At 41.9% G+C, this 72089-nt stretch overlaps 1 protein-coding gene and 1 long non-coding RNA gene across 2 annotated transcripts in view; both read right to left on the reverse strand.

The window, feature by feature from the left end:
* Positions 1-1445: 1445 nt before the first annotated feature.
* Positions 1446-31420, reverse strand: DSG1 (desmoglein 1). The gene is made up of 15 exons (XM_008148363.3): positions 31216-31420; positions 22428-22463; positions 22022-22153; positions 20662-20817; positions 18739-18883; positions 17800-17966; positions 15987-16121; positions 15499-15684; positions 11806-12065; positions 10191-10330; positions 7518-7829; positions 6233-6366; positions 5818-5881; positions 3643-3851; positions 1446-2938 (listed from the first exon to the last, which is right to left on the reverse strand). The coding sequence occupies exons 1-15, from the start codon at positions 31258-31260 to the stop codon at positions 1877-1879; spliced, it is 3183 nt and encodes a 1060-aa protein (XP_008146585.2). The 5' UTR covers positions 31261-31420; the 3' UTR covers positions 1446-1876.
* Positions 31421-71631: 40211 nt separating this feature from the next.
* LOC129151019 (uncharacterized) overlaps positions 71632-72089 on the reverse strand; it is a 4705-nt gene continuing 4247 nt past the window's right edge. The window contains exon 3 of the long non-coding RNA XR_008557826.1: positions 71632-71805. This is a non-coding gene — a long non-coding RNA (uncharacterized LOC129151019). The remainder of the gene's footprint in view (positions 71806-72089) is intronic.

Here is a 72089-nt window from a genome sequence, read left to right on the forward strand (position 1 = left end):
AAGACTCCCTGTGAATGACTTTATTTATACCTCTGCATTTGGCATGCTACAGAACATCACAATTTTACATAGTCAACAGAGTTCAAATAAGACTTTTTTCAAATGTGGCTTTGAAAATTTTCAAATGTGGCTTTGAAAATATTGACATCATCTGCTAGAACATAGAGCAAAAAAACAGTTATAGGTAAAATAATTAATTCCCAACCCCTTTTGACAAGTGTTGGAAGTTGAATATTCTTTGCTCTATAACACCTTGGGAAACTTGAGGAATTGGGGGTAATACTCCTTACAAGATGTTGTCATGTCCAGTTTTACTTTAATGAACTCGTATCGACACTGGATTTAGAAAAGAGAAGAAAGTTCCTTTACCCTGCAATGGTAAATTTACTTCTGGCTAACAATGCTCTGATTCTATTTACAGACTTTTAACCAGATAATACTGTATAGCAAACACACAGAAATGTACATTACTAAAATTTGAAGCTAGAAAAATATGCCATAGGATATAATTTGGAATCTATAAATTGGAGCATGTATAAACCAAGAACATCTTGACAAATCAAATCAGAGATGTAAAGTTTGTGCTAGTGCGAAAATTCAGTTGGCAGTGGGCTAGAGTAATGAAACGGGATTGTGTAGTACAATTTCATTTGTGTTAACACAATATCATCAACTCTGTTAAAAGTTCCTAGTTGATCCCTTCAAAATAGCAGCAGAGGGCTGTTCAACAAAGTAGTAAATTCAATCCAAACTAACAGTACAGTATTACTTGACTGAACAATTCTAACTTTCCCCAGTAAACATTTTACATGTTCTAAACACTTTTAAAGGATAACCTTTAAGAAATTCCCCCAAAGCTTAACCATGCAGCTCAGCTTAAGTAAACCATTCTAACTGAGGAGCTGTATAGTAGAGAGCTGAATATAAATGAATAACACTTAACTAAACACACAATCTGAAAATACAGCGCAGTTCCTGTCTGCTTCCCGGGAAGGTAACCTGCCACCCGTGCCGCGTTAATTTGGTAACTTGGTAATTATTGTTAAGTCGGAGCTGCAACAGGAAAGGGAGACGTGACGGTGAAATCCTGCAACCTCACCAGTGGGCGATATCAGTCACTATGGCGTCTACACTAAACACAAACTAGAAGCAGAAAAGTATTGACATAAGAATTCTAGCTGCAGCCCCATCTCAAGATTCAGACTCAGACCAAATGGGTCAGTTTACCCCAAATGGATCTCGCCCTATTGCCACTCTCTTATGGAATTCCCTCCCAGAAAACATTCCCGAATCTGCGGTTTGTTTGACCTAGTGCAGTTATTAAGGTCGGTGGCTTGTGGACTTGGCTAGGGGGCCAGATTCTCTCTAATGGCTAACCGTGGTCTGAATATGTGGTTGGATTTTTATTTATATTATCTGTGAAATTGACAGGGTATTTGGCACAGATTTCAAACTCTTCCCACATACATGAACTCATATTCATGTTCAGTTCTTTTTAAATATTGCAGGAAGTACATAGCAAGTCAAAAAAACACCAAGAGATGTATGCCACCTGCATGTGAAGGCCAGTGCTTTTGCCTGGCCGCGCGGGATTTCCTCCACATGCTGGAGATGCACTGCAGGCCACACAGAAGCAGAGAGAATGCTGTCTCGTGATTCCATCGGGACTAATATAAGAAAAGTGTGTGTCCATGCTAAGGAGAGCTCTTGCCCAACCACCCGCGTCCATCCGTTTTCCTCCCTGTGGTTGGAGGAAACTTTGCTCCACACTGTCCTTAGCTCCTGGCTGTGCATCACAAATCCCATTGTCAGCTTTTTGGTGGTGGGAATCGGAGCTAACTCTCAATCCCTGAGGAAAAGCGTGCTGGGACCCTGGCTACTTAGTATACTGCACGGTACTGTACTTGGTGATTCGACTTCGGGCTGTGCTCGGGGAAGTGGATCCAAGGGCCTGGCTAAAGTGATGGTCAGAGGAGCTCCTCATATGGCCGATGGTGGCCGTCCCCGCCATGCTGCTACTCAGGCCCCCGCCTCCTCCCAGGGTGCTCAGCCCGATGCCACCACCACCACCCATTCCCGCTTCACTGCCAACCAGGCCACTGCCGACTGTGCCACTGCCACCAATCATCCCCGCTGGGCCACTAAATCCAGTTATGCCAGAGCCAGAAAGCACCCTCTCGGTCACAATCACATTGTGGGCATTGGAGAGCTCGGGGTGCAGACTGAAGCTGCCCATCATGCCCGCAGTTGGTCGGATCACCCTTTCTGTCACTACCACGTTTGAAGACTCTCTGGGATCAGGGATGGTCAGCGTGGCGGGTAGACCTGAGCCTGGTGCTATCACCCTTTCTGTCACTATGACGTTGGACCCCTCTCTTAAGTCAGGCATCTCTAGCATGCCATGCAACTCGGCACCGGAGATCGGGCCCACCACCCGCTCTGTCACCACCACGTTAGAGGCATGCCGGTTATCATGGATGTGGACAGAGGGCTTCAGAGTGCCGGAGGTGGTGTAAGACTCCGTCACAGTGACGTTACCGTAGCCCAGGGGGTCGGGAATAGACAGAGGGTGCTGAAGGCCAGGCCCAGAGGGGTAGGCGCTCTCAGAAATGACCGTGGTGGTGCCATAGTGTGGGGAGATGGGTGGGTGACCGCTAGCCACGGGCTCTGTTCCCTGCTGAGGGTAAATGGGTTCGGTGCTCTCAGGCCAAGGGAGATCGAAATCTGGATATGATTCGACATTTTTCCCCAGGCAGATATCGGCCAGCTTCTTAAATTTAGGCCCCAGTGTATCCAGGAAACTGTCATCAAAGTCTTCTCCAATGAAGCTACAGCAGCCCACAGAGCCAGCGGGGGAGCCCACCCCTTCAATGTCGTATATGAGCAAACAGTCATTGGACGGGCGTCCTTCGTCTTCATCGGCGTAAGCATATGCTTTCTGAATTTGCAGAGGAGAGAGAAAATGACGTCATGAGTACATACCTAACAACAATAGAAGTCTTTATCTTAATTAATTCTTACAGGGCATTACCAAAGAAAAACAGAAAAAACAAAATTCTAACATCTACTAGAGGTGTTCTGAAAAATCATAGAACTGCATGAAAGAATTTGCTTAGAAGTTATTTTAACTGTAATTTTAATGATATATTTAGATTTTTAAAATTCATTTAGGCGGACTTGATAATGGTGTACTTTGGACACAAAAGCACACACACACACACACAAAAATCACATGAATTATTTTGTAACCAAGTTAGGAGGAGGTACTTAAAAATGCTGAATCTGAAGTACACAAAATTGTGCGTTCTTTAGGTTTATTTATAAAAGTGGGATTGGTAGGAAAGAGTAATTGGAGACGTGAGAGCAGCGGTCCATCTGTGAACAAGCTTATTTGCCACGTTAAGGAATTTAGACTTGATGCCATAGACAAAGCACAGCGGGAGCAGTGGCTGCTTCTAAGTGGGGCGTACCCGGCCTACGTGAGAGGCTTAGCTGTAGTATCAGCAGCGCCATAGATCATCCCGCACAGAGGCTGGGAGCCTAGCGAGGGGGTGCCTGCCCAAGCCCCACGGGGAGCAGTGGGAGCCTGGGGTATAGCCGTGAGTGCTAGACGGGGAGGAGGGCATGGGGCAGAGCCCTTACCTGGCAGAAGTAACTTTCCATAAAGTCCATGTTCAGACCTCCTTCTCTACATTCCCTCATAGAATTTCTTCTTAATGTTCCAGAATATTCTTGACAGATCTCAGGTGGTCCTGATGATTTAACTCCATCCGCTAGTTCAAATCCTGTCATTCTTTCTTCTCCTTCCATTTCTTGCATTTCTCTGCCACCATACTCATTTGTATAAACCCCTGAAAGTGAAGGTCAAGTTAAATTTATCTAGTGTGCTGTAGAGTAAAAATCAGTACCTTACTTTTATGTGTGGTTCTTCATTTAAGTATGCATTGTGAGCAAAGGAAAAAGGAAAAAAGAAAGTGATACTTAAATACAGGAACTATAAATATATTTGGTTCAAAATAATAGTAATTAATTTGGTAACTTGGTAATTATTGTTAATTATTTGTTGGTAACTATATGTTGAACTAGAAGCAAGGGGCTGCATATTGGTTACAAAAACCTATGCTTTACATATTTTTATTTAAAATTTTTTTCAATTACAGTTTACATTCAATAGTATTTTGTATTAGTTTCCGCTGTACAACATATTGATTAGATTTACAATGCTCCCCCGGTTATTACCAGTACCCAACCGGCACCATACATAGTTATTATGAGGATTTGATTTTAAATTAACAAAAATTGGGGGGAAATGACCAAAATTCTAAAAGTGAAGTGGTATAAGAACACCCCAGTGTGCTGTATTAGAAGCACAGGGCCCCAGAGGAACACCCCAATGTGCTGTATTAGAAGCACAGGGCCCCAGAAGAAGGCCCAAGAACCACGGCTTTCAGAGAAGAAGCCATGGCGATGGCGAGGGGAAAGGTCTGCATGGAGTCTTGAATTTGCACGTGGATGTGGGGGTGAATAGAAGCCTCACATATGCTAAGCAGGGGAGCTAAAGCCATGGCCTGGCTGATGGACGTGCCATGAACAGGGGCAGTATTGACACGGTAGGTGTCCCATGCTTTCCTATTTTAAATACCGTGATGGTCGGAACTGTGCGTGTCCACACATCTGTCACTTTGGTGCCTCTCACTGTGCTTTGTGGAGGTCTGTGTAAATATTTGTACACTTAATGAGAGACTCAGTGTATAAGTAAAGCCTGCTGGATTGACAAGTCTTAGAACTGACTGGATATCAGTGAGCAGGAAGATATCAAAGTTTCTACTTTTCAGGTGGAGGGGATGTTGGTGTCGTTAACAACAATGGATGCATGAGGAGGAGATATGGTTTGAAACACTAGCATGTCCATCCTTTGCATAAGGTCCAGTTCTACGAGTTATAAATATTCCTGTACTTCTTATATTTTAGAGTCAACGTGGAAAAGCCATGATTACAAGTTTGAGAAAGGCTGAGAGAAAAATAAGAGAATCAATCTGTATTTACCTTGAAAAAAAGAAAAGATGGCACAACTCTTCAAAGATATGAGGTTTCTAAAAATCAGTTGTTCTTTTTATTGGCATCAGTTACTCGCTTACTGTGAAATCCTCAGTCTCCCCGGGTTCTGCCTGGGACCTGGTCTAGACCTCTGTCGTAGGGCCGGATGGACCGATAGTCTCACTCATGGGCCAGGAGAAACTCCGCCCCGTGCACACGCCTCAGAGGAGAGCGTGAAGAGATGTTGATAGTGTCTCGTCCACTTACTTTCAATCTGAGAAACTGGACGAATCTTTTCAGGTCAACATTTAGGCTGATGCTGAGAATGGATGCAGTTTTTAATTTTGTCATGATGACAGCTGAAGCCAGCATGATTCTGAACCATTCATGAATTGTGGAGGTAAAATCTTGTCTCAATAAATGAGCACCGATCTATCTTAATAGGTTGTTCTTTCATTGTAATTAGCATTTTTGGGGTACATAAGATTTAACCCCATGCCCAAAGTAGACTTGTGGTTATAATTCAGTTATTCTTTTCTACTTACGGACATCCTAATCAGGCCATTTCCTAAGTACTCTCTGATGATTGAAGAAGATATAAGAATAACAATTACTGTAGCGTTTCCCTTTTCATTTAGTATGTAAATTAGTCATTTTAAAAGGAATAATAGAAACAACTTTAAAGACGAAATATAATAATTGAGAAATAGTGAGGTATGCAAAGAGAGAACAAAATTCCTTCTGAGTCACTTGAGTTGTTAAAATAAGAGGAAATTGTACCTGAAGTGTCAATGCACTGGATGCCTCCTGGTGGTATTTGTGGTACAGGGATGGTGGTGATAATCTAGAAGACAAGAAACAACGTTTTCCCATCTGTAATGACTCTTCTTTCTCCAGTTACACATTGGGTTAGTTCTCTAATTACCTCCGATGTTCTGAAAGAGCACCACTTAGGAAACGCTTGAAATCCACGTAAAACAGGAACTGCATTCAGAAAGCCTTCCCTGGTGACGTCCATCTATTTGGAGGTACCTGTGCTTTCTCTTCATTGCCCCCCGACCCCCCCCCCCGTTCCCCCCCGGCTAGCCCAGAACAAAGGCCAGCACAGACTACCAGTGGTCACCGTCTGGCTTCATGTGCAGAAGACAGAGTTGAGGCGACTACCACAGGTCGTTTCTTACAGATTGGCACTCACCCCCGTCTCAGGCCCTGGTCCTTCCACTGCCCACGGATGAATTGCCCCTTCTGAACATTCAGGAACAGGCTCGAAGCCGGCTCCGCCACCAGGGGCGCCTCCACAGTCACAGCAGATCAACAAGAATGGGACCACTGCGGGTGACAGGGGAGGAATATTGGAATTAGCAGTGGGGCCACATTAAAACAAAAACTTGCTTTTTGTGATGAAATTTGAATCCCTAATATAATGCCATTTGATCCTAAAATTATTATGAAGGCTATAGAAAATGAACTGTATAATGGTGAGATGCTAAAATCAATGTGAGCTTCAGTATACTAGATTGCAACCCATTTTCATTTGTTATATCAGATTCAGGTTACAAACAGTGTTGTAGTATGATCATAGGTTATTCTTCTCCCTGTTGTCACTCAGGAAAATAGGGAACGAGAGGGAAAAGAAAGCTAGTGGGCCAGTCCGTGTGTTCCCTCTTCCATGTCTTTATTTTTCTCCTCCCACACATGCCTGCCTTTTTATTTCAACAGTAACATCTTATTCATGCTTCAAGCAGTTACCCTCTTTGAGGCTCTTATTTGCCCTTAAATATCTTTTCTTGAAATTACTCATGCGCAAACAGAGAACATTACGCTGCCTACCACTGTCTTTTCCTATCCATCAGAAGTTTCTAGCCCAGAGCTTCCTACATAATACGATCTTAAATAGCGATTTGGAATGAATGGGTGGATGAAGAAAAGGATGTGTAAATTTTTTAGACAATGAGGAAGGAGGGAAAGAAAAAAAGGAAGAGGGCAGGTGGGCAGGTGGGCAGGGTAAGGATAGTGATCAGAGAGAGGGGAATGCTGGCCCAGCCCGGGTTCCAGAGAAACAAGGCAAAGTCTGTGCACTCCTCTCGGACCTGCCTGCCACTTCCCACCCCCCACCTGGAGGACAGCATGTTGTCCCAAATGTGTTCATAGGAATAGGTGTTAGTGAAAAGCCCACACATAGGCAATCCTTGCAGGCTTTCCTGGCCATTTCAATCAATTGCTTCTCATTGTCTTCTCTGCTCAAATAGCAATGGGACCTGCCTATTATGGGGCAGCCATTACATTGAGATTGAATGCGAAAAAAGTTTTTATCTTCCACTGCCAAGCAATAAGATTTTTAAAAAATCTCATAAATCTAGCACTAGATGTAGAAATATCTTGATAATTGAACACAATAAGAATTTTTAAAATACATTTTATCAAAAGATCAGAAAATGTCTCCCAACTTTGGGCTGGGGGTGGGCTGTTAAAGTACTTACATCCTAGGACCAAGAATCCCATGATGAGCAGTCCAATGCCAGCGGGACCAAAATGTACATTATCTGGAAACATGGGCACGCCTACTGGTTCTTTATAATCATCTGTTCCGCCACCCCCATCGATATTGCCATTGCCATTGATGCCTTCAGTGTTGACAGTGACATCACCAGTAATAAGTACACCAGTACTAGTATCAGTACCAGTTCCACCTCCATCATCGGTGTTATATTTTGGAGTGGTTTCAGAAGTTTGCCAGCCAGAACCTTGAAGATCAATATTAATTGTACCGGTACAAGTTCTTTGAAGACCATCTGTAACAAGGTTCAAAATGGAAGAAATCGTTCATAAATTTAGTGTAATCATTGTTGGACAATATGAAACTATTTCCTTTTTGCATCAATAGTTATTCCTATGTCTTTATTCCCATTCATTCAGTAACTTCCTCAGTTCTCCCTTGTTCATGACTCCTTTTTAAAACCAAACTGTTATGACTGTTAGTGCTCCTGAAAAACTGTCTCGTGTAGAGAGGCATAGACGGTAAACACCACATTGTGTCTGCATCGGCCGGTGCTGCGTTATAAGCTCTGGGGGAGGCATTCCTAGACTACTTTCTTTTTTCTTCTTTTTTGCACATTTCTTATATTAGAGCTAGGTTTTTATTTTTATTTTGGTGGTTGTTTTATTGTATTTCTTCTTCAATTATGTTTGTGCTTTTCCTTTTATGGGCTGACAAAATGAACAGATTGGGAGCAGGTTAGTAAATCGTTTCTACAAAAATTTCTTAGTGAGAAAGCAGCATATTCCCAAACTCACAGGAGAGGGAACTGGCACTGTTGGAGGTGGGGAAATTTTCATTTCGATAAGAAGGTGAAACACGTTTGTTTCACAAGCATATATTCCAGTGTGCTTTCTTCTTGTCCTTCAAAGTTTAAGTAAGTTATTGTGTTCCTTGACTAAACACAGGGGTAGGGAGATTTGTTATTTGTTTCAACTTAATTGCTCTACCCTTGCTGTTTATTTCATCTAGTCAACCAATCAACCAACCAACCAACCAACCAGTATTTCAAAACAGTAGGCTAATTTTTGAATGCATTTGATACAAAAGGTAGTGCATCAGAATCCATCTGCTTTTCATCAGCAGGTGCCTGGGGCTGAACCAGAGCTGTAGTAATGACTGCAGAAGGGCTCAGGGTACCTCTGTGATGATGAGTATGTTTTCTATCTCATTGTGGCAGTGTATGTATTAATACATCTGTCAATACCTATTATCAATATTGCTTTTGGTATTTATTATAGATAATGCTATAAGTAACATCGATGTGCATTCAGCCTTTTATATTTAGGGATTGTCCTAAGGTTATTGAAACTGGGTGAAAATAAAGGGATGATTCTGTTTGACATTGTTGTTCTTATCTCAGTTACATAAATGTAAGCTCTGTTGTCAGTCTTTGTCCATTGATGTAACCCTAGAACCCGGTACAATGGCTGACATTTGGTTAGGATTCAATATATAGATTCTGAGTAAATGAATAAAGAAGTCCCTGAAAGTACATAACAGAGACAAGTTTAAATCCAATCTATGATATCAAATCCCACGCCCTTTCATCTCAGCTATGCTGATTCTAATGTTACTGGTTTTGGTCTAATTTTTATCATTTTCATCACCTGTAATATTTATTCCCCTTTTTGGTGAGAAAAGGCATGCTTTCTGTTTACCATAAGCCTAACAATGTTGTAAGCAAAGTTTCCATTTTCCCTTCATGTCTCCAATGAAGCTTGATGTTGGATGTAAAACTGGAGTAAGTTAGCAATTACTTGAGGTCATTTCAGCACTGAATCAAAATAAGCTTTATCTTTAAATGGAATCACATTTCTGTTTGCGATATATATGTTTTAAAACTACTCTTATTTTGATTAATTGCGGAAAAAAATTATAATTTGGTAAAAATTCTGAATTGTTGAATGACTTTAAAGGAATGCTTTATTTTTTTTTTAAATCTGCAAAGCAAGTGGAAATAGTCATCCCATTTTTAGGATACTTGAATGAGGAAAAAAAGAGGGAGAGGGAGGGAGAAAGAGCAACTGAAGTAGCAAGCATTGCTTAGCAGAATTAGTCTTGAGGAGCTCGCCTCCTTTAGGGACCGGCCTAAATTAATTTTGTTGATTTTGAAAAGTAATATAAGCATGCTACCTCCAAATTGCTTACACAAAGTTGTGCATCAACTTCCCATAGATTATATAAAGTTAAGTTAGCTTGACTTCTGGCCTAACTATTTGAATATAATTTTACAATACGTACAATTTAAAAATTGCAATTATTTACATTAATAAGAACTAACATTTATTGAAAGTATAAGTGCTTTACATGTAGTTACTCCTTAAATCCATATTGTTATTGTTCCATTTTGCAGAAGAAAAGACTGAGGGATTAATGGGTTAAATGACTTCTCTGAAATCCCATATCTAGTAAGTGATGGCACAAGATACCAATCCAGTCTCACTCCAGAGCTCATGGTCTTATCCACTAAATTATACTACCTTTCATATCATTAAAGATTTGATTCTGTAATAGCCAATATGATAACTTTTGTTGAAAACATTACTTTAAAATACAGTAATTAAAATTTACATATATAAATTCTAGAAGGAGAAATGTTAAATTGATCTCTTACCATCTATAGATAGAATTGTTCCTTGGTATTTTCTATTAAGCATATTATATTGTTCCATGGTAACTTGATTTCTCAAAGTAATAATGCCCGTTTTTGAGTCAACAGAGAGCAGGTCAGCTGGATTATTTCCCATGACGTATCTGTATTTGAAAGATAATAGTATAAATTAATGTCAGCTATCTAAAAAGGCAGAAAGAGGGAGAGAGAGAGAGAGAGAGAGAGAAGAGAGAGAGAGAGAGAGAGAGTGAGGGAGAGAGAGAGAGACTTTATTTATAAAACATGTCTCTAGCCAGTAGTTATAATCCCTGAATACACTTTTCAGTTATTAGCTACACTTTCTCCTTTTTCAGGGCAGTCCCAGCTATTTGAGGACATTGGGAAACAGACAAAGCTGTCAGTTTAAGCAAAAAGAATGATTGAGCAGCTCTTTCCGATGGAATGTCCCTTATGCCCACTTGGTTGGCAGAATAATCCTTGGATGCTTGCAGTCTCATTTTCATTTGGTTTAGGTAGCATGGGAACTATCCTGGAAGACCCAAATCCTAGGACTTCCTGAGCTCATTAACAATTCTAAATTATTCTCTTACCAAAGAACTTACGTCTTCATCAGCGTGGCCATCATCCCCTCCCTGTGTCCACTCCCCCTCTCCACACACACAATGACTGACCAGGACTTCTGAATTCCAAACTACGTAAGTCCTTTTCTGATGCTTCTGTCCTATTTTCTATTGTCTTCCTCTCCTCATCTTTCACTTCCATGTCTTTTTTATTTTCCTCATTTACATATGATAAAAGAAATACTGGTTAGCAACTCTCTGTCTCAGGTTTGTGCTAAACTCGGGGAATAGAACTTGGAGAGGACACAGGGGTGGGTGTTGGGGTGGAGGGATGGGAGGCGACCTGCCCTCGGTGAGCTATATCTGCGGGGTGAGCGTTTATCAGTAGTGGTGGGACAGTGTGATGAGAGCTCTAACACAAACACTCACACAGTGTGAGAAGAATATGGAGAAAGCACTTTAAAATCTGATTTGTGAGATAGTTCCCCTACTGTTACTCTTGGTCATGTTTAAAACATATGTGCACATATACACAGATTTTTTTATGATCAAGTAGAAATATTTGGATATACAGAGTTTAAAAAAATTATGCAGCATGATTTTTCTTTACTCTAAATCATTTTTCATGCCAAAGTTATTATTGGCCAACACTAAGTGCTTATTAAAGTGAAGAAAATAACTAAATCTAATTGGATTTAATCTGGGCAAATTTGCAATGGGAAAATTAGTCCATAAAATTCTGGGGTAAATAATCTTGGGATGTGGTAATCAGCTAATTGGTCCATAAAATATATAAACACAGGAGTGTCAAAATTTAAAGATATAATATTTTTACATTTTGCATCTTTATACTTTTACATCTTATATGTTGCACAATTTTTTATATTTTTGTAAGTTACACACTTTAAGTAATAATTCAGTAGGCTAGTACTTTTTATGATTAAATGATGGTTTCAAAATAATGAAAAATATTTAAATTCATACTTAAAATTTCAAAAAAGAACATATGTACTTCATTCAATATGTGATGAAAATTTGTTGGAAAATGTCAGTCTTACCTAACTTTTGTTGAAGGTCCACCAGTGTCCAGGTCAGTAGCTATAAACTCTCCCACTTTAGAATTCTGTCCCATATTACTAGTTACTACGAATGTCTTTGAACCTGGACGGAACACTGAGCCTTCAAGTACATTTAACACGGTCACAGAGATTGCTGTTGCTGTGAGCTTATATTGAGACATAATTGATTGATGAAATTCAGCTTTATTTCTAACACCAATACTGAGTTGCAGATTCTTCATGTCTTCATAATCCAAGGGCTAGTAAATACAGAATGAAATCGTTTTACTACAAAAAGAAAAGAATTCTACAAGAAAGTCAAATCCTTTGATAATAGGAAAATAAATGCTTATGCCTAAAATATGATATTAATTAAATATAAATACATACAATGTATTCTTACTTTGTCTTTAATACAAACACATAAAAATATATATAGTGAGAAAAAAACAAATCTTGTATCCTTTGTTGAAAAAATTGAAAATGTATGACATGAGTCCTCATTGTCCAGCAAATTAAAAATTTAAAAATGGTATAGATGGTCAAATCCTTGCATTTTGTAGTGCAAAGACAGTTTATGTTATCCTGTATCATTTTTGTTTTTCAGAAAGTAGTTCTATTTATGGGCTAGACACATTGTAGGTTCCATTATTTGACTGGTTTTATCCATAAAGAACTATTTAGAAGAATTTACTTCTACAAATATGACTTCTTTTATTAAGTCAGGTAATAGAATGTAGCATACAAATAATAAAGAGAAATTCTTATTTTTTCAACATATTCTAGAATAAATTATTTCACCTTTTGGAAATAATCAAGTAGTCATTTTCACTAAAAAAAGATGGTGTTAATATCCATTACTCCTTCAATCCACAAACAATGCATTATGCCAAATATAATTTCCTAAATTTTCACATAAGAGTCTTTAGGTGACCATGGATTCACACATTGTACTCTTAGGTAAATTTTTAGTCTTTGCCCTAATGTTGGCTGTACTTGCAATTTCAAGATTGGCTATAAAATCATGTATACATATACATTACACACAAATACACAGACTTATTGCATATAGTATATAATCTAATAATAGACAAATATGCAAATTGACCATACCTCCGACACACCCACAAGCCACGCCCACAAGCCACGCCCACCATCCAATCAGAGCGAGTATGCAAATTAACCCAAACCAAGATGGCTACAGCCACAGAGAGCAAGGTTTCCTAGGTAACAGAGGAAGCCAAGCTTTCTGCCAGCCATTGCAGGCCTAAGCCTCCACTCAAGCTACAAAGTTTCAATTATAGAAGGTAAACAAATTCAAACAAATGGCGGCAGAATGGAGCTTGAGAGAGCAGGCCAGGGTTGCCGCCAGCAACAGGGGCAGCAAAGCTTTCCACATACCCTGGCTGGGCCCACCCGCTTAAGGCAACAAAGTTTCAATTATAACCCCAACACAAATGGATTCGGGCCTCGGAGGGAGCCCCAGGCTTGGCTCTGCTCCAGGCTACAAAGTTTCAGTTGTAGAAGGAAAATAAATTCCAGATACCAGGGTCTCCACTTGCATCCCAGGGGGCGTGGCCCACCTGCAAACCACCACAGGCCCCTCGCTCAGGCCGCCCCATGCCCCAAGGGAACCCCACCCTGATCAGGGACACACTTCAGGGCAAACCAGCTGGCCCCCACCCCGTACCAGGCCTCTATCCTATCTAATAAAAGAGAACTATGAAGATTGATCATCACTGCAACACACAATATAGCTGCCCCCATGTGGTCAAAGATCCTGCCCCCATGTGGACACAAGATGGCCACCACAAGATGGCCAGCAGGAGAGGGCAGTTGGGAGGCACCTGGCCTGCAAGGGAGGGCAGTTGTGAGGGACCAGGCTTGCAAGGGAGGGCAGTTGGAGGTGATCAACCCTGCAGGAGAGGGCAGTTAGGGGTGACCAGGCCAGCAGAGGAGGGAAGTTGGGGGCAAACAGGCTGGCATGGGAGTGATTAGGGGGTGATCAGGCTGGCAGGCAGAAGCAGTTAGGGGCAATCAGGAAGGCAGGCAGGCAAGCAGTTGGGAGCCAGCAGTCCTGGATTATGAGAGGGATGTCCGACTGCCCGTTTAGGCCCGATCCCAGGGATCGGGCCTAAACGGGCAGTCGGACATCCTTTGAGGGGTCCGAGATTGGAGAGGGTACAGGCTGGGCTAAGGGACAACCCCCCTCCGTGCACGAATTTCGTGCACCGGGCCTCTAATATAATCATAAAAAGAATTAACATACAATGTTATGTCTGGGAGAAAAATAAGAATCATTCCCATTTTACAGATAGAGGTACGGAGGAGAGATAGATTAATTTTCTAAAGTAATAGAGTAGTTTAATGTGAAATAGTTTAGGATTGTTTCCCAGCATGGAATCCTGGGGAGTATAGTGACAGAATATGGACTTAGCTAGAGAGATGTAGGTTTGTGTGCCAGCCATACCACATACAGTTAAGTGAAGGTGAGCAGGTTACATACTCTCTCTGGACCTCAATGTATTTATCTGTAATATGGGCATATACTGATTACAGGGGTGCTGTGAGGAATAGACTAAAGCCTCTGTCCAGGGCCTCCCTAAGAGGAAGCTATAGGCATGGTGACACTTCACAATGACATGAAACAAATGATCACACGTTCCCAGGAGGACAGACTGTAGGAGTCTATTTCCGAGGACTATTCCGAAGGAAGGAAATGGTGGAAAAGGAGTTACATTTTCCTGTGAAGAATCCATATTGCACACATCGCATATAGTTTATGCACCACTATTGCAAATTTTTAAATTGATTTTTAGAGAGAGAGAGGAAGGGAGAGAGAGAGAAACATTGATTTGTTGTTCCACTTATTTATGCATTCATTGGTTGCTTCTTGTATGTGCCCTGACCTGGGATCAAACCTGCAACCTTAGCATGCTGGGAAGACACTATAAGCAACCGAGCTACCTGATCAGGAGGCTATTGAACATTTTAAAAATAGACCCGATAAGGCTTTAGCACAGGGTGAAAATTTCACTACCAGCTCCCGAGGAGTCAGACATTTTCCCCCTTCACATCTCAGAGGGAATTCTACTGCAGTTGATTTGGTGGTTCGTTAACATCAGGGGGACACAGGGAAACTCTAGGGACTTGGACCAAATCTCTAGTGTATTTATGTCCATAATAAACCTTGGTCAGCAGCCTCAAGGAGGTGGGAACGTGATTCTACAATTACAGTTTTTTAATGTTAATTTCATAAAAACACAATGGAGGAATAAAGAACATTCGATTTATATAGTGAATATTCTTAATGCGTAATAATTGCCATGGACACATTTTTTTGTAAAGGCCATGTTAAATCTGATTTAAAAATATTTTTAAACATCAAAGACATAATTATATTTTGTTGTAAGCATAAAGTTAATTTCATGTTTAAAAATTCTTTCAATTCATATGATATGCAGGGGAGAACTGTATTGATAGAGTTTCGAGTTAAAATTCAATGCCTATTTTCATGAAATTATATAAGCAATAAACCTCGCCATGTAAAAGTTCTATATCACATACCATTTAAAAACAGTAATTTTTTATCTTTTCACCCACTCGAGTTTGTGTAATCTTAAAATTTAAATTTAGGATTAACATTTGGAGAAAGACCAAGAGAACAAAATATTTAGGATAATTATACCATACCTTAATAATCTTTAAAGTCCCCACATTTGTTCTTTCGTTCATTTCTATGTCAAACCAATTCCCCTCATTTCCAGAGATGAAGAAAATGACAGCCATCCAGTTAGCTGAGAACTCCTCGTCCAAGTCAATGACTCTGATTTGGAGCAAATTGGAGTTCAGAGAGTTTTCTTCGATGCTCAGGGCATACTGAAACGAGAAGCAAGAAGCCTTAGCCCGCACTGTGAGGGAGAGAATGACACTAGACTTACACTGAGTGTCCATAGTTACTCATGATTTAGAAAGGGGATCTATGTTTAGAGTCTCTCTTTTCACCGTTCAAGAGAGAAACTTGGCCCCTGTGCATTACATACATAAGCACGGACAAAGGACATGTCTACCTTGGCTTGTATGTGACTAAGGAGAACATAGACGTCTGTAAAGAGGATTGTCCAAACACATTTTGGCATGTGACGAACTGGAGGTCATCACTTTCAAAGACAAGCACTTACCGAGGACTGTTCCATGTATGGGATGTTGTCATTGACATCGAGGATCTTGATGCTGCATTCGCAGTCTGCTGACATGCCATCTGCCCCGCCGTCTCGGTCTGAGCCTCTTACGGCAAGGGAATATTGGCTGTATTGCTACAAACACACATGACAGACAATATCACAGTTGACATAGACAGTCCTTATTCTGTCTCATGCAAAGTTCTTTTAAAATGTTGGCTCATGATTTACATAAATCTATGGTGGTGATAAGGGTACCACCGATCATTGAAAACTCATATATCTCACATGAATCAACATGAAAGACACCATGTCGAGTCCCTCAAATGCTTCTTCCGCCTCATTGAAAAGAAGCAACATGCTTTAAAAGTCTCATTCCTTATGTTTTTGCTTAGAATTTGAAAACGTTTCTGAAGGGCAGATTGGGTCGAAACTATCAGGAGGGAAGAGTTGAAAGTTTACCAAGAATTTTGGCATGACAGTTCCATATCTTTCATAACCAGTCCCTGACGTGCAAGAATAAAGAGATCCAGATGGTTTGCATTTCTGGGGTGGCAGGTTGTGGAAGTGGAATTATGGATGTTCTAGCTCCTTGATTCCACTCAATGGTGCTTCCATTTTCAGAAGCTGGTAAAAGCGGTGACTCCTTTTCCAGACACAAGCATATTTGCGTTCTCATTTAAAACTGCGACACGATCTTAGAGGCGTCATAGTTAGAGACATCTTGAGGTCTCTCCATGGATGCCTGGTTAAGAATATCTGGAGTTTTTTCCTTACTGTTTAGAGTTCTCACTGCTAAAACTCTTTAGACATGAAAGGAGTTTCATTGGGTTCTTTAAGAAAGTTCCAGAAAGAGCTACGTAGTCAATTTCTTCTGATGGTAACTTTCAAACAAGTATAAAAAGAAAGGCTACCTAGAAACTGATGGCATTTAGATAATTAAAGGGTGTAGAAATAATCTGATTTATCCTAAACCTCTAGGTCATCAATAGGTGTTTGTAATTCTTAAATAACTATAATTATTAAAATAAAATTTAATTGAGTATTAATTAGAAAATAACACTTTCTCATGTATATTCTTACAGTACATGCAGGTTAACTATATTCTATTTTAAAATAATGAAAAGTTGATTTTTTACATTAAGTTATGGGACCACATGGCATGATAGAAAGAAACCATGTAATGGTGGTCCTAATTTGGTAACACTCACTAATTGTTTTCTTATTCATAAATGAAAAGATTGATCTGGAAGTTATTTAATTTCTATCATTCTGTTTCTGCGATTAATTTCCCAGAGTAATCAGTGGGTTGTCAGCAGCTGCAGCATAGGAAGAAAACAAAGATTTCTGTTGTCACATGAGCTTAGGATGCGCCGGGTTACAGAAAGAGAAACCAGTTTCCTAGCCTGTGAAAACTCGTGGAGCCTCGACCACGTTTGCATGCACTGACTCACCAACATGGAGGCTAGAAGAGCAAATGTCTTTTACATTTATTTCACTAGAGAACTCACTTTTTTCATAAAACGGAGCTTTTGCCTCTACTGCTATGCATACTTTTATGTACTCTCAGAATGTAGTTTTCTCAATTTAAGGCAAATCCTAAGTAAGATTAAATGAAACACAAAAATATAAAATGTATGTGAGGAATCCCCATATTTTCATTTTAAAGGCTTTTTATGTCATTACCATTAGGTGAAAAGGTTATGTAACTAAAATTTTTAAATATAGTTTCCTTTTTTTTCTTACTTAGGTACTCTTGCTTTTAGACTCAGTTCCTATGAACTAACAACCCATTCGAAGAAAAAGAAATTACCTCTCTGTCTAGAAAGTTATTCATTGTCCGAATTTCCCCAGTGTATCTGTTGATAATAAACATAGGTGAATCAGAAGGTTCCTGGCTGATGATCTTAAAGGCGATTTTTGAGTTCAGATTATTGGGTTCGTCTGCATCGGTAGCATTGAGTCTCATCACCAGCGTATCTAGAATCAAGGAGAATGGGTTGCAAATGGACAGTTTGTATGTATTTTTCTTACTGTTTATAATTACTTTTGCAAGAAGAGGTTAGGTTAGTTGGTTCAGATAATGTGCACTGTACCATTTTAGTTTTCTACTTCTTCGACTTATTAATATCTTAGCTCCTTTCTTTACCTTTACATTGAGAAAAAGATCACATTTGACCAAGAACCTAGATATTACTGGTAGTTAGAAAACAATGAAATGCTTTATTCTGCCTTTACATTTCTTATTCTAGTATAATGATTTCTTTTTATGGCTTTTGTGGTGAAACAAAATGATATTAAGGCCAGACTAACTGTTTCTCAACTAACACAGCACTTTCTAGGGAAAGAAGGGGGAGAAGCAGTATGAATGAGAGTGGATGGGATTGCCCGTCAGAGCAGTCAGCTGGGAGGCTCCATTCTCTTCCCAGGGCCCCTGCCCCACTGTGCCAAGTCCTTTTGGAATGTTCCCTTAGGAATCTACTGCAGAGCCGGTATGAGAGTCACAAGAGAGACTTCCTCTCATTGTTTTGGAGCTGCTTGTTGCCCGTGACCAACAGAAGCTGCTTCCCCAGTGGAAGGGAAACCTTTATGGAGACTTCCTCATGCCTCTGTCTTCTGCTTGCTTTTCTAGAATTACCTCTGACATTGGTGATGTGGTGCATTGACATAATTTAGCTTCTAGCGGACTGGCTGTTAAGAATGATCTGGAAGCCCATATATTCTTGTTTACTTTAGAAAGTTGACTACTTACTTGCATTAGAGTTTTCTTCTATTTGTCCTAGGAAACTAGACATAGAAAATACTGGAGGGTTGTCATTTATGTCCAAAACCCGGACTCGGAGCTCCAGGGGCCTCTCTAAATCTTGGCCCTGTATATTCAGAGCCCGGCAGTAGATCTAGAAGAAGAAAAAAGGAATAATGATATGATGCCCCAAATACTGAGTTTTTACTTTGTTTGGACGCTCTACTAGGCACTGTGTAACTAAAAGAAAAATAAGACTTTATTTCCTACTGGAGAGTAAGCACAGCAGTACTTATAATCAGTAAGGGTGGCACACCTGTACTCAAAATACCGCTTAAGAAAAGGTAACATGATCAGTTACAAAAGGATGAGCAACAATAGGATGACATCATAGGGGATGTTATGACTGAGATCAATCTTAAAAGAGGTTTTCAAGCTGGGGATTAGCAGTGTGTTCCCGGCAAAGGGATGAAAAGCATCGTTTGAAATTGGGAAGAGGGGCTATGGGGGGTTGAGGCTGTGGTAAAGGAGAGTCACGTGGGGCTTCCAAGAAATGTAGCATTCACAATCTAGGTGGGGGATGGGTGTTTGTGCTATTGTTATTATTACCAGACGTATACATAAATTAATGTGTACTATTTTACCTATTTTGATATATTTCATTAAAAAACCCATTATGCTTTAACCAAAGCTAATAGGCTGGCATGCTGTTTAGAGAGTTTTTGGGAAAACATTGTGGGAAATAAGGCAGGAATATATATTTGGAATAGAAGACTAAGGAATTAAAATAGTCTTGGGAATACAGATAAGCAGCAAACATAGATGACCATGGAAGGTATTTTTGGATATGTGTTGATAGTGTTTTAATAGAAGAGGTTACAAAATCCAGACAGGTTGTCCTTCTTTACTTTTTAAAACAGTTTTATTTATTGATTCTAGAGAGATAGAGGAAGGAAGAGAGAGAGAGAGAGATTTGACTGGTTATGGAACCTGAAATCCTTGGTATATATAAGGATGATGCGTAGCCAACTAAGCTACCCAGCCAGCGCCTATTTCTTTATTTTTAATTTTAAGTATTAACAAGTGTTGACCACGATGGGAGCAACTCACAGGACAGCAGGATACATGAAAAAACAAAGTTGTACAAGAAGGTTCTTGAAGAACTAGGTAATTATGGGACAATGGGAACTCGTGAGATATATTGGAGAAATCAGAAAATGCATCTTGCTTTTGGAACATTTCTGAGCAGGTGGAGAGAATTAATTGTAGGAGTTTGTGGTGAAGAGCCTCAGATTTTTGTAATGAAGTTGGTCATGAGGTCAGCTGCTTAAAATAGAAATGAGGTTAAGGGTTGGAAGAGCAAGCACTTACACTTTGTCACAGCTAGTAGAGAAGAGAGGAAGAGTCGGGTAAGGAGGAACGGAAGTCTTTCCAAGGCACGTTCTGTGCTCCGGGAGCTTGAGCGGTGTGTGTTTATACCCAAGCACGCTCACTCAGGAAGGGCTCCCGTGGCGCCTACAGAATCACCCCTAGGCCCTGGAGCTGGAGGGGACCAACATTCCCAACTGAGTTAAAGACAGAAAGTAAACGCTGAGCACGTTCCCTTCTAGCAAATGCTCGAGCTTGCCCGTGGGCCAGACCGGAGGCTAGCATTTTTCCTAAGGCGCTCATGCGAGACACCCCTCTGTCTCTCCGTCTTCCCTGTGTGTCTCTGGGGTCATAGTTGCTCATGAATTAAGAGACAACCAAAAAATGCCCAGTTCTGAGACTCTTGAAATCAAATCAAGTATGATCTGAGCTTCAGATATTCTCCAAATAATTTAGGCCTGAATATATACACTAAGTGGCCAGATTATTATGGCCAGATTATTATGCATTCAGAGATCATAATAATCTGGCCACTCAGTGTATATTGACACGACACCCACTTACAATGAAAAACGGGGTGACTTCTCGGTCCACTATGGATGTTATGTTAATTTCACCAGTTTTTTGATTGATAACGAAGATTCCAAAAGGTGGTTGATCAATTCCTACTCCAGAGATGCGGTATGTAACTTGCTGGTTTTTAGCACAATCTGAATGAATCTGCAAAAAGAGCACAAGTGAAATTAGTATAGGATCCAAAAAAATCTGCTGTGTTTCATATGTAATAGCTGTCTTTTTAGAGAGTTATTGACTGTCCTGATATCCCATTTAGTTGGGGGAAATTCTGGAAGTAGAGAATTATTTTCCTAGACAGTGGTATGGTTATAGTGTTAGTATTTTTCAGTGGTAACTGATAATGTAATAGAAGACATTCAATTGTATTTTTACCAAATAATAAAAAAGTAAAATATCACCCTAATATATCTGTCTATGCAATCATCATTCATGAATGCGTTCATTCATTCATTCATTCATTCAGCATTTACAGTTTGACGGTATTATTTTCTGGCTCTGTGCTGTTATCGGTCTAGAGTAGGGAACTCCTTGCCCTCTTGAGGAGCTGGCCAATGTTGTCATTATGTAACTTTGATCTTCCATTTCAAATGTGAAGGTTGAGATGGACTTAGGTAGGTAACAGAAGATAACTGACTACATGGACAAGCTCTTGATTCTGAAATTGGGGAGGTAGTACTAGCAGAAAAGTAAAGAGAGCACCCCAAAGAAATGGTTCCGGAAACCAGGACTCTGTTCGTTGAAATAAAGTATTGTATGGGGAGTGTCTCTGTGTGTATCTAAGTGTAAGTGTTATGTTTGTCTGTGTAGGGATATATATTTGTATATGAGTGAATCCGTGTGTGGGTTTGTTTCTGACTGCCTGTGTGTGTGTGTGTGTGTGTGTGTGTGTGTGTGTGTGTGTGTGTGTATAAAGACATGTAAGGGAAAGTGAAGGGAGAAAAATTTTTTGAAAAAAGGTACATTGTGAATGTTCATAAACAAGCCAAAAGTGGAATTTAATTCAAACAGATTGTGAGGTAGAGAGAGCACATGTTGAAATTGTTCCTGTAAATATGATGAGTGGTAACGCACTATATTTTTAAAATCCAGAGCCTGGGGTAGGTAGCACATGATTGTGTATTAATTTCACCAGTAAGCGAGTCAATGTTTAACCGTTTACCTGACTGCCTTCATTTCTTAATTTATCTCTTTAATGGCTTCAGCTTTCATGATCTGAATGATCGTTATTCTGTCTTCTCTCGTGACTTCTCAGTGAGCTGTGTCCTTAAACTACGTAAAGGGCAGGTTCTGGGGACGTGAACGTCCTCCATTCTGATTGCCTAGCTGCTGTTTTGGGGTGGAAACTCACTTTGGCTATCGGGTTCCTCTTGGAGTTGTCTTCGCCCTCGCGGCAGGCTGCGGCGAACTTGATCCACTCGCGCTTGTGCCTCCTGATGGAGTGCCATCTGATGGTGCCATTCTTAGCGCTGTAATCTCTGACCTTGAACGGGCAGGGGGAAGGAATGGTACCTATTAACTTTTATTCAGAATTCACATTCCTCTAAAGAACCTGTGGGAGGGTCACTGTAAGGTCAGAAAGGGTGCTTCTTTGGGAAGGTGGGTAATTTTGATTCTCCGTTAACTTTAGCTCAACACTAACTCTACTTACAGAGATGAGTTTTTGTGGGGGGTGGGGTGAGGCACAGGGATATGTTGTTACTCCCAAAGCATTTTCTTTGTTTTTAATTTGAAAAAGTAAATTTGCTATATGTTACCTGGATTCGAAATTCACTGTTAACTTCCACCAACACCTATAAAAAATAAGATAAACACAATAGTTAATTTTTAACTAAATGCTTTACAGTTTATGTTATCAAATCACTAAAAAGTCAAATCTGCATCATTAAAATTATTTCCTCAGTCTGGATAGCAGGGGGACCGGCTTATCTCTCAGGTCTGATAATGATCTTAAGGATTCTTTTTCTTTTGGTTTTTACTTTTCAATTTTGCTCTCCTTTTTTTAGTTACTTTCATTTTTAACCTCTTTTTTTTTTTTTTTTTTAAATAAATTCTATCCTATGCAGATACTTGCAATCAGATGAGCTGGGACATGTGAAGCTGTGAGCCAGTGGGAATGAGGGCTGGAAACTGGGTTCTCGTAGCAAACCTTGCGCCTGCAGAGCTGGGGACGTTCAACAATACGTTACGGCACGAAAAGTTTTGAGAACAGTATTAGCATCTGAGTGGTCCCAGGTGGAAATAGGAATAAAATGTTTGGGGGTGAAGGAAGAATACAAAGCAGAAAGTATCCAGAGAGCTTCCAAAATATTTGCTTCTTCACATTCCAATTCTAAATGGATGCTTTTCTATTATTCTTGAAAATCTTAAGATGGTAAGTTTTGTACTTGCTTAGAAATCTCTCTCTCTCTCTCTCTCTCTCTCTCTCTATATATATATATATATATATATATATATATATATATATATATACATACACACACACACACACACACATATATATATATATATATATATATATATATATATATATATATATAAATAAACTTCACAAGTACATGTGGTCAATACTATTATGATCTTCACTTTACAGATGAGGAAATTGAGGTTTCCATATTAATTTATGGCTAAATCCAATCCAATACAATTCAGTCTAAATTTGTGCTTAGGGATGGGTTTTACAATTAAGTGCAAGATAGCCTATTTCATGTAAACAAAATAAAATATACTACAGATGACTGACATTACAATTTTGAGAATTCAAAAAAAATATCCTGATTTTAATCTCATATTATCCTTGTGATTAGGAATCTGATCTCATATTATATACAACAATAACAATAATAATAGTAACACTGGTGTGTGTGTGTGTGTGTGTGTAAGAAAAGTAAATGGCCCACATGGTTTGGAGAAGGAACTGAAATGTGTTGTAGAATCCGACTTGGGTGCGGAGATGAACCCAAGTTAATGCAGCTGTGCGCTTCTCGCTACCTTGAACTCATGAGACTTGGTCCTCTGGTTTGTGGGTGCTGGGTGGGGTGTGAGCACCTTATTTGCCTGCCATTTCTTCACAGCTACGGATTGTGTGTTCACCTGTTATCTGCTGGGCACTTCCTCCCCACACGGAGTGTCAGTGCGCTGTTTGCTTTGGAGAACTGGCCAGATGACTAACCTTCTGACTTGATGAAGCTGGGTCATTATTTTTCCCACGAGACGCAGCTTAGGCAGAAGACCAAGCAGGTTTCACCATACCGCCAGGCTCTTAATTAGATTAGTAATTAAAAAACTGCCGGGTCTGCTTAAAAATATGTTGTGTGGACATAACCATATTGCCTTTTGCTCAGTCTAAAGTAATCTCTGAAACATAGTCACTCTTTGACTTTGAAAGGCAAAATAAAGAGATAAAAAGAGCATTTGGTACGGTCAGAAAACTTTCAATGTACTTCCTAAATTCTCTGAGCTTCAGTTTTCTCATTCATAGAATGACAGGAGTTACCTTTCAAATTCTAACACCAAATCCCTGTGTGCAATAGGAAAATATTCAACTTTCTTGATCATGGGAAATGGATGATAAAATTGTGAATTTTAAAGATGACTGGCAGCAGTGGATGGGAGGCAGTGGGAAGAGGCAGCGATTACAGGCCAGGAGCAGTTGAGCTTCTGCATCAAGTCAGTCCAGGGATGGGGAGCAGCAGTGGCAGTGGGAAGAGACGGGGAAAGATCAAAGGAGAGATACTGCTTGATTGAAATCCGCGGGGTCTGAGAAAAGGTGGGGTGTGGGCGTGAAGAGAAGGAAGAGTCTCGGGCGGGGGCAGCTGGAAACCTGGCGATCGGGAGCAAGGCAGAAGCAGGATTTGGCAGGTTAGAACAAACCTAGATGCTAGAGATATGCCCGGGGAAGATGTTCAGCGATTGAAATATGTGTCAGCACCGTGAACAATAGTTCGGGCCTGATACACAGATTTGAGAGACACCTGCTCAGGTAAGATGGTTTCAATCATGGGAGAATTTGAGATCCCTAAAGTAGAGAACACAGCAAAGCAACAGCCCGTGGCTGAGGATGAAACCAGGGGAAGTCCTCTATTTATATAACTGGGAACAATGACAATAAACAAGACACAGCAAAAAAGGTAGAAAAGAAGTGGCCAATGAAATAGGAGGAAAATATAATGCAATGCCATGGTTATCAAAGGAAGGGAGAACTGAAAGGCAGATATCGTGTGAACATGGGTCCGATGATATAAAAAAAAGGTGAGCAGAGTGAATCCTGAGAAAATCCTGAGGTTTTCTATGACCTTCAGGAATTCTGTGACCTTCAGGAGAAAGCCTTCAATTGGGTGGAACAAGCTCTCCCTGACTGACAAGCTAGAGAAGAGGACATAAGGGTGCCACTTTTCTGGGAGAGACTTGGTGGTATAAGGAGACAGAAGCAGTAGCAGCATTAGACCGTGTCCAAGGAGGTATTTGGGGAGAGGGAGATGCGGATTTTTGAAGGCCGAGAAGGAGAGGAGGAGATTTTGAGTTGAAGCAGGGAAGGTTGAGAAAGCATTGCCTGGAGGTATTGTGATGGCCAGGAGGGGGTCCGCAGAAAGAAAGGGCTCTGAAGACAGAGGGTGGGGAAGAGTGAGGAGATGGAGGTTAAAATCAATGGATTAGGAGAGGGAAATTGAAGGACATCATCCTGGATGGTCCAGACTCTGTCCCTCGAGTAAGGGTGAGGTTATTTTTCTGGTAATTGGGGGAGTAGTTTGGATTCTGAAATAACTTGGGAATACATTCTAAGGAGGCTGTGAAGGAGATTTATTAGAGATGAATACAGGGCTCTCAAGCTTACTGAGCACATGTCATCTCTCTTGCCCACTGAATATGGGCATTGGGTAAGTCACTCAGCCATTCTGTGCCTCAGCTTCCTCATTTGTATAGGAGACTAAAGCCTTTTTTTAATCCCAAAATTCTAAGAGCAATAAAGAAATCACTTGAAGTGAATCCTCAATGACTCTTCCTTTCATCTCTAATTTAGAAGCCAATCCACATATAAATAAACAAAACAAACAACCAAACACACACACACACACACACACACACAAAACACCAACAACCACAGAATACAAAATTGATGCTAATTTCAATGATTCTCTAATTATACTCATTTTTGGTTCTTTTAATACTGAGTTTTACATTTCTTTGTATGTAAAAAAATGGCCTTGAAAGTAGTAATTTATAATTTTTTCAAGGAAAACCTCTTCCATTTCATACTTGTGAGTTGCTCTTCCAGTTACTTGACAGTTTTTGTTAAGCAACAAGTCCTAATGTATTTAACTCTTATCGCCACCATGAGAATGAACTTGAGACGAAGCTAAAATATAGCAACTTGCTTCTTTAAAAAACGTCCTCTTTTGTCTTTCCTGTGCATTACTTGCACAAAACCTACTAGTCCGGAGTGGATTTCTGAATAGGTTGAATTATTTTATTTGTTCATTGGTTCATTTACTTATTTGACAAATATATATTGAACTAGAGGCCTGTTGCACAAAGATTCGTGCAATAGGCCTTCCTTCCCTTGACTGCTGGCACCAGTTTTCCTCTGGCACCTGGGACCCGGGCCGCAGCAGAGCCAAGCCTTTAGCCGTCAGCCTTCAGGCTTGGCTCCGGCTGCAGCGGAGTCAAGCCTTCAGCCTTCAGGTTTGGCTCTGGCCGCAGCAGAGCCAAGCCTTCAGCCTTCAGTGGAGCCTTCAGTCTTCAGTCTTCACTCCATGCCTGCATATGCAAATTAATCTGCCATTTTGCTGGGTTAATTTGCATACTCACTCCTGATTGGCTGGTGGGCGTTGCGGAGGTATGGTCAATTTACATCTTTCTCTTTTATTAGTGTAGATGTGTATTATGTGGATCCAAGGCTGTAATAAGACCTTTAAGGAGCTTAGACCCTAAAAGTATTATGGTAAGTAAGCCTTAGATAAAATGTAAAATAAATGTAATAATACACCATTTAAAAAATGCTAGGGAACCTCAACATGATGATTTCCATGTTTAATACCCTGACATGTTTTTGGAGTGTGTGAGGGAAGGGAAATATAAACTATCCCCAAATTCCTCCCGACGCCTCCACGCTGTGAGATTGGACACCTGGCGCCCTCTGGCATGGGCGCACAGCACTGCGGAAGGTGCAAAGCCAGTGAGCCACAAGCTCCCTCCCCAGCTCACAGTGAGGGAGCTGCAGGAGCAGCAGTCATTCATTAGTGGATGTGGCTTCACAGTGGACAAGTATGGAGCGTGGAGCTCTGTTCTCACAGACAGTTGAGGGCAGGATCAGCAGCCACTGGCATTTAAACCACTTGGCCCTGTCGGAGGCCACGAAAGGAACTTGCATGCCCAGCATAGTCAGTGGGGGTGGTGTGCCCCAGCATTCTGGAAGGGAGTTCCCCATTGACAGAGCGTGGCCGTCCAGCTGCCGGCCCAGCATGCCTCCTGTCCCACCCAGGCAGTGCCTCTCAGGACACGGGAGATCAGCCACCCTTTGGGAATGCGCAGGGAAGAAAGAGTTGCCAGAAATCAAGTGCTTTGGGGGTGGACAGCAGGCTGTCCTTCTAGACTCAGGAGCCTTGTGAAATAGGTGTCTCCTGGCCCTGAGGGGCCAAGCCTTCAGATTCATCAGGGCAGCCTTGTCCCGTGCGTTGGGTTTTTCTGTTGCCTAACCCAGGCATGGCGCCATGTTCGACTGGGTGGCAACGAAAGCCAATTAAATGGTGAGACATTTGCCCGTCCCCTTTGCCTAAGGCGAAAGGAGATGCTGGTCTTAAAGGTGTCGGAAACCTGCAGTCAAGAGCGCCGTGTAAATGGCAATGATCTTGTTCAATTCAGTTTGTAAATTTTACTAAACAGGCGAGCAGAAACACCTCTTCATTTTCTAGAAAAAAGTTTATTGGAATGCTAATATCTGTAATAAGTATCATCGCAATCTGTGCTCAAGAAAGCATAAGGACGCCCCTGGATGCTTGTCTCCTGCCCAGTCTGTAGACTGTGCTAGCTCTCCCCTGTGCTCGCATCAGTAAGCAGTTATGGGGATTGAAGACGTCCAGGTCAAACAAATTGATGAATTATGTAATAAATAACTCCATATGTAATAAAGCATATGCAGGGGTGGGCAAAAGTAGGCTTACAGTTGTGATACAAATAAATAATACAATAATGAGTCAATAACAATTCAAGAATAAACTGTTTCACATACAACTGCAAACCTACTTTTGCCCACCCTCTATTATTTTTTGTGTATTTTCGTGTGAGTGCTGAGAAATACTCAGATAAATGCCTACTTAAATACTAAATACTTTCCGCTAAGTTGAAAGGGTGGAGTTAGTTTATCAGGTGGTTGCAGTTTTTTTTTTGGGGGAAATATTAACCATGGAAAGAGAAGAAGCTAGGCCAGTGGTCGGCAAACTCATTAGTCAACAGAGCCATATATCAACAGTACAGTGATTGAAATTTCTTTTGAGAGCCAAATTTTTTAAACTTAAACTTCTTCTAACGCCACTTCTTCAAAATAGACTCGCCCAGGCCGTGCTATTTTGTGGAAGAGCCACACTCAAGGGGCCAAAGAGCCGCCTGTGGCTCGTGAGCCGCAGTTTGCCGACCACGGAGCTAGGCTAATGTGATGTACCGAAGAAACAGGATCATTCTTGGCACCAAAGAATGGTTTATTTGCGTTCGTTGCTGCGGAAGTTGGCCTTTATAGAAAAAGACTCCTTGAAAGTGCATTGATCGGACCTGGCAAAGTTCCACGTAATGTTTAGGAATCATTAGGACTATAAAAACTCTACTGGTTCTAGTCTGCTTTCCCATACACAGTGGCAATGCCACACCTCATACCATGGTCACAACCATCCTAAGAGACTTCTTATGTTGGTGCATAAGTAACACTGTTCTCTGGCCTAGAATACCCCTCCACGCACTGATATCATGGAAACAAAAAGGAAAGAAAAATAAATGCAGAACCAATAACATTTATTTGGCTCGCCGTGTTATAACAGTGTAAGCTCTTGTCTGTCCCGGAGACTGGCCTAAGTCATGGAGTCACCCTGTAGCAATGTTGGTCGCTGTAGGAGCAGGCTCTTCATCTTCATTCCCCAGAGCTAACCCGCTAACTTCAACAAGGCCTGGCCCTTCGGGGTACTGAGCAGACGGACAGCATGCTTGCAAACACATGGCTGCCCAGCTCTCACGGGGACTTGCATTAAAGAGACCACCAGTCCAGATGTCTTAAGGGCTTTCAGAATCGTCCAACTAGGCTTCCTTCCACAGGCTTTCACTTATCAACGTGGAGCAGAGGAGGATGTAAAGACTTTACAGAATTTCCTTCCTTCCTTCCTTCCTTCCTTCCTTCCTTCCTTCCTTCCTTCCTTCCTTCCTTCCTTCCTTCCTTCCTTCCTTCCCTTCCTTCCTTCCTTCCCTTCCTTCCTTCCTTCCTTCCTTCCTTCCTTCCTTCCCTTCCTTCCTTCCTTCCTTCCTTCCTTCCTTCCTTCCTTCCTCCCTCCCTCCCTCCCTCCCTCCCTCCCTCCCTCCCTGCTTCTTTCTTCCTTCCTTTTGTAAGAGCAAACATTCACAGCGAGGCCAGCAGACAGGTAAGGGGAAGAATTGGCTATGGTGGTGGTTAATTTTCAGAAAAAGAGTATTTCAAAGCAAACATAGACTGCTAACTCCAAAGGACATTTATCTGAATATTTGGCGAAACCAGTAGCAAAAAGGAATTGTAATTTTTACAAACCTTAGAAAGTGAAGTGTTTTATAAAAGTGTTATAATAATGTAAAAGTGAAGCATTTTAATTCACCATAGAGTAAGTACTTTGAAAAATAATTTTCATAAGGCGTATGAGAAACTTGGTTGATTCGAAAGTAAAATATGGCAAAAACCAAACAAATAAATGAATAAACAAATAATCCACACAAACGAAACCTATCAAGACTCAAAAAATAAAATACAAATGTCCAGAAACCTCTCCAAGGAGAGAAAGTTCAATAAGGACACATTTGGATAAAATGATACATTATACTGAAGAATGACTAATTGGAAAGGGACTGTTTAAAGAAACTTTATAGGATGTAATTAATTAAAAATAATCATAAAATAATGAAATAACATATCTTGCAGATTCAATGAAAGTTATTCAATGAATAAAGCTTGAATCAACTGTAACTATCATAGGACTTAATAGATCAAATTGCCATGAAATGAAAAAAAAAATTTTATCATTTCACAATGTACAAATGCTCCTATGTTCAAATGATGTACTGCATAACACTCATTAATCCCTGTCACATCCCAGGTTATGACATCACCTGACCCTAAAGATCCATTAAAACATCCTTGGAATAGAGCTCACGCTTAAAGGGCAACTTGACATAAAATCATAGAACAAAAAGGGCAACTTGTACTAATGCTACCGGCGTATTGATGCTCATTTGCAATGAAATCCACTGATGGTGACATATCTTAATTAATAAACTGAACTAAAACTAACCAGCGTACTTTGAATCAAAGATCTAGCTTGTTATTATGAAACCCAGCAATCCAGTTTTAAAATCAAGCAAGTAGAGACAAATCTGAACCACAGCACCACACACATCCTGCCAAATTGGATTGCGAGTTAAGCGGCACTTGCTCTGTGGGTTACATTAACCTTTTACTGTTAGACTGCGATTCAGAAATGTTTGACAGCGGTGAAATTGAGGCAACGCACTGGCGCTGTACTGAGGGTTGTCTTTAACAAGAGAAAACTAGTAACGTGTAAGTTGTTAGTGATAAAACATTTCATTCCATTTGTCTGATCATCAGTGTACAGCTTGTACATCATAGTCATTGGTGATTTTCCATGAGCAAGAACTAGTATTGTAATAATTATACTTATTTCTTAATTATAGCCCTACTTTCCCCTACTATGTCATTTCTCCCAGAATGTCATTTTTTTAAGTAAAAAGATTGTTTTAAATAAATTCAGAGTGAAGCAGTGTGGGGTCTCGATATTAGAGATATGGACCCCAGCCACGTATAAAGTTGATGAGGTTAATTGGACAGTGAGGCCGGTCACAGACAGCTATGATTTGAATGTATACGAATCCCATTTTTATGTTGGAAAAATTATAGTGAATCTCCCAGCGAAGATGCCAAAAGAATGAAAAAAATGTTTACGTTAAAAATCAGGACACGCCTGTGCCGTGGCTTTGGAAGCCCAGCTGGGAGAGAATCTGAACAGCAAAGTGCCGTGACATAGCAGGTGACCCCCCAATTCAGTGTTTTCTCAGAGGGACTTAGCAGCGACTTCCATGTCAGAGGTGACATATGATGAGTTGACACTGACGCCTTACTGTGCTCTCCAGTCTTCAATTAAAGAGAGAAACACTGTTTAAAAATCCAGCCCATAAAGTCGCCTTGTCATTAACACACTTTTGCCGGGCCTCGGTTAGAAAGGACACCGAATGGCCCTTTCTGCAAAGCCCACACTGGCCTGCAGCGCCAACCGTCACGCAGGGTTTTAGGCAGAAGCCACTCACCAGGAGGGTGACCAGCGCCGCGGCGGTCCCGAGGTGCCAGCCCATCGCTGCCGGGGGCTCTCTCACATCCAGGCCGGGCGCCTGCTGGGTCTTCTCTCTGGGTTTGCTCCCCGCACTGGGCTGCTGGCTGATGAAAACAGCTTCTCAGTAGGTGTTCTTACATGCAGGCTTTGAGGTGTTTCTGCCTTTGCTGGGAGAAGGACCGCAGGTACGTATAACCAGTCTAGATCCCCACCCTAAAACCTGGGCTGGTCTCTCTAAAATGCTTGACAAGATCATCATCGCTCGCAGGTAAAAGCTGCGGGACACACCCTCCTCCCAGCTGCGAGGAGCCCGCGGGAGGACAGGGACGACTCGCTCCTCCACTGCGGGTGGCGGTGGCAGTGGCAGGCGGTGGACAGTCGGAGACAGAGGGATTACAGCCTGGGCAGGGGCTTCCCACCCTCGGCTCTGTCACCGCTGCTGAGCGCCCTCCCTGCCAGAAAGGCAGGTGCAGGCTGGATGTAAGCTCCTTTACTCAGAGGGGCCGTGGGGCCCGGGCTCCTGGCCAGACCTCAGGCGCAGTAGGAAACCATGACCTGTCCCTCTCAGAGGGGGCTAGGGAATGGCCAGTCATTTCCAAAGTTCTCTGTGGGGCACACCATTTGCTCACGTGAAGCATGAGGGCTATTTAGAGCATTAGTTCACACAAGCAGACGGTGATACTTACAATGACGAGGTTCCCTGCCTTCAAGTGGCCAGCCTGCGTCCCGGGCAGCCTCTGCTTGTCTCTAAATGATTGTCTTCGCTCCCCACCACGTCTTCTCTCTTTGAAGTGTTGCCTTTTCCAAGCGGGGTAGGAAACAGGACACTGTCATGGTCAGAGGGAAAGAAAGCAGTGAACCCTCTCATTAAAGTCGTGTTGGTAACTTTCTAAGTGAGGATCCGTGCCCGACCCGCCAGTGGGAGCGCAGAAAGCTGCCCGTCAGGTGAGGTGGGTGAGAAGTCAGCGCGGTTCCCAAGCTCGGAGCCAAGGCCCGGGGAGCGAGCCAATTAGAACATGGGGAGCCTGCAGGGCAGCTGCCCACACACGCAGATGGGGACCCAGCAGCCTTCGGTTCGTGGAAACAAATAGTGACGCTCGCAAGGCAGCGCTTGACAGCATCCCTGGGAGATGCGCTCCGCACCCCGCGATGCCTGGATGCACATTGTGAGCTGCAGGAGGCGATGCGATTCCAAGAGGCAGATGGGACCGAAGAGCGATGGGATTGGGTAAAAGTTGGTGATGGTCAGAGGGATGCTAGAAGTGTCCTCCAAAGGAGGGCTAGTCGAGCTTCTACAGAACTGTCATTTCACTGCCGCCGTGTGACAGAAGGTGACTCCGCAGAGGTGTGAACGCCAAGCTCTCCATCCTGGAGCTTAGAGGGAAGGAGATGGGCGGCCCGTGCTTACTTGCCGTGAATACGAACACTTATAATAAGAATTGGTTGATGCCGAAACCGGTTTGGCTCAGTGGATAGAGCATCGGTCTGCGGACTGAAGGGTCCCAGGGTTCGATTCCGGTCAAGGGCATGTACCTTGGTTGCGGGCACATCCCTGGCAGGGGGTGTGCAGGAGGCAGCTGGTCGATGTTTCTCTCTCATCGATGTTTCTAGCTCTCTATCCCTCTCCCTTCCTCTCTGTGAAAAATCAATAAAATATATTTAAAAAAAAGAATTGGTTGATATGAGTAATAAAATAAAAGGAAACAGGCCAGATTTCCTATTAGTCGAGAAAGACAGAAGGTGACTGTCAAACTATAAAAAAATTAAAAAACACAACAAAAAAGAAAGCGAGTGTCCAACGATGACTTGTCTGAGCAAATATTAGCAGGAGGATTGTACGCCCAGGAATGGACAGCAGAGATGCACGAACCTACTCTCGCGTCTTTTCGGTGGCAAGTGGACGCTTTCCGGACCTTGAGTTCTGGGCATGGCCCTCTTCACCCAAGACCAGCCTTGGCTCCAGCCCTAACTCAGTGCCCTGCTCCAACAGCCCCAAGCGGCAGCCCCTCAGCCCCCTCCTGAGAGGAGGCGTGGCGGAACCCCAGGGTCGCAGAGCAGCGGCCGTCCTGACCGTCACTTGATATGGGGCCCAAATGGGAAGGGGAGATTATGAACCCCTCCTCCTTCACCCCTTCCTCTGCTGCTTTCTCTTTCCTACTCACTTTAATGTCCGTGGCACCTCACCACCCAATAGAACTTTCTGAAATGGGGGCATGTTCTCTGTCGGTACTACCAGTATGGTAGCCTCTAACCACCTGTGGCTATTGAGCATTTGAAATGTGCTGTGACTGAGAGACTGAATTTTTAACTTGATTTAATTTTAGTTCATTTAAATTTAAGCAACCACTCGTGGCCAGTGGTTGCACAGTTCTTTCGTCTTCTATCTGATTCTTTGCCTCAGCTCCTGCTGTTCTTCATACATTCAACTCCTCTAGCTGAGGGCACCTAGCTCTGCCCCAGTTTCCCATCAGCACCTCGGGGTTCCCTTTGCTTTGGGTTCCTGTTACCTCAGGCGGTCCAGGCCTTTCTCCCGACTCCTTACTGAGCCCACTCTCGAATGCTGACGAGTTGAGATGCTTTGGAACACAGGCAGTAGAAGCCCTCTCATTTCCGTGTCCACATGTTCCAGCCTCCCTATCCACAAGCTCACACACACGGCCACATCACTGTGCTACTCACGTGTGCTGCTTCCCTCCGGCCTCCTTCCTGCGCCCTGTTCCCACTCTGAACGTTGTCATGGAGTGTGCCTCCAGCAGTTCTCCTTTCCTGGAAATTTTATGGCATTTGGGGGTATTTTCTGTTTGGAACTTCCCTGGTAAACTGACAGATTTTCTCACAGGCATCAAGACTTTCCTGGGTAGGGACTTTTCTCTCTCATAAGGCGCTGCAAATTCTAAAGGACATCTCAAGCGTCCACATTTCTACGTTTGCTCACAGTTTGGGTTGCTGTCATGCCTTCATGAAAGACGAAATAGTCAGCATCTTCAACTCAAGGTGATGTTTGTAATGGTCTAGAATTTTCTAAGCCTCGTTAAACTGACTGTTCTATCTCCCTCCGTCTATACAGCACCCATAGCATGGACTCATGCATTCCCATGGAATATGCTTGTATGTTATATGTGAACCTCTGATTTTATATGTGTGTCTAGTCTATCCTAGTCAGCTCTCAAATTGTGTAAAAATAAGTGAAACAATAATAAATCCTAAAAATCGAGAAGAAGTTGAGGTAACACGTTAAGGGTACTATAAAGAGACATTTTGGTACTTGTGCTATGTTAATGTCTCTAGGGCATGTATTGGTTCCAGATCTCATTAACATTGTTTAAAATTAGACTATTCCTCAATGAATCACATAGACATGGCTGGGGGTGGAGGTTGCTGCTTTAGATTACAAGAGACTTACCTTTCAATATATAATAATCAAATGCAATGTCTCATCCTTCATTGGATTTCTCATCTGAGCAGGAAAACTATAGGAATTATTTTAGGGATATTTGAAGAAATTTAAGTATGGGCTGTTAAGGAGTTACTATCAATTTCATTAGGTTATGTAGTAATATGTTTTTATTTTTAAAGATACATGCTTAATTATGCAGAGGCAACATTTTCTTTATGGTAATCCAGTAATAATATGACCAAATATCCTATCTAATTAAAGAGTAATATGCAAATTGACCATCACTCCAAACACTCAAGATGGCTGCCCCCATGTGGTCAAAGATGGCCACCCCCATGTGGACACAAGATGGCCACCACAAGATGGCCAGCAGGGGAGGGCAGTTGTGGGTGATAAGGCCAGCAGGGGAGGGCAGTTGGGAGGGACAAGGCCTGCAGGGGAGGGCAGTTGGGGGCGATCAGGCCTGCAGGGGAGGGCAGTTAGGGGTGACTGGGCTGGCAGAGGAGGGCAGTTGGGGGCGACTGGGCTGGCAGGTTAAGGCAGTTGGGGGGGACCCAGGTCTGCAGGAGAGGGCAGTTGGGGGGAACCAGGCCTGCAGAGGGAGGGCAGTTGGGGGCGACTGGGCCTGCAGGAGAGGGCAGTTGGGGGCAACCGGGCTGGCAGGGGAAGGCAGTTAGGGGTGACCGGGCCAGCAGGGGAGGGCAGTTGGGGGTGACCAGGCTTGCAGGGGAGGGCAGTTGGGGGGGACCAGGCCAGCATGGGAGAGCAGTTAGGAGTGACTGGGCCTGCAGGGGAGGACAGTTAGGGGTGACCAGGCCTGCAAGGGAGGACAGTTAGGGATGACCAGGCCTGCAGGGGAGGGCAGTAGGGGCAATCAGGCTGGCAGGGGAGCAGTTAGGCATTGATCAGACTGTCAGGGGAGTGGTTAGGGGGTGATCAGGCTGGCAGGCAGAAGCGGTTAGGGGCTATCAGGCAGGCAGGCAGGCGAGCAGTTGGGAGCCAGCAGTCCTGGATTGTGAGAGGGATGTCCGACTGCCCTCGAGGGGTCCAAATTGGAAAGGGTGCAGGCTGGGCTGAGGGACACCCCCCGCCCCCCTGTGCATGAATTTTGTGCACTGGGCCTCTAGTTAACAATTATAAAATCTAAATGACAGTATATGGTTTTCTCTTTGTTTTTATATTTGAAAAATTTCATAATAAAAATAAGAATAATGGACTAAAGTACTGGTTGGCAAATTATAGCCATAGGCTAACTCTGACTCATGGCCTGTTTTTTTGTTGTGTGTGTGTTTTTTTAACACAACCATGCTCATTTGCTACTGTGTTATCGTGGATGCTTCCCAGGGCCACAGCAGAACTGAGAAGTTATGACAGAGAGCATGTGGCCTGCACAGCTGAAACTAATGACTTCTCTGACCCTGAATAGAAGAAGTTTGCTGACCCCTGGACTGGATGAATAGATTATAACTTGTCATACAAAATATGACTCGTTTGTAAATTAATCTATTTTAGGAGAACTGATAAGATTAACCAAAAGAGTATGAATAGAAATCATGATGACTAAAAGTAACCACTAAAACTGAAGCAATTAATCACTGAGGAAAAGATACATTTTCATAACCAAATTGTATTTTTAGCTTCATATTTTCAGAGAGACTTTGTTTAATTGACTAGGATAAGCTGCAGCCTAACTCTTCTTCCTTTTACACCAGATTCAAGGAAAACTTTAATTTATTTCTCTCTAGTCATTTCTAAGAATAAGAGTTCAACCATGTCTCCTCTTGGAGTAGTTTTCTCTATATCGAAAGAACATTCATGAGTGGGGAAAATCTCAAATGGTTTTGAGGACATTGGAGTCTATCTTAATACTTAAATATTTTATGATAACATACGAGTAATGAAAGAGACTAACTTATTATGGTCTGTTCTTTTAAAAAAATATTCTAATTGACTATCCCTTGCATGTTCATGACTGTGATCGATGCTGTGGAACATTCAAAATAATGTTGAACTCTGCCCTTAACGAGGTTACGCTGTAGCTGCAAACGCTCTGAGAAGGAAGCAATACTATTCCCCGTCGAAGACTCCCTACTCGCACATCTCTGTATTTGCTACCCCACCAGTGCACTCCGTAGATTGCAAGCGCAAGTTCTTCCTTTTACTTATAACAAATGGTCATCAGTTCAGTTCTACTCGTTTTTCCTTTGGCCTACTGTATGCCTTGCACTGTGCTAGGGACTAGTTATAAAGATGCATACACCATGGTCCTTGACCTCGAGTGGCTCCAGGTTCGCTGAATGGGAAAAGCAGACTTTCCCCAGCTTGCTAAATGGAGGCATGCAGAGGGCTTTGGGACCCTCAGCCAGATTTGCTGGTGACATCAGACAGATCTTATATGGCAAGTCTGTGAATAAGGTCATTTTGATCGATGTCATTTCCTGAATGTTGATGAGATGCTGTAGGAACTTAACTCTTGTTTATATCAACTAGCCTACAGTAAACTTGATTTTATTATACGTCATCTCACTTAGTTGCAGGACCTATCCATGATGCTAAGTGAGAACTTACTGTACTGTTAAAAGTTACATGATGGAATTGATTTCTAAATGCTTGATTTCTCCTTTCCTTTGTTGCTCACCTAAATGGACTCATGTTGTACTTTCACATTTAAACCTTCTTTTGTCTCAACTTGGCCTTCCCGTCTCGGTTTCTGCCGCCGTAGATCTTCTCCTGCTCCTCCTCACGTGGCGTTGCTGGGCCACATCCTAAGTGACCACTCAATCTCCCCTTTGGAGTTGTTTTGTATTCATTACCCAGAAGGGTATTTCTGAAACATTGCTTTCCTTATGTCATACCTCTTCTCAAGAAACCACAGTGAGTCCATGTTTCCTCGCAGGTCAAAATATCCTCATCTGGCAACTCCTCGTGTGATTTGCCCTATCTGGCGGAAACAGACCGCAATCCCCTCCACCGTCCTAAGGTTTCCTGCCATTGCCTTTCATTTCTGAAGAGCCTGATTTTGATGATGATAATACCAATATGTTTTAGGGTAAGATGTTGATTGATAGAGTATTTTTCCTTTAAGGGTTGTGTGTACAGTCAATGAGCAGGTAAAAAGTTTACTCCATCATTTTCAGAAGCTGTTGTTGACAGTGGTTTTAAAAATTCAGTTCCACCCTGCTAGGGATTGTGCTAGTTGACAGGAGAGATAAAAATAGGTAATAGAAGTTTCTCTCTTTACGAAGACTATACTCGTGATTGGATCTCTGAGAGGTGATGAATCTGGTCTCTGTTACAAGGCTTACTGATGCACGTGCTACAGGAAAGGCCTCTATGTTCTATGGTCCCCGCTAAAGGAAAATCATATCCGCATTAAGGACCCTGGAGAGCACTTCATGGAAGAGGTGGATATGGACATTTTCAGGGTGACTACATTCTCAACAAGGGAAAATGCAGATGGAAAAGAAGGCAGAAAGCAATGTGCATTTTTCAGGCCAGAAAGGAGTCAGATTGGACCTAAGTGTCCGGTTTGAGAGCCGTGGCAGTGCCGATGAGTTAGCACATGTGGAGGAGGACAGTGGGTGACAGTCTATGGCAGACAATGACCACTGTGGGCTGTAGAGCAAGGTGCTGGCCTAGTCAAAGCTGTGTTTGAAGAATTTGTCCTGGAAACTTTGTGGTGAATGGATGGAGAAGAGGCACTAGGCAGGGGAAGATGAATTTGGAGACCAATTGAAATTGTCTCTAGGAATATAAGGCGGTTCAAGGTTAGACAATTCATTACAATATTTAACCATTATAACAACTAAAATTAAAAAAAATAGCTTCCATGGATGTTTTTAAAAGCTTGATAAAATTTATCATCTATTTTTAAATGAAATAATAAAATATAAAGGGATAAAATGGTCACTAACTTAATTGAAATGATGTATCATAGCCCTGGTCTGTGTGGCTCAATTGGTTGAATGTTGTCCTGTGCACAGAAGGGTCACTGGTTCGATTCCTGGTCAGGGCATATGCCCAGGTTGAGGGCTCAGTCTCCTGCTGGGTGTGTGCTGCAGGGGGGCTGATGGATGGTTCTCTTTCTCTCTCTCTCCCTCTCCCTTCTCCTCTCTCTCTAAAAACAAACAAACAAAATCACCACAAAAAACAAAACCACACAATGAAGTATCATTCTAATACCGTTGTGATTAACCCAGTTACGAACAGCCAGAAAGGAGCAAAGGGAAGGCCAGATGTCATAGGCATGTACTTGCGGCAGCTTCGCCAGGAAGCTAAGGCCTTACCCTCCCAGGGAGCCACTGGTCTATTCCCTGCAGATCGCTGGGGGAAGGGACTGGACAGAGAGAAGAACAGACTCATGCCCAGTACAGTTGGGGTGACTGCAGGAAGGTACTTGTCTGTCAGTCACAAATGGGACCAGGTCAGTGGCCAGAGGAGGCGTGTCCACGCCCAGCGCTGGAAGATTTGGAATGTTTAATCACCTAAACAAAGGAGCTTGTTTCCTTTTGTTTGGGCGCTTGTTGCAGGGTGCTCTCCTGCCTTCACCCACATGACTCACAGCCATGTGCACCCCACACCGTGGATGATGGACTGCAACCAGCCCGATGCTGCACCAGACCCAGCTCCACTGTGGAGGGGCGGACCGCTGGCTCTGCTTCTGACCCCCTGGATGCCCAGCTGCACGCCTCCCAGGACTGGATTAAGGGAAAGGGGCTTTGGAAACAAAGGGATGTGATTCCACACAAATAAAAATCACTCATCCTCCCGTGCAAGTCTCAGAAAATTCTTTTTCTCAAGGTATCTATCGTAAGGACCCCACCCCAAGCACTCAGTGGGGAGAGGGATACCCCTCATCCAGGCTAACAATACAAAAATCTACCATTATGCTTAGTGTGAAATGGTAAATATTTTTATTAAAATCAAGAAAAAGATCCCACTATTATATTACTTAATATTTTCTGTAAGTATAACCAAATATAAATATTGGAAGATATTTAAAATTATGACTATCACAGATCATAAATTTTTCTACATGAGAACCAATTTAAAAATATAGCAAATGACATAAAAAGTTATTAAGGTGGCTGAGTATCTAATTAATAAAAAATATTCAGTAATTACTAGTTAGGGGCTATAGTGAAAGAAATATAAGAAAATAGTTTACAGTAGACTACTTCATAATGAAGCAGAGAAGAAAGGTGTAGAACCTACAAGATGAAAACTTTTAAGCTTTCCCAAGGGACATAAAGAAGACATAAATAAAAAGCTATACCTTATTTTTGTACAGAAAGGTAGGATATGATAAAGAACCCTCCCCCCAATTATTTTTTTTTGAAACTTGACAAAATAATTTTATATTCCTAAGGAATAACAAATAATCAAGACTAGAAATTAAAATTATAGTACATGAAAAATATAATAATGAGTGAAATAAAACCTGACAAGGTTTAAACTGAATGCTAAGGTAATAAACACACTTTGGAACTGGAAAATTATTTAAAAGATCAGTGCAATAGGTTAAGGATTCATGTATGATTAAGAAAAGATCTCTAGTGTGAAATATCAATGGGTTTTCAGATCACTGAGAAAAATGTACATAATTCAAAAGATGATGTTGAGCAAGTGGCTAGACATTTAGAACAAAATTAACATACTTCTTATACCAGAAGAAAATCCAGAGGGAGAAAAGATTTAAATGTAAAAGAAGCTTGTCATAGAAGAAAAGAGATGAGTGAAAATTTAAATATCTTGAAATTGAGAATGTCTACCTAAATCCAGAACCTATAAAGGATTGATGAATTTTAGAAGAATGACAATCAAAACGTGTACATAAGCAGGCATAACCAAAGGAGGGGCAGGGGAAGGCGGTAAGCTGGAAAAAAGATTTTTCACATGTGTAACAAAGAAAGACCAACTCCCGTAATATCTAATGAGCTCTTGCAGTTGGCAACTGAAATATAAGTGGCAAGGACATAAACAGATCTTTCACTCAAAGGGACAAAAAACAAATGATTAATAGGCAGCAGAAAAGGTGCCCAACCTTAGTCAGAATTAGATAAATACAAATACAAATTAGACAACAAATACAAATATTTCACAGATCAGATTAGCATTTAATAACACAACCATTAGATAACACCCATTGCTGTGGAAGAAGTAGGAAAATCGAAAATGGTCTCCTTGAATGAAAGTGGATGTGAAAGTTGGTACAATGTTTTAGGAAGGCAATGTGATAATAGCTAACAAAAATCTATACATACACTTTGATGCAATAATTTCTTTTCTCAATTTAGCCCCAGATGTGTTGGGTACAACTGATTATAAGTGCTCATTCAATGAAGGCGCTGGCCTGGTAGCTCAGTTGATTAGAGTGTCATCCCAATTCACAAAGGTTGTGGGTTTGATCCTCAGTCAGGGCACATACAAGAATGTGTAAATAAGTGGAACAATGAATCACTGTTTCTCTCCCCCTTCTCTCTCTCTAAAATCATAAAAATATAAAAATAAAAATGTACATACAAGGAAGTTCTTCACATTATTGTTGTTATAGTGAAAAAATGCTAATAAAGCAAATGTCTATCTGAGCCGAATTTGTTAAATAGATTAGGGTATATTTGTGAGGTGAAATAAAAAAAAAAATGAGACCGATCCTATATACCTATATGGAAAGCAGAACAAGGTACAGTGAGTTTAAAGCTTAGATGTAGAACAGTGTGTACACACTCTTGTATAAAAAATTTATTTTGTGTACACACATTTTTATATACGCATAGAAATTTTCTGAAATTATTTACAAAAACCTGTTTATTGGAAAAGAAATGGTATGCTTAATTTTGTATTCTTCTAATTGATGTCTATATTTTATCATCAGCAGGCCTGTATTATGGAACCAAAGTAAAAATATACTAAGCTTCATAATTGACCTTTTAGAAGTGAGTTATGTTAAGTGTCCATCTGAAGATAGGCAGGGGGGCGGGATTAGAGTTACATATGTGACAGCTGTCAGTGTGAGGTGACAATGAAGCTGCATGGTGGAGGCCAGCACTGAAGAGAGCATGACGAGAAGGACGTGGGAATACCTGGAGGGACAATTTGCATGCTTACATCTGTTTGGTCAAGGGGAAGAAAAGTCAGCAGGACACACAGACAGAAAATGCCCTTCCAAGAAGTGGTCGAACCAGTTTGGGCCAATGTGGTTTAAACCAAAGGAAGAACGTTGAGATGAAAAGCTCCTGGACCGTCCTGAAGACGAGGAAGCGGGAGCACAGACATGCTCCTGATTTCTCCCCCAGCGCTCCGCTCCCACTCTTCTGTTTCTCTGCAGGCATGTTCTTCTCTAAGCACCCACTCCTGGTGCGCATGATCCCGCACCCACATGCCTCTTTCGTGTCCGTGTTAGAATGTGAATGTTGGGAGTGGAACAGTTCCCCGGGGCTGAGGGTGTGGCCAGAGAAACTGCAGTTTATGGGAGTGTGAGCTGTACTCTGGATATTATGTGCAAGCGTCCGGAGAAGTTAAAAACGCCTTAAAATTGGAAAGTATGTCTTCTGCCCTGTGCTTCCTGCCATTGCTTGGCACCCATATATGCCCGATACATGTTTTAAGTGAAATTGAAGTAAAGGCCCATTTTCCAGAAATTCTGCCACCTTAGTTCTTACAGCATGTTTCTAGTCTCCACAGAAACTCGCTTTCATCGCAACTTTTGAAACATAATTAGTATTTGTTGCATTCATTCACTCATCTTTTGATCTCAAACAGTGATTCCCGCTCCCCCCCCCCCCCCCATTTTATTTAACAACGAGGATTTCAAGAATAAGTTTGTGGTTGCCATCTGTGAGCATGCATATCTTTTGGCAATTATACCAGAGTTACAACAAGAAACCTGGCAACATGTCTTTTCGACATGTTTCTGGTCCTGGAGAGGGCTTTCCAGCGCAAGCAACTGCAGACATCATCAAAATTCCGCGATACCATCAGCGAGGTGCCATGAAATGCTGATGACTAACCCCTGGAAACGCACATGCAAGCAGCCGAGCTTGTACATTGTGAGTCATGGAAGTGCGGACTCAGCCGGTGGGAAGGACACCCAGGGAAACCTGCATACACCCGAGATATTGATTAACAAGTGAGTCTAAGAGCAACGCCCAATTCTATCAGGAACCTGTGGCAGTATTATGTCATCAGCTTTTACTTCAGACTAATCTTATCAAGGAGCTACCTCAGGAACTTAATAAAAATACTTACATTCTGAGCGATTAAATTTGATGATGATAAAGACTTTGCACAATTAAAAAACAATGGAAAACTTTCTGAAATGTCAGTTTTGAGGCCTTATTTACCTTTACTAAAGCCACATTTTTATTAAAGTGTGTAGGCCAGGAAACCGTATTATTAGTAAGTGCCCAAAGTGGATTGGATGTAATACAGTTGAGAACCTCTGCCATAGAAATTTAGCTAATAAGATTTTATCCCTAAATTGTCTTGGTGCCTGTATCGCAACTGCTCTAAATGAGTAGAGACGCACTGAGCCTGAGAGCATTATGTCATTTATTTAAACCATTACTGCCAGTTTCTGGCATTTAGAGCAAAGGCGAGCACCCTGAATATTTCCGTAACTACTAGACATGGCTTGGCCTAGAGGGAAAGAAGCAGACTTTGGAGCAGGACAAACAGGTCAAATCCGGGATCTCCTGCTCTGTGGTCTTGGCCGAATCAATCGCTGTTCATGTGTTTCCATTTTCTCACCTGAAAAGTGGAGATAATGGTATCTGTTTAATAAGCAAGGGTTTATGGGAATTAAATAAAGGGCAGGGGAAGTCGCGGTGAGCTTGTGGCTCTCCAGTTGTGTAACAGAAGTGGAATGAAGCCCCTGAAGGGAAGTGTGAGAGAGAAACGCAGAGGGATATGCGGGAGCCAGCCTGTGCGTGGCCCGGAGCCGGCAGGAGTCACTGGAGCCGGTGATGGTAGTTGTCCAAATCTAAAGCACTTGTCTCGTGGTTTTCACTCGATTAGAGTCACCTAAGGAGTTCCTCGCTCTCTCCTCGAGCAATCTCCGCTCAGGCTCACTCTCTAAGCATCCTGAGGACGGGAGGGACAGTGCTCTGAGAAGTCCGGGGAGCATGGAAGGGACACAGATGGTGCTGACCTCCTGGCCAGCAGGAAGGGGTGCGGACTCCCTGTGGAGGTCCAGGGAGCTGGGGAGAGTTCCAGCCACTGGCATGGACGCATCAGCAAATATTACTGCGCACACGTTGGTCTGGGATCTGAAGATGTGAAGATAAGTGAGGTATGCATGCTAGTAACGAACACTGTGTTTTTTAAATATGCAGGAAAAATGAATTAAGATGTTATGTGAGTTAAATGTTAGAAACTTCTCTAAGAGAAATCTGTAAGAGAAATTTGTACAGAATTCTCTAGGAGAAAACACTAATCTGCTTTAAAGAGTGAGAAGAATCCTCATGGAAAAGTTAACATTCGAGATGGACCTCAGTGGGCCGCGGAGGACGTCTGTGGATGGAGAAGGTGCGGGAAGGGAAGTGCATCACCCTCGAGGGAACAGGTTGTGACCAAGTCACAAGGAGCCAAAGCGTGGGGAGTTGAAAGAGACAGCGCTTGGCAGGTGATCCGTCTTGGGGTGGTTTTCCTGGTTCCGGCCCTGCCTTACTTCACTCCGGGAGCAGCCAGGTGACCTTCCTTTCTGTTACTCGTCTGCCAGGCGTCTTAGGGTGCCCCGTACAAGCTGCTTCTCCGCAGCACAAGTTGAGAACGAAGCTCCGGGTGGGAAAGTTTCATGTCCATTTTATTTGTAAAACCAGACCCAAAACCACTCTCTGAAATGCGAGGTATTCCTCTCCAAACATCTGTTTGTTTAACAATTTATTATTGTGGCTTATCTGTTGCGTATCTTCTTGCCAGAGGATCCAGGCCCGTGTGTGTGTGTGTGTGTGTGTGTGTGTGTGTGTGTGTGTACTGGTGCATATGTGTGTGTTTGGTGTGGGTGTCTTTGCTGTAAACTCCTCACAATATACCAGACATTGTCCTTCTCCCATCACCTTTGGTCTGTCCTCAGGACATTTGGGTTTGGGGAAAGTCCCATGGGCTAGATATCCCCTGATGAAATCACATGACTCTCCCCCTTATTCTAGAAATACAGGCTTTTGGGCATAGAATGAAACTTTGCCCACACACCTGCTTAGGCCAGTGTTCCTCCATGCCAGGACCCTTTATGAAAAGCAGTTTGAACTTTAGCAGCTACTTCCTCTTTAAAGAGAGCATTTCCCAGAGGCCTCTTTGCTATGAGGCAAGTAGTCAAATGGGCCACACCTACAGCATTGTCTGATCCAAATCTCAGTAGGAAGTTCTCTGGTTCTCAAATGCCCCCTCCTCCACCCACACTCAACTCCCAACAAACACTCACTGGGTCTAAGGATACCCATTAACTAGTAAAACAAAAAATATTCCACCAGTGGAGTAATTTAAGAAAGTGATGAGTAACTTTATAGAAACATGGCAGTTACTGAAATTCAATAATTTATTTATTCATTCAATAAACGTGGATTAAGTTCTTCTTATGTGTCAGGTGCTATGCTAGGCAGTAGAGATCTAAGATATCCACAAGGAGATTGTAATTCAGAGATCGTGATGCTTTTGTAGAGAAAGTGACAGTATTATTTTATATGTATTTTACATTATTTTTTCTTTAAGTCAGTGGAGCCCAACCTATAAGCCAGGAACTTATTGCAAGGAGCCTGTCATATCTTACATTATCCATCAGTGTCTGTGGACTAAATAACTGATGGGCCCCAAAATACCTGCTCTCCATTTATTATTTAGAGTGAACAACTAGTAGTACCTCCAAAAACTTTTCAAAGTTTCAAATGTTTATAAAATATTTCAAATATTTATAAAAAGTATCCTACTTGTAAAACATATTAAAATTAATAAAATTAAATTAATTTTCACTTTAGTCATTGTGCATTGAGTATTTTCTTGACAGATATTAATTAGCAGTATTACAATCCATGAAGCTTTTATACAAATGCAAAATACATAAATATTTAAAAGGGAAATCTTATACTTCTAGAAAATATATTTTTATTGATTTCAGATAGGAAGGGAGAGAGACAGAAACATCAGTGATGAGAGAGAATCATTGGTCAGTTGCCTCCTGCACGCCCCACACCAGGGATTGAGCCCTCAACTAGGGCATGTGCCCTGACCGGGAAACGAACCCTGACCTCCTGGTTCATAGGTTGACGCTCAACCACTGAGCAGCAGGAACTGGGCAGAATCTTATACTTTAAAAATAGAAAACCCTTGAGAACCATTTAAACTGTTATAATGAATTAGCCTAAGATAGTTATTTTAAAACAAATAGTGAGTAACTTATTAATATTTTTTTTTCACCCACAGGAAATTTTTAAAGAGTTTTTCAGAATTTAATGTTATTATTTAATTTATTCCACTAGTATTTATTGATGGCTTAAAACTAGATGAAGTGCCTAGCATAGAATATTGCATAAAACCTGACAAATATTGGTAAGATTAACTATTTAACAAGATATATGGATAAACTAATTTCTCTGCAATGAACCTACATTTCTCATGAATTTTTACATAAAGTTATTAATGTTTTGAATAAAAATTAATAATAGTGTCTTTAAGTATGAATGCAGAAAAATGGGATACAGCAAAACTCTTTAATTACAAATATAGGGAAGAAACTTAGATTTCCTATTATTTGCTACTTGACCTAATGCTTGAATTACCCCTCTGGTATCATGTGTGTGATGCAATTGTTAAAAACTTTTAAATTTCCAGACTTCAAAATTAATAAGTGCATTGAAATAGTTCCTAAGAGTATTGTTTTATATTCCCAACTAGTAATAGAATTTAAGTACTGGAAATGGAAACCAAATATACAATAAGAGCTTATGGTAGGGTGGTTACCTGCCATGTGTACTTTACTGCAGCACAGTAGCAGACCAAGAGCGTTTGAAATGGAATGGAAGTACTTGTAGACCCTCTTAACTCCTATATTTAAAGTGTATTTAAATGAAACATCTACATTTTTAAGCATATGTTATGAAATTAATCATTCGCCTTCTTTTGAAACTTATTTATTTAAAATATTTTTTACTGATTTTTAGAGAAGAAAGCACTGGGAGAGAGAGAAAGATTGATGTGAGCATGCAACGTCAACTGGCTGCCTCCTGCACACCCCCTACCAGGGGGCGAGCCCATAATCTGGGCATGTGCCCGGACCACCTGCACGGGACGACACCCAACCAACTGAGCCACATCAGCCAGGGCAAGCATCTTCATTTTTAAGGATTATATATATATATATACACACACACACACAAACATACACATATACACACACACACACATACATACATACACACACACACACATACACATATATATGTATATATGTATATATATGTATGTATATATTTGTGTGTGTGTGTATATACATACATATATATGTGTGTGTGTGTATGTGTGTGTATATATATATGGTTTATTTAATTGCCCTTGAATTTCAGGAAGTTGTAGCACTTAAAACGAAAGATTATCAGAGCTTGCTGGAAGATAAGTGGGTGCTTTATTGGCCTGGGCTGTGTCTAGGACCAGCCACTACTTGGTAGCCATGAACTAATGCTTAACGGTGACAGATCCGTCTTCTCCACCTAGCTGCTTGAATACTGAGCTAAGGGCCTGTTACTAGGGGCGAATAGCACATCAAGACGGCATTTGCAGAATCTAGCCAGGCAATCACCTTCCTGAACTTTAACGGGTGATAAATTGTGATGTTGATGCTAAAGTTTCCTAGACCCCACCTGAGAGCAGTAGTGGGACAAAGGATGACAAACAGTCACCCAATTCTCTCAGTGGGGTCAGGATTTAATTTAGATGGTAAGCCCTTGATTTGAAAATGATTTTGAAATTGGAGGCACTCCTAGAAGCTGAATGGACTTTCATTTACGGCCTACCTACCCTCATTCCCTTCGCGATCCCTCCCTGATTTAACCGTGACCATCAATGTCACCTCGCACTCAGCCTGTGGTACGTGCCCCTGGTCAATCGGAATCGAACTTGTGGGACTCAGTCAGGAAGGACTTCCCTGTTGTCCTAAGTCCGCTGCTGTCTTATTATTACCGTGCCACCTGCCACACTTGCTTTAGACCAATATTACTATTATTTTGCTAAATTAATAGGTCTAGTAAATGTATGTTCTCAGCAAGAACTTGTTAGACTTGTTCTATTCTTTTCTGAGTAGGTAGGTGTGACTCAGAAAAACTTCACAACGTCCTTGTGATTTCTCTGTTGCAGCTTAAATTACTCAACAGAACTTTAATTTTGAAGACCAAGCATTTCAAACGCTCCAAGCACATGGAAACATAAGAAGATAGGCTTTTTTTTTTTTTTGACTATTTAACAATTGGTGACATTAACAATGAGTTTTTCTTGGCAAATTCAACGCGAGTCGTCTTTGATTTTTTTTTAAGCCTTCCGACCTTGAGCAAGGTCGCCACAGGTCTGGGTCTCAGCACTCCCTTCCGCCAGGTGGGATGCTCTGGTCAGTGACATGAGGCTCCTTCTCCTTCTAACAGCTTGTGATTCTAGGAATACATGCTTTTGTAATGAGTACGTGTTATAAATTTAACAGAAAGGGAATTTCGGGATTGTGTTAAGTACAGCTGCAGGGTTAGTTCTTCTCTTAATGTCTAATTCCCAGATGGTTTTCTGTGTGGTAAACTTTTCCACCCTCTGTAATTGCAAGCTGTTATTTATGATACCCCGGTCTTACCATGCGGTGTGTAGTCAATATATCAGAACAGTCGCATGTCAGGGTTGGGAAGGATCATGGTGATTGCCTAATGCTACCTCTACACAAGAAACCCAAGACCTGAGATGGCTGAGGACTTATCCAAGGTCAGCTTGGGTCTCCTGACTCCTTCAGTGCCTCCTCCCTCGAGGACTTAGTCTCTCAACGTGAGATTACATCAATGTAGCCATTCTCATTTTAAAAATTATTAAGAACATTATTAAGAAAAAAATACCATTCAGATATAAGATCGAAATCACTGCAGCCTAACACAGCGATTTTCAACTTTTTCCATCTCATGGCACATAAACTAATTACTGAAATTCTGCGGCACACCAAAAAAGATGTTTTTTGCTCACCTGACAAAAACAAGCAGGTATGATTGTGATGCATTCGCACCAACAGCTGTTGTTGTGTTGCCATTGTCATTGTTCTATTTGACAGTCTGAGGGAAAAGGGGTCAGGGCCCTGACTGAACAGTCAGGTACAGCATGCTTCAACAGTGGTTGCCGCACGCCACGTGCCTCTTGCAGCACAGCGGTTGAAAATCGCTGACCTAACGTGACAATCAGGATGGTAGATGAAGATATTACCCAGGTAGCCCTAGAGAGGAACTGAAAGGAGTTATATCATCGTTACAATTACAGAAAGAATGGAAACTTCAGCCAATAATTGAAACATAGGATGCAAATATTGTTTATTGTTTTTCTAAGTGAAAGAAGGTGGTCTTTGTTGAGATTTCTTTGGTGGTGGCGGTTCTGATTTCTAATGCTTGGGGTTTTAAGATTCCTGCATACGGGCACAGAGTGAGGGTTTTGTAGAGGTGGGATTTTTTCGTTGTTATTCAATTGACAGTGATGGCTTTCACATACATATTTTTCCTTTTTCTTTAAACAACTAATAGAACGATACACTAGTAAATTACTAATAATAGAATGATGTACAATTAAATTATTTTTTTCCATTCATACCAATCTGTCCTGAGATCTAGATATGTAATTTATTAAAAGTATTTATATTTAACTAGACATATTATACTAATTCTTAACATCAGTTTATTTCATTTAGATAGCCATTTATAAATTCAGAAAATGTGTCTGTCAAATGTATTCACTGTGAATTGCATCTTGCAGGTATAGCACTATAAAGTAAGTGAATGCAACCAGAATCACATCCTATCTAATAAAAGAGTAATATGCAAATTGACCGTACCTTTGCTACACCACAAGCCACGCCCACCAGCCAATCAGGAGTGACTATGCAAATTAACCCAACCAATATGGCTGCGGCCATGGAGCAAGCAGGAGGCTAGGATTGCCCCCGGCAATGGAGGAAGCCAAGCTTCCTGCACACCCTGGCTGGCCCAGGCTTCCACTGAAGGCTACAAAGTTTCAATTATAGAAGATAAATAAATCCCAGATACCAGGGCCTCCACTTGGGTCGCCGGGGGGCGTGGCCGGCCTGCAAACCACCACAGGCCCCTCGCCCAGGCCGCCCCATACCCCAAGGAAACCCCCACCCTGATCCAGGATACCCTTCAGGGCAAACCAGCTGGCCCCCACCCGTGCACCAGGCCTCTATCCTATCTAATAAAAGAGTAATATACAGATTGATCATCACTGCAACATGCAATATAGCTGCCCCCATGTGGTCAAAGATGGCTGCCCCCATGTGAACATAAGATGGCCGCCACAAGATGGCCAGCAGGGGCTGGCAGTTGGGAGGGACCAGGACAGCAGGGGAGGGCAGTTGTGAGTGATCAGGCCAGCAGGGGAGGGCAGTTGGGAGGGACCAGGCCTGCAAGGGAGGGCAGTTGGGGGCGATCAAGCCTGCAGGGGAGGGCAAGTTAGGGGTGACTAGACTGGCAGAGGAGGGAAGTTGGGGGTGACTGGGCCTGCAGGGAAGGGCAGTTGGGGGGGGGGACCCAAGCCTGCAGGGGAGAGCAGTTGGGGGTGACCAGGCCTGCAGGGGAAGGCAGTTAGGGGTGACCAGGCCTGCAGGGGAGAGCAGTTAGGGGTGACCAGGCCTGCAGGGGAGGGCAGTTAGGCATCAATCAGGCTGGCAGGGGAGTGGTTAGGGGGTGATCAGGCTGGCAGGCAGAAATGGTTAGGGGCAATCAAGAAGGCAGGCAGGTGAGCAGTTGGGAGCCAGCAGTCCTGGATTGTGAGAGGGATGTCCGACTGCCCGTTTAGGCCTGATCCTACTGGGTTCGGGCCTAAACGGGCAGTCAGACATCCCTCAAGGGGTCCCAGATTGGAGCGGGTGCAGGCTGGGCTGAGGGACACACCCCCCTATGCACGAATTTCGTGCACCAGGCCTCTAGTTGATAATAATAACCTATGAAAACACTGAAGTTACACATAAATAAAAGTATACTTTGTTTTGTGAACATAATTCTATGCAGTAATATAAAGTTATACATGTCTAATGTGCGGGTCAGAGCCATAGACCCGTAACACGTCAGCCTGGGTTCAGGTCCTGGTTCGGTCATTTCCTATCCAATGTGACCCTGGGAAATTTCTTTGCCTCTCTCTGCCTTAGTTTCCTTCATGGTAAGATAGGGCTAATACTAGCACCTACCTCACAGTGTTAAGGGAATTACCTGATTTAATATTTGGGCCAGCTCAGAGCAAGTGCTAAAGAAGCATTAGCTGTTATCACTATGACACAGAAATGTGCACAATAGAAGAAAGAACACACATATACAGTACATATTTCCAGTTTTTCTTAAAAGTGTGGTTGAATTCACCGGAGTTAATTCTGTGCAGGATGTAGTTGGTGTATTCTGTCCTTTCCTCTGGGGTATCGTATTGGTTTATATTTCTGCAGCTTATATGTGTGTGCACTAGGTCAGGGTGTAACATGTGCTTCTTGTGATAGGTCAGGGGGATAAAAAGATCAAAGGGGCTGCCCTGGGAGCCGGGCTCCTCCTCAGCTGGAAGTTGCTTCAGTGCTGCCTCTGTGACCCCCCTCCACGCCCCCCCACCCCCAGTGAACAATGAGCAGTAAAACTGGCTCTCGGGCTGGGGAGTGGAGATAATGGTGTAAGTGGCTTGGGAGCGCAGGTGATGCCCGATGCCTCCAGGTGCAGACAGGGCAGGACAGAGGCGGTGGGTGGGGAGCCTGGCCGGGTGGAGGCTGGAGGCGGAGGAGCTCAGGGCAGGCAGCAGCTTGTGCTCAGCCTCTGGGTTGGGCTGTGGGGCGGGGGGAGAGGCTCCGCTGAGATTAGGCTGGTTGGTCCCTGGAGGGAGGGATGCCGCTGAGCAGGGAGGCAACGCCTTTCAGTGCTCAACACTTGCATGGCAGGAGGTGCCACTTGGGGAGGCCAGCACTGCTGCCAGCTGGGTGGGGAGAGAGGGACTGAGGGGGGCAGGGGTGGGGGGTGATAGAAGTTGGGGGAGGAGACAAGACAAGGTTGGAGTGGGTTGAATAAGAATCAGGACGCCCTAGACTCCTTATGACTCAAGGTGGTGCGCGGTAGGCAGGGCTCTGGAGCCAGTTAAGAGCTAAATGGCACAATGCGCCGCTCTCCACAGCGGGCACCGGAGGGTGGCGCAGGGGTGTGAGGAAAGCTCTATCCACGGAGCCAGCACGCCTCTGCTGCTGGCGAGGAGCTTGGACTGTGAAGTTCATGATGAGCAGGAAGCATGAGGGTCACGTGTGGTTTTCAGGGAGACCCGCTTGAGGAGTTACATCCCCAGTTTCCAAAGCCCCCTTTCTGTCACAGAAGACGTGGAGCTGGGGTCTCAGTAGAGCTAGAAGCAAAGCCATTGCCCAGCGTTTCCTGTCCATGTGGCAGCCGCTCCAGTCCGCAGCAGGCTGGTTACAGTCCATCCGTCCATCGGGTGTGGGGTCCACACGGCGGGCAAATGCCGGGGAGCAGGAGCGAGAGAGGCCCTCAAGTCAGGAGCCAAGTGCAACAGGCCAAGAGAAACCAAAAGCCCAAGAGCCCACGAACCCACGAGAGAGAATTCCTTTAGGGGGTTAAATGTCCCCAATTCCGTACCCTTGCAGCGGCCACACCCATGCTGGTCAGTGACTGTTCCCAGGTGTGACTGACAGCCAAGCACCTTCCCATCATCACCTGACTTTACTGGGCATGCGTCTGTTCTCCGCCCCATCCTGCCCCTTCCCCCAGCGATCTGTGGGGACAGAATGGCTCCCTGGGGAGGGTAAGGCTTTAGCTTCCTGGTGACGCTGCCCAAATGACATGCCTGCGGTATTTCGCCTTTCCTTACTCCGCTCCTGTTTTAGCTAGGTTAATTACCACAGTGTCCCTCAGGCACTTACCCCATTGGAGCAGTCATCTGAAGGTGTAGACTGGTTTGATGGGATTCAAATGTGTTCTGGAGGTCAGTAAAGATCACACATGGATGGGCCATGATGAGGAGTGTGCAGGATGGCGGACAAAGACAGTGCTCTCGGTGCAAACAACCTCAGGGTCCCCACGTAACTGAGTCAGTGACAAGAGGATTTTAATCGTTGGTAAAGTAACCAGTGAGCTGCCGTCCAGGCCCAATATGCATGCTTCCAAGAGGTGTCATTTCTGTAAACTAGTGAAAAAAGGAAGATTGTTACTAGCTAGAAGAGTATAGTTCTTTTTTTTTTCCATTTCATTTTTAAAAATATATTTTTTATTGATTTCAGAGAGGAAGAGAGAGGGAGAGAGAGATAGAAACATCAATGCTGAGAGAGAATCATCAATGGGCTGCCTCCTGCATGCACCCCCACTGGGGATCCAGCCCGCAACCCGGGCATGTGCCCTTGACTGGAATCGAACCCAGGACCCTTCAGTCCGCAGGCCGACACTCTATCCACTGAGCCAAACCAGCTAGGGCTCCATTTCATTTTTTAAATTAAATTTGTTGGGGTGACCTTGGTTAATAAAATTATATAGGTCTCAAGCAGACAATTCTTTAATACATCATTTGTATAGTGTATTGTATATTTAGCACTCAAAGTCAAATCTCTGCCCATCATCAGATGTTTGGCCTCCTGCAGCCTTTACTGCACTCCTTTAGCCTTTGCCCACCCCTTCCCTCTGGTATCTTCCATACTATTGTCTGTGTCTGCGGGTTTCTGGCTTTTGTCTTCCTTGTTCATTTTTTGTTTTCAGTTTTCGAGCCACACTAGAGGCCCGATGGACAAAATTTGTGCAAGAGTAGGCCTTCCTTCTCCCAGCTGCTGGCACTGGCTTCCCTCCGGCACCCGGGACCTGGGCTTTCCTCACAGCCCCAGCTTTGTCCAAAAGGTCGTCCAGAAGGACATCCGGTCTAATTAGCATATTATGCTTTTATTATTATAGATTTGAGTGGACTATATAGAAAGGTGCAGTTGTTCACTTGGGATCTGAAGTCTCCAGACTGAATGCTTCCTTTCTGCTCTCCTCACTGGGCACATGCTCCCCGAACTACGTATCCTTCTCCCAATGCTCAATACTTGCCCTCCCTCCTGGCCTTTGCTCCTGTGGTTTCATCTTCTTGGGCGTCTTTCCCCAGCCCATTCCCTTCCTCAGCCCGACAAATTTGTTTTTATTCTTGCAGCCTTCCCTTCTCCCGAGGAATAACTAGTGTTTTAACACCCATTTTTATTATAATACCTGACACATTCTCTATGTAATGGCCTGCTAATCTGTCTGCTTCCATTCTAACTCCTAAGAGTAGGGTCTCTATCCTATTCCTATACATTTCCCAAGTGCCCAGCAAAGGGACAGGTTACTAGTCAGGGCTCACGAATATTCAATGACCGTCTGGCCTGTAGAAATAGGAAATATAAGTATAATTCAAAGATACGCATCCTCTGAATCCTGCCTAAGGCTTTTTGTTTTGTTTGTTTTTATACCATTTCATTTTGGAATGAGCTGATTTGACAGAAAAGTCTGATTAAGCATTTTAAAACTTTAAATGGAGGTGATTTTTTTAAGAAAAGAAGGAGTTTTCTTCGTTGCTTTGTAATTCCAAATCCTTGAAGAGCAACTTGTTGAAAATGGATTCTTGGCCAAGTGCTAAATGAAAATTATGTCTTCTTTTCTAAAATGATGTTTATCACTTTAGGAAGTGGGGCATGACTGTTTTCAGTTAACATTTTCACGTTGATTCTCATCAAATGCCTCTCAAGAAGGGCTATGAGTGAAGGGTTTAGGGAATTAACATAATGAAGCATTTTCTTTCTTCCGGATGTCTTCTGGGGCATCCCTCGTTCTGCATCGTTGTGCATGTGGTTCAGAGGCCCTGCCTTCTCTCTGGTTCAGGGTGGACCGCATGGGGAGTGCCTGCTTGAAAATGAAGCTGACAGCAAGGCCAGCACAGAAAAAGGGGAAGGAAAGGGAGTGGAAGGGAAGAAAAGGGGAAGAAAAAGGAAAGGAAAAAAAAGAAAAGAGAGAATAGATGAGAAGAGAAAAGAAGAAAAGAGAGAGATTGATCAAGTCCTGATGATGTCACTGCACCTCCCCCACTGGGCATGTGCCTTGACTGGGAATCGAACCTTGACCTCCTGGTTCATAGGTCGACGCTCAATCACTGAGCCACGCCAATTGGGCCCACCTTTACTTTTTGCTGTCCTTGGTTCCATGATTCCCTCATCCCCAGTGTCTCACAATTTTAACCTTCTCTCTCTCTCTCTCCTCTGTGTGCTTTTACCTTCTGTTCCCTCTGATTGGCCACTTATCCTCCGCGTCAGCTCGGGCTGAGCTCTGGAATCCTTCCTGACTCTGAGTAGTCAATAAATCTTCCCACGGGCTCCTGGAGCGTCTGGGCTTCCCCTGGCAGAGCCTTTGTTTCGCTTTATTTCGTTTTCAGTTTCCCCTGAAAAACAAAGCGAGACAAAACAGCAGTAAATCCCTTAAACTCCTGAGTCCTCACATAATGCTGGTGAGAACTCATACATGCTAAGTAGAGGAGTGAATCGGCGAACTAACAAATGCTTTCTAATTGTTTAAGAGAAAAAGTAATGTTGAGAATTAACAAAGAGGTACAAAGAAATCTCTTTCAGCCCCATCCTTCCAAAGTAACCCTGGAAAATCACTTTACATCTTCTGGATTTGTTGTTGATAATTTTTAGCTTTAAGTTTATTTTTTTAAAAAGAGGATTTAAAAGCATATGAAGTTAAATTCTCAAACCGGGTCCAAAACATCATCTTCCCAAAATCTAAACTCAATGGGAAACTTGCAACCGCAGAAGAAAGCAGCGCTCGGATGCGAGGCTACTTTCTGGTAGAGATGAAATCCAACGCATTCAGGACTGATGTGTGGGTGGGTCAGCCTGACAAAACAACAGTAAATCTGTCCCACTCCCTGAATGCTCATTATGTGTGGGCATCAAGCTCATCTCTGGAAGACATTCAGTGCCCTAGAGTTGAAGACAAATGGGAATGAACTAAATCACCCACTGAGGCTACTCGGCTCCCTCATGCAGGGAACTTGTCTCTCCCCGCCCCCCGAGTCTTCCTTAATGCTGTTGCCTCTGCAGGGAACGCCCTGCCTCATTCTCTGCCCCTCACTCACTCACCTGCTTCCCCTCCAGGCGCGAAGGCTTCCTCCTTCCCTGGGTCTTATGGATGTGCTAACAGTCAGGACACATGTAACACGCCTCTACGGCTGCTCCCATTCTGGCTGAATTGCAGTTCATTGTTTACATGCTCCCTGTACTCACCCCTCTTTTACACACACACACACACACACATACACACACACACACACACACACATACTTAAATGTAAACTCCTAACCCGCCCAGGGCCAGTGTGGCTCAATGGTTGAGCATCGACCTATGAACCAGGAGGTCACGGTTCAGTTTCTGGTCAGGGCACACCCCCAAGTTGTGGGCTCGATCCCCAGTGGCGGGGCGTGCAGAAGGCAGCTGATTGATGTTTCTCTCTCATCATTGACGTTGCTATCTCTCTCTCCCTCTCCCTTCCTCTTTGAAGTCAGTAAAAATATGTTTAAAAAATGGAAGCTCCTGCAGGAAAAAGGTTGTGGCCTTTCATAGTGTAACTCACTGCATGTTCAGAGATGGAAGGGACTCCTGTGGGCGAGTTCATACAGTGTCCCCACCTTGTGAAAGTTCACATTGCGCCACTTTGCTTATATGAAACCCCTCATTAGTACCCGCTTTTGCTAAGCCAATGAAATCCCAAGAAGATTTTTGCTTAAAAATAGAAGTCGAGAATAACATTGAGTGCGTGTTTTGCAGCGAGCGCCACAGAAGCAGTGGGCACCCGAGCAGTGAGCGGCCCGCCCAGCGCCTTCCCGGAGCTACGGCAGCATCTCCGCACCACGCACCGTCGTCTGCGGCCTGTGTGTGAGTAGCTGTGCTTTCTTTCCGTTATCTCGTGCATCCCGAGGTTCAGCAGAGCCTGGAAGAGCGCCGGGGGTGTTACGCTGAGTGTAAAGTTGGATGTAATTGGGCATTTGGATGGCGGGAATGAAATGGAGACACTGTGCGGTGTTGATTTTGGGGTCAGGAGACACTCAGAAGCTGTCCATGTAACTTAATGGTAGTTGCCTTTTTGCTTTAAGCCATTTGGGTTATGCCGGGTTTCACAGGGACACTGTACTTAGGGGTACCTGGGAAGCCTGTACGTGGAAAATGCTGCGGATTGTTTCCTGGATTGAGTGTGACACTCTGGGAAAAGGAAAGAAAGAAAAGAGCAGAGCTATGTGGGCACTCAGGCGTTGAGAATGCGATTATGTAGCACCATTTACACAGTCTTGAACTGGGGGTATTAGAACAGAGTACTTACGCGTCTCTTTAAAATAAAGAGTTTACTATAAAAGGACATTGAACTAGAGAAGAAAAGAGAACTGGCTCAGGAAAATGGAAAGACTTACCCTGCTGTTGAAAATGCTCCCTGAAGTTCATTCATGAACAGGGTGTGGACGGGAGACCTGGCCATGTGCAAGCTTGCACTATCGTATCCAGTAAAAAATAAAGCAGAAACCGACCTGGTGTGATTGAGATCTTGGCGTCGCCGAAAGAAGGTTCAAGAGACCTGGTTTTCTTAGCTAGCTGGAGTTATAAAATGTGGAGAATTACCAGAAAATAAGGGCTCAGACGCATTCTTTAACTTTTCCAAAATTAGTTGGCAAATTCATAACTATGTTATGTTGCATATTTATGGGCCTCCTCCAAACTCTGAAAGAACACCAAATGATATGGCTATTTGACGTTTTTATGTCTTATCTTGCATCAGAATTACCTTATCCCGAGAGACATTCATTTTCTGCATCAAAAGTCAATTTTTATGACCTTGTCAAGACAGATGTTTTCAGATCTCTGTATTCCTACATCCACACCCGGTATCAACTTCATTTAGAATTTCTGACAGCGGCATTCCTCTAAAACCCTGCACCTGAAATCCTACTGTCCGAACCTAGATGGCAAAAGCCCACCCATTTGGTCATCACCACCATTTTCAAGAAGTGCCCCAGCCCTCCGAGGAGCCCTTTGCCAGCCTCCACGGCGGACCCACGCCCGCGATGCCTGGGTTCTGCGAGCCATGGCCTGGGAAAGGGGTGATGCTGGCGGGAGGTGGGCTTGGAGAGGACAGGGAGGCTGAAACCTCACCGCACCTTCTCATTCTTCTCTGGAACCCTCCGCATCTTCTGCTAAATGATCAGTTCAGCTCGTGGGCATTTTTCTCTTCTTTTTTATGCAACCAATCTGAGTTGCTCCCCTAACGTAAAGCGATCCCTGATGAAGAGGCCTTGGGCCAGGCCTCTCTGGAGGCCGCCGACACTTCCCCCAGGCCCAGCCGGACAGCTCATCCAGGACTGCTCTATGCAGATGGTGAGGGACTAGCAAGAAGCTCTGTGCATACACTGTCAGATTATTTTAGAAAACAGGGGCACTGTTGTTTACCTTCAGAAAAGGAAGCGCTAACTCAACCACTTGCTCATCTAAACAGCATAAAAGATGATAACTTCAAAAGAAAATGTTATTTTGGGAGGCTATAGATGAAAGATAAAATAATTGGGCTGAGGAAGAATTACAAATTTGCTTTTTTTTGTTGTTTAAAGTATTACAAATAGTAGGACATATGTCTCCTTTTTTTTTCCCAATTGACCTTCCTCCAGCCTCCTCTACCCCCACCCGCCCTGCCCTGGCACATGCTCTCACTCCCCTCCCAGTGTCTTGCATCCATTGGTTATGCTTATATGCATGCATACAAGTCCTTCCGTTGATATCTTACCTCCCCCCTCCCCCCGCCAACCCTCCCCAGCCTTCCCACTGTAGTTTGACAGTCTGTTTGATGCTTCTCTGCCTCTGTATCGATTTTTGTTCATCAGTTTATAAGGTTTTTTATTATCCATAAATGAGTGAGATCATGTGGTACTTTTCTTTCACTGATGGGCTTATTTCACTTAGCATAATGCTCTCCAGGCCCATCCATGCTGTTGCCAATGGTAAGAATTCCTTCTTTTTTATAGCAGCGTAGTATTCCATTGTGTAGATGTACCACAGTTTTCTAATCCACTCATCTGCTGATGGGCACTTAGGCTGTTTCCAAATCTTAGCTATGGTAATTGTGATGCTATGAACATAGGGGTGCATATATCCTTTCTGACTGGTGTTTCTGTTTTCTTGGGATATATTCCCAGGAGTGGTAATACTGGGTCAAATGGGAGTTCCATTTTCAGTTTTTTGAGGACACTCCACACTGTTCTCCACAGTGGCTGCACCAGTCTGCATTCCCACCAGCAGTGCACGGAGGGTTCCCTTTTCTCCACATCCTCTCCAGCACTTGTTGTTTGTTGAATTGTTGATGGTAGCCATTCTGACAGGTGTGAGGTGGTACCTCATTGTCGTTTTGATTTGCATCTCTCGGATGATTAGTGACTTTGAGCATGTTTCCATATGTCTCTTGGCTTTCTGAATGTCCTCTTTCGAAAAGTGTCTAGTTAGGTCCTTTGCCCATTTTTTGATTGGATTGTTTATCTTCCTTTTGTTAAGTTGTATGAGTTCCCTGTGAATGTTGGAGATTAAACCCTTATAGGAGATAACATTGGCAAATATGTTCTCCCATGCAGTGGGCTTTCTTGTTTTGCTGATGGTTACAAATTTGCTTTTTAGGAAAACTTTCATTCAGGAAAAAAACAACACATGTCGGTTGGGATTTTACAAATTTGATAATACAGATTGAAATTTCAGAATGGGATTTCTTAATAAAAAGCAACAGCAGGATCTCGTATTCTGTGTGAATACTACTTTGTTGGCTTAATCTACACACAGATCTCATTCAAAAGAACGCACACACCAAGCGAAAACTGCTTACCCAGTGACGCTCTCAGAGAGGAGTTACTCCCTGACTCTGTTCAGCTGGGTGTGGGAGGTGACTCCCCGTGGTGGGGCATGGAGAGCAGCCTCAGTGAACACCCATGTGAATGTAAAACAATTAGGAAAGAGTCACTCTGAATCAGCTGGCTCTCAGGAACAATCTGGGATTTATTAATCTTCCCTAATTGAAATCACTTAAAATATAGATTAGGGAGTGGGTAAGCAGGTGAGCAGGGAGAAGACTACATCAGAGACAACTCAGTGTTGAAGTGTTCTCAGGTGATAAGGATGGACAGACCAAAATGAATATGAATAAGAAATATTATTGCTAGGCACTATCATAACTTTTCTTACTAATCATTATTTTTTAAGTGAGGAATTATTAGTATTATAATTTGTAATGAATTTGGGCTTGTGAAAGCATAGATAAAATTTTCCAATATTAGATATTCTCAACACTTAAATTTTATAATTTTTTTTTCTAGTAAAGAGACTTGTTTCAGTTTTTCACTTAGACTGTGCAAAGTCAAGTTAACCACATGACATAGTTTTCTTTCAGAAGTCAAAAATAACTTCATTTGAAAACATAATTTTCTTTGCCAACTTTTATAGTTAAAGGTTTTTAATGGAAACATTAAATTATGTACTACCCTGTTTAAAAATACAATATTTGCTTGAAAGCTGGGACCAACAGAAATTGTTATAAACAGTTGCCTACAAAGTGCGTGGGATATTTGTTTTCAACATTATGAATCGGAGGTCAAATTCCACTCACTGAGCTCATTGGTACAACTACAGGTAGTTTTGGGAGGGAGAAAAAGGCACAACCATCGCTTTTTAATTCACCAATGCAATTAGTTAGGAGTGTTCCCAAGTCACAATTCTTTAAAGACTTAGAGTACTGTTCTAACTAATTACAGCAGAGGCCAATGCTGAAAAGTTGATCCAATTATTGTATAATTCAAAGAGCAATTTTTCCTGTAATAACAATTACTTGCTTTGATCCTGAAAATACGCTGTATTGAAAACAAAACCTCATGGGATTTTGTCTTCTTGAGAAAAGTTTGACTGACTCAGTTTTCATATTCAGAATTTTGTATCTGTTCACGTTATCTGGAGCAGAGCAATAGCTAGACTTTCAGAATGCGTTTATGGTGCTATAGAATAATCTCTCGCAGAAAAGACACAGTGTCCTGTACTCAGAGTGGGGCAGATAAGAAACAGTTGCTTTTAAAGTTCCGATTGGAGGCTACTGAGCCCATTGGAAGTCATTATTGACTCGAGATAAGGAGACCTGTGTTCTTGTACTGAACACATGACACATCACTGAAATAATCTGAGTTTCATTTTTCTCGTGGTGACTATGGAGAGAGTCACCAACCAACACCCACTTATCTAACAGGGATGTTTTGTTTACAACAGTAATAACTGAGGAGAATTTTGAACTTGGAATCTATAGTGCAAATGTAAAATCTTTAAGTTAAATTAATATTCTGCAATTTAACATATTAGAATTTTTAACCTTAATATTTAGATATAATCCCTATAATTTTATAATCTGGCTAGTTTTTCCCTTCAAGTTTCCAGGAACTACCAAATGAGTAAAGTTCATCTTTTATTGGAAAGAAAACATAACATTAAAGGCATAGATCTTTTAAAGGCATAGAACCAATTTTTATGAGTATATATATTTTTTTAGGGCTTAACACACTTTACACTTGAAATATATACAGATTATGTAAATTATGCCTCAGTAAACTTAAAAAAATATGGATACTGTAGACTGGAAGACAGCAGGTTAGAAATAACATATATATCGGCCAAGGAGATCGACGTACAGTTCTCGGTAAAACAAACAAAATGGCTCTGAAGCATATAAGAGGAATTTTGTCTCACTGAATTCATGTAACTCATTATGTAACTTTGTTGTTAATTAAATTTTTAAAATATAGCATACATAAAATAAAATAAAGAATTTTAAGTGTGACTTGGATGCAACAACCCCGTTTAACTGCCATTCAAATCAAGAGAAGAAGGCATTTCCATCTGCCTTCTCCCAAACCAGCCCCTTCAACTATGCTGTCTTCGAACAATGGAAAGAAGCTTTTCTGCTTTTGAATATTACATAACTAAAAGTAGAAGAATATGCATTATTTTGTGTCTAGCTTATTTCATTTATTATATTTGTTAGACTTACCTGGATAGTAATATAAGAATAAAATTTCCAAATTCATAAACCATTACTCTCAACAACTGGACCATGACAAATTTATCTTACAGATATCTATGCATATGTTAGTGATGATTTTGAAAAGGTATTTAATCTGCATTGTAATCACAAAATCTGAAAATAGCAACAAAAACATATCTATAGAGAACTTATTCAATATTTAGTGGTACCTACATAGAGTGGAATATTATGGAGCCATTTGAAAGAATGAGCCCATTCTTTTAAGAAGCACATTTAAATTTATACATGTCTGCATACATGTAAATTGTCTCTGGAATAATAAAATAGTTTGTTGTTTCTAGTTAAGGAAGATGGGTGGTGAGGAAGTTGTATTTTTCTTTTGTTAAATTTAAATCATTTTTTATTTTCAATTACAGTTGGCATACAATATTATATTAGTTTCAGGTGTACATCCCAGTGAATAGACATTATCTAACTTACTAAGTGATCATCCTGATAAATATCTTACCCATTTGATGCTACATATAGTTATTAGGACATTTTTTGCTGCATTCCCTATGCTGTACTTCACATGCCAGGACTATTCTGTAACAACCAGGCTGTACTTCTTAATCCCCTCACCTTTTTAACCCATCCCCCCATCAAACCCTTCCCTCTGGCAACTGTCAAAATGTTCTCTTTATCTGCAAGTCTGTTCTGTTCTGCTTGTTCATTTATTTATTTATTTTTTTAAAGATGCAATTGTTGAAAGATATGTCTTTATTGCCATTATACTGTTCATCTTTTTTATCTTTTTTTTCTTTTTCTTAAAGAAGACCCTTTAACATTTCATGTCATCCTGGTTTGGGGGTGATGAACTCCTTTAGCTTTTTCCTGTCTGTGAAGCTCTGTATCTGTCCTTCGATTCTAAACGATAGCTTTGCTGGGGAGAGTCATCTAATTCGAAGGTCCCTGCTCTTCATCCCTTTGAATATTTCTTGCCACTCGCTCCGGCCTGCAGAGTTTCTGTTGAGACGTTACTGACAGCCCTGTGGGTGGCAGGATTTCCAGGTGGTGTTCCATGGCACGCGGTGGGCTCAGGAGTGTTGAAAGCATGCAGTTCCTCCCTGTTCACTCAGGGCACTGGCCTCTCTCCCTTCGGCTGTCGAATAAGAAAATGACAACAGCCAGCACAACAATAGCCATTTGGTGTGAATGAATCAAAATTACGCCTCCTTTTGTCAGGTTGGCAAAAGCCCTATTCTTTGTCGAGCCACAGAATGTTCGTAATTAGTTTATGTGTGTCCTGAGATGAAAAGGGTTGAAAATTGCTGCTCTAATGGAAACTCTGACACTGAATGGAGGCTCTGGAGGCCGCACCTTGGGTGTGACCAGCCTGCTCCTCCCCCGGGCCCAGGAGGGGAGGGAGGTCCCCTTAGGGTGCCTGCCTGCCTCTCCTTTCCTTGTTCACGTTGGCCAAGTGCTGTATATACACCTCTATTTTTCAGGAGGGTCAGGAAACAAGTAAGGGTGTCCCCAGAGCAAAGAAGCTAACATTCCCCGTTTAACTAACACAAAATCATAAATTCCTGCCGCGAACTCAGTTTTTCATTGCGTGATGTTAGCTGAGCACCAGAAATTAGCTTGATGCTGTCTGCAATGCCTTAGTAGCACATCCCGTGAACTATAGTGTCACAACGCAATTAGTGTCCTGTCTGCTTTCAATGATAGTTAAATTATGTATTTGCTGCCCTTTCATGTTTGATGTGAAATGTGTTCCACTTGGTTTATGGCAAAACGGACGCTTTGCACAACGTCACTGCTATTCCCTTTGTCTGTCTCAGGTGCGTAACCCTTCCCCCCTGGGCAGATCTGACCAGCCCTTCTTCCCATTCAGGGCAAAATTTTGCTGCTTCTTCCTCTATGTTACTTTGCAAAAGATATTTCCTCCTTACTACTTCCATCAACAAGAATTTTTTATTTTTTGGCCTGTAGAACATTCTCTCTCACATATATTTTTTTTTTCTGGTCTGTGTTCTTTAATTTTCCTCCAAAGCTATTGTTAATTACTTATTTGAATGATTTAATTGTTACTTCCATTTCAACTTTCATTTCTCTCTTATTTCTTTCAAGTTACCCATACTATACTTATGCCTATTTTCTCTTTCTTATACTTCTTCATTTTTAAAAATATTTTTTTTAATTGAATTCAGAGAGGAAAGGAGAGGGAAAGAGAGATAGAAACACCAATGATGAGAGAGAATCATTGATTGGCTGCCACTTGCACGCTCACTACTGGGGATGGAGCCCACAACCCGGCATGTGTCCTCGACTGGAATCGAACCTGGGACCCTTCAGTCGGCAGGCTGACCCTCTATCCACTGATCCAAACCAGCCAGGGCCTTATACTTCTGTCTTGTATTATACCACTCGTGCTTAAGTGAACCCATTTCCATTTAAAACTAACTTTTTCTTAAATCTCCTCTTCCTCAAGTCCTACTAAGCAAAGTATAGGAGGTCTGTATTGTGAAGATATCTGTATTGAGTATAACTATATTTGTAAGCACAGACTCTATTTTAAGTGGGAAACTTCTGGAAATCACAGCATCATGATGATGACGTTTGCATTGTCTTGCAGTTAATCGTGGTTTGTACTGGTACTGGCCATTGAACCGGAAAATGGAATACTAATTCATAAAAACAACCAGCTTGCTGCCAGAGGCGAGGACAGACTTGCTTAGGATGCTGCCACCTTCAGGAATTTCAGCTCGTTACTCTGTGTCTATGATTCGGGGAATGCATGTTTAAGAGGCATTAAAAATTCTCTGTTCTTAAGCGATGATGTACCCACTAACAGAGAGTTGAATAGTACTGTTTTTATTGAAAAATTATGTTTTGGAAAGTATTTCAAATGGGATAGGTTACTCCAGTAAGGAAAAGAATATCATTTTATTTAAAAGACATGATGTGAATTTTATGTATTTTTAATATTATCCCTGACTTAGCAAAATACATACATCACTACCAGAGCTGTCTAAACAAATAATGACTAAGTATAATAACTAAATAACTCAATAATATTTCTGCTTGAAAGGCATGGAATGATAAAGCAATTTCCTTATACTTTCTTATAACTATAATTATGTGGTTATTAATATAACTATACTTCATTAATTCCACACGATGTGCTGAAGAAAATTTGCTTTTATTTTTAAAATCAGTCTTCACTCAATATTGAGTTACAGTGTTACTGATTATTTTGAAGTTTGGTCACGGTCATAGCTCATTATAAATGTAACTCTGCCAGAGCCAGGGAGTTACAGAATTCTTCAATTGACAATAAACTCCTCAAGTTTCCTTAATTCTCATCATGCCCTGAAGACTGAAATCACAGACAAATAACAAATAAAAGCATTTCTTTAAACATGTTTGTATGTAAAATAACATTTATATTATATTTCTGTGAAAGTCATATTCTTCTAAAACACACATGCCCATAATGAGATATTAGCTTATTAGATTATTTTTAATAGAGGGGACAAATGTTATTTTAACCACTAAAAAACTACACAGTGATTAGATAAGGTTGATAATTTCTTTGCAGTCCACCTCTGAACTTCTTCTACCGCTCTTACCAATACTTACGTTGTCTCCTGTACAATGGTACTTAGAAACATGGTACTTACACACAGACACACACACACAAACATGCACTCATGCACATACACATGCACATATACATTTTATTTTGGTTTTAATTGTACAAAAATGTGATCATAATCTATAAACATATTCAATTTTGATTTTATCACTTAACAACATACCAATGACACCCACTCTTTCTTATTAAAAACTGCATAATATTTCATATACAGTAGTACTCTTCTTTATTCAGTCATTCCTGTTGTTTTTTAATTTTTAAATCATACAGTAAAATTGATTTTGGGTGTGTACAGTTTATGGATTTTGAGATTACAGATTTTGGGTGTGTACAGTTTATGGATTTTGAGGTTACAGATTTGGGCGTGTACCATTTATGGATTTTGAAGTTCCAGGACAATTTCATCACCCTCAAAGCTCCCTCATGCTGCCCTTTTATAGTCGCCTGCATCCTGCATCCCTCACTCCTGGAAACCACTGAGCTGGTCTCGATACTTACAGGTTAGAGTTTCTGAGAATGTCACGTCCATGCAACCATATAACATGTAGCGTTGGAGGCTGGCTTCTTTCAGTCAGCACAATGCCTTTGAGACTCATCCAAAATGTAGGATGTATCAATAGTTTTTTCCTTTTCATTTCATCAATAATTTGTCCCTTTGGTATGGATGTTCCAAAGTTTACTTACCCATTCAGAAGTTAATGCAGTTTTGGGTTACGAATACAGATGCTATAAATATCCAGGTATAGTTTGTTTTGTGTGAGTGAAGATAATTTTTTATTTCTGTACTAGAGCCCCGGTGCATGAAATTCATTGGGGGTGGAGGGGAAATGGTTCCTTAGCCCGGCCTGCACCCTCTCGCAATTTGGGACTTCTTGGGGAATGTCCGACTGCTGGTTTAGGCCCGATCCCTAAATCCAGTACGCTGGCTCTTAACCGCTTGCCTGCTTGCCTGCCTGATCGCCCTAACCCCTCTGCCTGCCTGCCTGATCGCCCCTAACTGCTCTGCCTGCCTGCCTGATCGCCCCTAACCACCTCTGCCTTGGCCCCGCTGTTGAGGCTTTGTCTGGAAGGACGTCTAGAATTACGTCAGGAAGGTCGTTCAGCTGTCCAGTCTAATTAGCATATTACGCTTTTATTATTATAGATAGTTAATACCCAGGAGTGGAACTGCTAGGTCAAATGGTATGATTAAATTTGAAGAAGCTTCCAGATTTTTCCAGAGAGGCGGTGCCATTTTTGCATTCTCTATTTACTCCTGCACTCAGGCAATGATCAAAAAGGAAATGGAGAACACTGACTTAAAGGCAGGCAAACAGCAAAGGGGGGTCAGGACATGGAAGTGAGCTCTGGGTGTGAATCTTGGTTTCTTTCCTTACTTGTGTAACCTTGGGGCAGTGATCTAACCTCTCTAAGCCTTGATTTCTCATCTATAAAATGGGGAAAATAATACCGCTTTCACTTTTTGTAGAGATTAAATGAGATAAGGAATGTGAAGTCTAGTACTGTGTCTAGCACACGGAAATCACAGAAAAAATGTCTACAAGTATCTTCTACATTCATTCTGTTAGCTGCAGAAAAGCAAATTATCTGGCAGCCTTGTTTTGTACATAGTCTACAACCAACCTTTAAACTTTACTTAACTGGATTCCATCTATTCAAGGCTTGCCCTTAATTTATTTGACCAGCTCTCCTTAGCGAGTGTTAATACTTTCTAAAGACACAGAACACTGCATACATACACACATGAACACACACACACAAGTTGCAGAGGTAGGTGTTTTGTTAAGACAATTTAAATGTTTCAATTTAATTCTTTATTCACAAGAGAATCTTTTTTATAAGCAGAGAATGGAAACACAATTCCATTTCTAGTTGATCACACTCCATAAAATACTTTGCAATTTGATTTTTAAAAATTATCTTCACATAGAAATAAGGATATATGTATGTAGCAAAATGATGAGCATATGAACTTAATGTCTTTTATGCATTGCCTAGTAATTTCTTTTAAACAGTGTCTTGATTGTTTACTAGGTGTAAGGATATTTTAGGTCTTTTTTCAACATATTCATCTTGTTTGCTTAGGGGTTATCTTTGTGTGTGTTCCTGGGTCTACATTTATTTAAGAACATGTTCATTCCAGCAAATAATTTCCTCCTCCATCAACCATAAGGTTATGCAAAGGGTATAGTCAGATACAATGATTTTTATACAGTGACACTATAGCCCTTGGCCTGCTAAATCCCTTAGTGGTTGGAGACATGTTTTTCCTGATACCTTTAGAGTTTTATACACATAATTATGTCATCTGTGAAGAAAGATCAGTTTTACCTCCCTTTTGCCAATCTTCAAAAGAAGCCAGACACCAAAGAGCATAGACTTTATAACTTTATTTGTCGAATGTATGTAGAACACATGCAAAACTAATTTACGGTTATAGAAAGCAGAAAAGCAGTTACCTGTGGGACATGGGAGGGCTAGTGATTGCAAAGGGCATGGAGGCATTTTCTAGAACCATAAACATGTTCTACTGCTTGATCTGGATGTTGGCTCCATGTTGGGTATTGACATATGTCAGAATTCAGTGAGTGTACAATTAGGAGTTGTGCATCCTCCCCTATGTAAACTGCGCTTCAACACAAAACCACATGCACGTTTTGGTAGTGGACGAAGTCAGAGCCTTCCACACAGTTGTATTTGGCTCAGGACTCTGTCCTTGACTGACTGGGAATAACAATCTGAAATCTAAGCCATGAAACTCCCTGGAGGCGGTCCCAGTCAAATATTTTCATCGAGATTTTAGATAAAGACCCAGGAACCAGCTGGAGAAGGAGAGATGATCACCTCCACTGGACTAGCAGGGCGGGGGTGGAGGGTGGGCTTTTAACTTGGAACCGTGTCCAACATAAAGGAGCTAATGAGACTAACAGGGGCAATTAACCCTTTGAAATTTTAGAACTCATTATATTTAGATATACAGTAAATTTAAACACACACACATATATGGTTACTTCTTTTTGCTAGCATATTAATAGATTATTTACTATAAAACTGTAAGGCGGTTGCTATATCCATTTGTAAGTAAGTTCAGATGGAAACAGTCTATAATTACATGTGTTTAAAATAGAAAGCATCTGTATGCAGTTGAATAAAATGGGTACATTCTTTTTTCAGGCAAAGTAAAGCATGTCAAATAAGTAAAACCAGGGTGAACTACTTTAGTTGAACATTAAGTTGGATGTAAGGGACCATTAGCTGCTGATAAGAGAAGAATGTGGCCTGTTTTTCCCAGAAAAGCGGTCTGCTTTGTAAACAGCAGCTGTGATGAGGCCTGGAAAAACAGAGGCCTGGGCTGAAACACAATGCCAGGCGCACCATTTGCTTCAAGCAATCTTCTCTTTCTATTTTACTTATATACAAATTTCCCAAAGGACTGGTTTAAGAATAATTAGACAGATTGTCTTTTAAAGTGTGAAGAAAGAGTTATAAAGTTCTCGTGCAGTCATTTATTAGCTACATAGACACAAATTAAGAAGAACCACAGATTACCCCATAGACACGGGGCGGGGGGCGGGGGGAACATGATCTCCCACCCTCCAGGCCTTAGGCACTTCAGCCATCCCTCCCATAGGTGGTTCACAGTTGTCTCAAAGACTCATATTGAAACTCAAGAGCCTCTAAAACCCTAGGAAATGCACAGATGTCTTGGAAATGCCCCTTCTTGTCTGGGGACTCCCTTGAAGGTTATGGCCACTGTAGGTCTTCCCGGGCCAGAGCCTCTGCACAGCCCATTAAACAGGGGGCTGAGGGGCAGGAGTCGGGTGGGGCAGGCAGTGGGTGGAGCAGGAATCTTTAGAACCTTTGGGATGGGGAGGAGACATGGGCTTGCTGTGTCCTGTCAAGAATTTGGGACTTCTGGGGTTCAGGAAATATGCTCAAAACATGTCTGAGTGCCAAGGTGCATACTGGAGGATATATTGGGAGAATCCTTATTTTATCCTAAAAACTCCCCAGAAATTTTGGGGGTATAGCTCAGGGGACTCGGTAACCAGACCAGAGCAAAGAGTTAAAAGTAGGTGTCTCAACTTCTGGCCCCTACTCATTAAAAAAATCAATATGCTTTAAAATGTCAAATAAAATGGCAGAGTATTTATGAGAAAATTTAGCACTCTCCTGCCCAACCCCTACCCATCACTGATTCTGGCTTACCAGAAGCAACCCACTTTCAATTCTGCTTCTTCTGGGACTTCTTTCAAATTTTTAAATGTACTTTTCAATTAAAAAATTGAGATATAATCTACTAAATTCCTTCCAGGGAAGGTAAGACTACCATTTAGTTGTTTTTAAAACCAACAAATGTAAAATCCCTGCTTCACACAGACATTCCTCTTTCAATTCAGCTATCCCAGAATTCTTGGTAAGATGAAAATTCATTGCTTACATTATTCTAATGTTCACACTGAGCCACATAGCACACTACGCTCACATCTTCTTTTATGTAACTTTCAACTTCCTTGGAGTTAGTTAACAATTGTCTTGTTGCTTAGATTTCTATGTACTATTCATTAAGTCTTCCCCAATACTTCCATAGACCCCCTAACACTTAGGTAATCATCCACTCAGGTTTTTATATTTGTTTATTTGTTAGTTTGTTTGACTTTGTCTTTATTTTGTCTCTCAGCTCCAAGATAATCAGGCTGTTCTTATCAGATTAGTTTTAGGACACCCCTTCCCTCTCCTTCAAATTTTCTGCTCCCTTTTTCTTTGTTGAATCTCTTGTTTCCGAGGCCCATGATTTCTGCTTATTTGATTTATTCCTTTGCTTTGAGAGAGCAGCTCCTGAGAAAGAGTGCATTGGATGTAATGATTTTGAGACTTGACATATATGAAAATGTTTTTGTTTTATTTTCACCCTTAATTGTATGACTAGATATAGAATTATAAATTAGAAATTAATTTTCATTTGAATTTTAAACATATTGCACCATTATCTTCTGGCTTCTAAGACTAAGGTTGGGAATTTTGTAATTTAATGAGGTTCTGTTCAAAATTTTGTTATTTAATGAGATTCTGATAAAAGAATATATATTTGGTGTTCAGTCTGTAATATTTAAACTTCTTTATTATGCCACATTGATTTCTGGTTCCTAAAATATTTTTTGTCTGCTCAAGCATTCTTATTTACTTTCAAAGGACAAGAAGCAAAGTACTGATTTGTGCTTCCAGTGAGGTATAACATGAATAATAATTTTTTGAAAATTAAAACAAGTTTTGATAGAGGAGTCTTAGTACAGTTGAAAATAATAGGTCAAGAGTTCTGGGAAATAGCCCTGGCTGGTTTGGCTCAGTGGATAGAGCATCAGCCTGAAGGCTGAAGGGTCCCGGGTTCGATTCCAGTCTAGGGCACATGCCTCGGTTGCAAGCTCAATCCCAGCCCTGGTTGATTGGGAGGCAACCAATCGACGTGTCCCTCTCACATCGGTGTTTCTCTCTCTTTTTGTTTCCCCCTCTCTTCTACTCTCTCTAAAAATCAATGGGAAAATATCCTCGGGTGGAGGATTAACAACAACAACAAAAAAAATAGTTCTGGAAAATATCAGAGAACTCTGGAGTTACTAAAATACTTTATAGCCTTTCTTCTTGAGTCGGTATGTATTTCTTACTTTTTAAATTTAGGATGGTAACCTAAAAATTGTTTGGGCAGTTCTATAGTTCTATACTTACATCACTGGAACTTTCTGAAACTCAGATCCCCAAAGCCTAGTGATAGGCTTATATGTTATAGGAAGAGTTCCAGTAATGTAAGTGTAGGAAAAAATTTACATTGGTTTATTGTTTACTTTCTATCTAGTTCACTCCGGTGTCTCAGTAATTAGAACAGTCCACCCAGGGGAATGAGCGAACCCAGTGCATGGGAAGCTCCATGGGAACAGAGATGTCTCACTCAACATTGTACCTGCCACCCCTCAGACAAGTGAGGGTCTGTAGGTATGGCTAGTCCAGAAATCTGTGCTGAATGAATGATTGAATGAATGAAGTCAAAGGTGAGATTTCTCTTAAAATTTTAATTAAAATATTGTTTTCAACCTTCGGGGTTTCATACAATTAAATAAAAGACATTTGTGCAGTAGAACTCAGTGTGGCTGATGAAATAAATGCTTTTTCCTCCATGGGGCCCTCAGAATATAAACTGTAAGCTCCAAAGATTCGCCGTGTGTTCCCTCACGCCTGGAAGAGAGAGCAAATCCAAATGAGCGCGGCTATCACACAGTGACGAGGGGATGACTGTACTTAGGGTCAGTGTCGAGTCCCTTAGGAATTCTGTCCATGACAGGTACTCTTCCTCTTCCTTTTCCTCTGTTTGGAGATATTAATGATTTACACAAATCTGGGGGAAGGAGGCAAATACCTTTGTGCATCATCTATGAATAATATAACTAGGATCCCACTGATTTTTTTCTTAGAGCAGTGTGAAAAGGAGTGAATAGTCTAAGAAATGGACCATCCCCTGA

The sequence above is a fragment of the Eptesicus fuscus genome, chromosome 12 (assembly GCF_027574615.1).
Source record: "Eptesicus fuscus isolate TK198812 chromosome 12, DD_ASM_mEF_20220401, whole genome shotgun sequence".
In the NCBI taxonomy this organism is placed as follows: domain Eukaryota; kingdom Metazoa; phylum Chordata; class Mammalia; order Chiroptera; family Vespertilionidae; genus Eptesicus; species Eptesicus fuscus.

Bases quoted from the DNA above. Each gene is read 5' to 3' on its own strand.
- DSG1 (XM_008148363.3), bottom strand. From the start codon at position 31,260: ATGGGCTGGCACCTCGGGACCGCCGCGGCGCTGGTCACCCTCCTG. The intron at 22,464-31,215 runs GTGAGTGGCTTC...TATTTTTTATAG, and splicing joins CGGCGCTGGTCACCCTCCTG to GTGTTGGTGGAAGTTAACAG. The intron at 6,367-7,517 runs GTAAGTACTTTA...TGTCACCCGCAG, and splicing joins GGGATTCTTGGTCCTAGGAT to TGGTCCCATTCTTGTTGATC.